Below are 72,089 nucleotides of genomic sequence, written 5' to 3' on the forward strand. Positions count from 1 at the left end.
ACAGAGAAAGGCATGCAAAGGCACCCAACGATGTTTAAAAAAAAAAGGAGCAGGAGGACATCAGAGACAGCCTGTTGGCCTGATAATGTCAATATTATTTCTGTCATCTGAACGCCCGCTCCCGGACACTGATACAGGCTGAGCATTAAAAACTCCCACTCTTAGCGACAGCGCTACAGCTGTTTAAATACAACCCTCGGAGGAGGTAATTCCAGACTTCCTCCTCTGCAATCTGCTGCCTCACAGACAAGAGTCTCTGCTGGCAGAGGTCAACGTTCTGGGAATTACACGCGTTTCCTTTTATACTGACGGGTTTGGTGACACAGAGACAGTTTGTGTCTCTCTCTGCTAAATGTGATCTAACGTAGAGTGCCTTGTTAAAGTATTTTCCGCGTTCTGCTAGCTTACTACCACAAACTTCAAAATGTGTTATTGGGATGTTAATGCAATATGCCAACATGAAATAACGCAGTTATAAAAGTGGACAGGACAGGAGCTGTTAATTATAATAAAAAATGTGAGCTGTGTGTTTGTATTCAGAGCTTCTTAACAAATATTTTGTAAAATCTGACTTTGCTGGAATTACAATTGCAAGCCTTTTTGTGTGCGTCTCTAGAAACAGATTTTTTTATTTATTTTTTTACCAAATAGTTGATAACTGAATGAAAATCCTCTGTGAACAATGTTCGAATGATGCGGGAGAGTTTGGATTTAGGCTTTGTTCAGGGTTTTGTCCTGCTTGAAGCTGAACCTCTGCTCCAGTTCGAAGTCTTTTGCAACATCAAGCAAGCTTTCTTCCAAAACAAATGCCCTGTATTTACCTGCAAACCATCTTCCCATCATCTCTGGTCAAGCTTCCTGCTCCTGCTAAATAAACACATCCCCACAGTATGACACGGCCACCACCCTGCTCCATGGTGGGCATTGTGAATTCAGGGTGATGTGCCGTGCCGTGATAGTTTTTTTTTTTTTTTTTTACCACTCCTAGTCTTCAAGTTTGGTCTAATCTGAAATCAGGACCTTCTTCCATTTTTTTCTGCGTTCCATACATGCCTGTGTCTGAACCTTCTACCTGAGCTGCGGACCTCTCCAGCTCCTCCAGAGATGCCATAACCATGAAGCTCTCCTGCCCTGGCTTGTCCGTTTAGAAGCAAACAGGTAGACAGCCATGTCCCGGTAGCTTTACAGCTCTAAAATACTCTGCTTTTGGATGATGGATTGACCGGTGGGATATTCTTTCTTTCAAACGTTAACCCTGCTTTACCCTTCTCCATATCCACGACCTGTCTGCTGTCTTCTTTGGTCCGCTTGACTAAGTTTGTTCACTAATGCCACCTTATTTATACTGTGATTACATTGCATACAGGTGGCTGGCTGCACTGCTCAAGAAAAAGGGACTGAATAGAAAAATACACCCCACCTTTCAACCTTTTCTTTAAAAAAGAAAGAAAGAAAACAATAGTTTTCCATCCTCTTTAGAATTATGGCCCATTTTGTATTGGTCGTATAAAATCCCAATAAAAGACACATTAAATTGTGGCTGTAACGTGAAGTAAAATTAAAAACAGTTCAAAAGGTTGTGAATACTTTGAACAGCACAATACACAATGAAGAAACCTAAATATTAAGTCATATGTTTTTCTCTTTTTTTAAAGACGTACGTTTAGAGTTCTCCAGCTTAAGGAGTGGGTATAGCAACAGCAGTCAAAACAAAAACGCATTAAAATACTCTTGACCAGAAATCCACAAAAAGTAGGCAGGCACCTCTCATATATATATATATATATATATATATATATATATATATATATATATATATATATATATATATATATATATATATATATATATATATATATATATATATATATATATATATATATATACTATATCTATATCTATCTATATATATAATATATCTATATATATCTATATATATATATATATATATATATATATATATATATATATAAAAATTTGGATTTTTTTGGGGCCCAAAAAAATTCCTGACGGTCCCCCTGAACAGAGAAGCAGCTCATGTAGACCTGATGCCCACCTGTCCGGCTCAACCTCATTCTGTCACTCATAGATTTGTCAGCTGCGGCTGTGATGCGAGGGCCAGGCGGGCGGGTGCGAACTCGACACCGCCGCACGCAGGGCCTCGTCTGGCGTCGTCCTCTGGCTGGTTCTGTAATCAGATTAATTCAGGAGCTAATTAGCTTCGCTTGGGCTCAGCCTGACAGCCGACGGTTACACAGATCCGTATAATGACTTATCAAAAAGCTGATTAACACTTCAATCCTCCTGTGCTTCCTAAGAACCGAAAGCCGTGTGGTTGTAATGATTAGTTAAGTGTGAAGAAAACACTTAAGCATCCAGATGTGGGAGCACTCCGATCAGACTGATGTGTCGGGGGGGATTCACAGATTAGATCAGTTTTCTTTAATATAAATTGGAAAACGAGGATCCTCTGACCTTTACACAATCTCATTTCCTTCCGAATCAAAGCTTTGCTCCTTTTTAAGCTCTGCGGGGCTCCACAATGGTGGTGACCTTTGGTGGGATATAAATGGCCTCCCCCGGTCACTGAAGGAGTCGCACGTTTCCCCAAGAAGCTCTGGAGAAAAAGCGAGCTGTGAGCTGCTGGTGTTGGTGGACCTCTGCAACAGGCCCTTCTCACGCAGCTGTGCCAGCATAATACATCAGAGCTGCTGTGATAAGTCCTGACAGACACTCAGCCTTAGCCACGAGCATAAAGCGCATTTGTTACGTAACGAGTTTATTGCCGCCGCCCTGTCACTGCTGCTAAAATGCATTTGGGTTCGTGTAGAACGGGTTCCCACACAATGGATTCATGTAGCAACAGAGGAGGAGGGAGATCAGATGAGCTTTAAAGTGGAAGAAGAAAGTGCAGAGAAACTAACGGACTGCGCGCTCCTTTTCTGAGAGGATGATCTCCAGAGAGCGGTGACGTGAACCACCAGGATTTAAGTCAAATTCTACTTTTTCCACACGTTTAAGTCGACAATCCTCTGCCCACTTCCTGAACTCCTGCAAACGACGCTCACAGGTCATGTACGGATGCACAGGCAAAATTCTCCGGTTGTTTCGAGCACAGATTAGGGCTGGACAATAATTCAATAACGATATATATCGATTGATAGATGTATGGTTCAATATGAAAAACAGGGGTCAACAAAAAAGATCAATAAAATAACATGCATTCTAGCCTATCATGTAGGTGAATATTAGTCATTGCATCCTCCCAACCAATTACAAACCCAGGAAAGCTCCATCAGCCTTCAGAGAGCACGTGTTTTTTTTTTCTTTTTTAACACTTACAGTTTTTGTAAAAAGTTGGTTGAATAAAGGGTTGTGTTTGAATCCATTTATTTAAATAGGTCATTAAGCAACAGCATAAAATGGCCAGTGCTGCACTTAAAATGTACATTTTGAATTGTTTTGAGAATTATCGATATCGATCAATATGATTTCTATTTTTATCGTTATGCTTTTATTCTATATCGTCCAGCCCTAGCACAGATATCTCGGCTCGCCGCATCAGTTTCAGGGTTGAGGTTTTAGAAACACATTGACGTTACGGACTTCAGGTCCAAACCTGAGCTCAACCTCCTCAGCATCAACTGTGTAGCATTCGGTCTGGATAACTTTAAACTCTCAAAGTACAGCTCTCTGATGACCTCCCCTGGCTGAAGAACATCCCTGTTAGTGAAACAAGACCAGGAGATGCTTTCTGAAGGAAACTGAAACAAACACCACGCCTCTTCACAGCAATACGAGGCTAATGTCTTTGTTATGACAACTTGACATTAACAGAGACAAGGTTAAATTTAGGGCTTGATTTGGTATTAGGTTAAGGGCTTGGGGTTTTGTTAAGGGTTTGTCATAACAAAGACATGTTAAACATTGTCAACTTTGCTTTAATAGTGTCATAATTTACCGAATGACAATTAATGACAACTGTCCTAAGCATTCATAAAGAGTCATTTATGTTCATAACAGGTGTTATGTCATGTTTATGACAGTGTAATGACAGTCTTATGTAGACCCCTTCAAATAAAGTGTTACCCATTTGTGTATTACCTACTTAATATTACATGTAATCTGCTGAATGAACTCACAACCCCCCTGTTAAGTACCATTTGCTTCACAAGTAAATTAGATTGAATTTTTAATAACTAAAACCTAAATACAAAAAATAAATTCAATAACATCTTTAACTTAAAAATGTTTGTGTGTGTGTGTATTATATATATGCCGCCTTTAAGACGTGTTAATATTGCTTGAACATTACTACTTTTTAGTCTAGAACAAAGTTCAGTGCATTTTGTTAGGAACTTACTGTATGTGTTAGAAAAAGTAGTGCGTCATGTTGCAGTGGAAGGAAAGTGATGCATAGCTTTCATGTTTCTGCTCAACAAAAAGCAGAAAAAAAGTGTGCCTTGCATCATATTCAGCCTCTTTACTCTGATACCCCTACATAAAATCTAATTTAACTGGTTGCTTTCAGAAGACACCATCTCTATCAATACAGCAAACCTAGCAAGACATGGCCATCCACCTGAGCTGAAGCAACCACACTGCAAAAAAGGGAACTAAAAGTAGGTGAAATCTTCTTGAAATTAGTGTATTTTTCATTGATTTGAGCTGGTAAATCAGACTATTTGCCAATGTAATAAGATGTTTGCACTTAAAATAAGAACAATTCATCTCCATCATCTTATTTCACGTGCAGGATGTCTAATTATCTTATTTTAGGGGTAGAAATTCTCATTCAATTGGCAAATAGTCTTATTTAGCTGCTCAAATCAAGGAAAAATATACATATTTTAAGAACATTATACTTTAGTTCCCTTTTTGCAATGCAAGAGGCCTGCGCCAACTCTGGAGGAGCTGCAGAGATCCACAGCTCAGCAGGTAGAAACGCAGTCGTGTACTCCATCTGATCCGAATGGCGAGAAGAAAGTCAAATGCGCTCGCCTGTGGAGGCACAGGACACATGAAGAAGAAGCCGCTTCGCTTCAGGTTCGACCAAAATTTAACGACTTGATTTAAATGCAAAAACGCTACTTGTGGTGAAAACATTCCCATGGTGAGGAGGAGGATGCTTTTATTGGGACAGGGAAACTGACAGAGCCAAACATGGAACAATACCGGGAAGAAAACTTCGGAGCTGCAAACGATTTGAAGCTGGAGCTGAGGAACACCTTTGAGCAGAACAATGAGGTTAAAAACACGGAGCTGGAGCTGAAACGGCTCCAAGCAGAATGCGTACGTGACTCCGGCACAGTCCAGACCTACAGAGACCTGCAGCTGTTAATGTTATCTTCTCTCTTAGGGGCAAAAGATAAATAAATACAAGTCAAACTTCTTTTAGTTTTATTTGGATAAAGTGTAAAAACCACATATAATTGCCCTTCCACTTTACAATAATGAACTAAAAATGCAATAAAACACATTTAAGTTTGCGGTTGGAATGCGGCAGAAGTTCAAGTGGAGCAGAATACTTGCGGCTCGCTGACAGGAAGCTAAAAAGGTAGAATCTGGACGATGTTTCACTGAGATCAGGTGGAGTTGTGATCTTGGAGGTGATGTAAGTGAGCATGTAGCTGTAAGAAAAGTGTAGTGTTTTAAAAACTGCTTGACCCCCCCCCCCCCCCGGTCCTCTTCCAGAGGCAGATAAAACGACGATTTCCACGGCGTTCAGATGGAATGATTTATTCATAATAGCATAATAAAACAATGAACATTGAAAGCACTGACAGCCGAACCCAAGGCCTCTCGCACACAGCATGCACCACCCCGACCCCAGAGTTCAGGGGACGGCCATCGTCCACAGGGGCCGCCTCCCTCCCGGCTTCAGAGTCTTCCTCCTCTGCTCCGTCCCGCTCAGTTTTCTCCTTTTCTTTTAAACCTTTAAATATATTTTGATATAAAAAAAAAACTAAAAAAATCAAGCCCACGTATGATGAATCGACCATGTGTGTGAAGTGCCTCTCCAGCCCCAGCCTTCTCTCATTATCGTCCTGCTCCCACCCTACGCCGCTCCTCGGGGCCGTCTTGGCAGCAGTGTGAAGATGATGGCGACGCCCCCCCCCACCCCACCCAACACTACCGCTTCCTGTTCATGTGCTCTTAAGGGAAGAAACAAAACAAAACAAAAAAGTAGAAACGATGGAAGTGGGGGTGAAATGGTAATAAAAAAGGTTTACTGACCTCCCTGAAAAAACAAAAAGAAATAAAAAAAAGCAATAAAAAAAAAAAAAAACGACACCTCGACAGTCCAATAAAAAGAAGTGTTGGAGGGACGTGGAGCTCTGTAGACTGGAGGCACTTTGGCACAGAGCAAAGCAGATACCCCCCCCCACCACCGCCACCACGGTCGGGGTGGGGCGTGATGGGGGTTAGAGGAGTGGAATGACAGAGCTGGACTGAAAGGCATGCAGAGCCACGTGGTGTTACGCGTCGCACGGATCCTGGAATGATTAAACCGAAGTAAATCCGAAGGGTCGGGGTTGAAGAAGAGAGCACCTGACAAACGTGGAGGAAAAGGCCAGCCCCTCCTCCAGTTAATGCCACGTTTCAGGAGGAAGGAGGGAGGGAGGAGGAGGGAGGAGGGAGGAAACGCAAGGAAAGAAAAAGGCGTGATGCGGGCGGATGGGGCTCGGACTGGGTTACAGAGAGCGAGTGGACAGCGGCAGGTGGAGGAAGGAGGAAGAGGAGGTGTGACGAAGCTGCTTGGCAAAGCTATACAACACAAACAGGAGAACAGTCCTAGTGAGGAAGCAGGTGGGAGTCTGAGGTCTGGGGAGGGGGGGGGTCGGGTCGGGCAGTCCCATGGTTTGGCATGGTGGCAAGCAGAAGGAAGGCGCTGTGGTCCCTTCCTCTCCTCCTCCTCCTCCTCCCATTATCCAGCCGTGCAGGGCTGCTCCTCACCCCCTCCTCTGTCCCCGCCCCCCACAGCTCCTTTTTACAGGTAGAGCTCCTTCGCTCTGATATGCTGCAGTTTCTCCCTCAGCATGCGGAAGGAGGGCCGCATGGCGGCGTCCAGGGTCCAGCACTGCTTCATCAGGTCGTACACCACAGGCGGGCAGCCGTCGGGGGCGTCCATCTTGTACCCCTTCTCCACCCGGGGCACCACGTCTTTTAGCGGCTGGGGGACAGACGGACAGAGCGACATGAGAGCCTCTCCACCAGAACGGCATTCAGAAACCGTTCGATATATTCCTCAGATTACACAATGTGACACATTTTCTGTTTTCAAACCCATTTTGAAGACAAATCATTTGGCAGGCAGGTATATAATTCTGTTTTTCTTTCCCTTTTGATGATATAAAACCAATCAAAAATTGTTTTTGCTGAGTTCACAACCCAAAAAACGTCAAAGCTAAAGAAACTGGTTGTTCACAGAGCGCCGTTTCCAAGCATGCTAATGGAAAGTTGAGGGGACAGAAAAAGTTGAATTAATACAGCTTTCAGATAATCGTGAAATGAAGCCAATTCAAGGGTTTGGGGGCGGTTCACAAGTTGCTGACTGTACCTGGAGTCAGCGGTGGGGGGTTTAAAGAGCCAACCCACAGACAACACCCAGGAGAAGGGCTACAGCTCCCACATTCCTAGGAGTAAGAAACTCTTGAACCAGAGGCTTCGTCAGAGGTGTCTCACCGGGGGTCAGGGGAAAAAAGGACAGGGCTTTTGCTCAGCCGTCCTTTTTTATGAGCAATCGTCAACGTAAACGCTGCATTTCATTTAGAAAGCAGGGGCTCAGAGTCTGTAGAAAGACTAGAGAAGCACAGAAGTGGCGTTGCCGGAGGTCCGGTATGAATCTGTCACAGTCGGCGATCTGATCCTGCTGGTGTTGGGCCCAACGTCAGACCAGCCATCAACCGGGAAGTTTAGAGCACTTCCTTCTTCGCCTCTGCTGACAAACAGGCAGGGAGATGCTGGTTTCATCTTCCAGCAGGACTTGAACCGGCGCACAGTACCAACAGCACCAGTAACTGGGTTTACCTCTGGCATCACTTGACTGGCCTGATCTAAACCCTACAGAGAATCTAGAGCCAACGATGCAGATGAGCTGAAGGCTGCTATGAAAGCAACCCAGGCTTCATTACTGCTTCAGCAGAACCACCATGCCGCGCTGCATTGATGCAGAGATTCATGCAAAAGGAGCCCTGACAAAGTATTGAGAGCACATACTATAGAATACGGGGCTGTACTCATCAGCAGGCTGGCATTTCTGTATTAAAATTACTTTCTTTCAATTGATTTTATGTAATATTAAAGATAAAATAAATAGTGGATTTTCATCAGCTCTAAGCCATTATCAAAATGAACAGAAATAACCCCAAACACTTTACTGTAATGAATACTTTTAAGTTTAGATTTTTGAATTGATAGAAACGCTCCACAAATCATGCAGCTGGATCAGGTGAAAAGTTGGCTTCTGATTTGTTGAGGTAAGTTGCTGTTCTTTTGGAGAATACGAATAAATTTAGATCCGATTTCTAAATTCTGACTGATTCTTTACAGCATTTTGGGAATTTTTCTATCTTAATTCTGTTAATCTTTGTTTAAAACATGTGACACGTAAAAACAAAAAGCTATGAAATGGTCCTTTTTGGTTGTAGAATATTTAGAAATGGAGATTAATAATATTTTTAGAAAGTCAAATATTTTTCAATACTATTCCAGACGTGGAATGTGATTAAAGCAAACTCCAAACCGAATACTGCGGAGGAAGCTGCTGTTTTTACAGGTGAGACTGTCCTACCGCACAAAAATAACCCAGACTAAACCCTGATAGCAGCACTGCAGCCTGCCATCTGCTGGCTTATCTCAGATGTGAGGGAGCCAGAGACGACCAAGCTAAGATACTTACAATTCTAGGGTAAGGCACGCGGCCAAAGGAGTAAATCTCCCACAGAAGGATTCCATAACTCCAGACGTCCGACTTGGTGGAAAACCTCTGTTGGACAAAGACAAGCGAACCGTTTAACACGTTTTACATGAAGGCATTTAGAAACTGACGCATGAACACTGCTGACACAATTAGCAGCGCTTTGACCGAGCGACACAGCTGCTGCCTGCGGAGATGCCGTCATTAAAGCAGAATATAGGAGGGGAATAGGAGGATCTAAATTTAGTGCCAACTCATTTTTCTCAAGCTTGTTTGTAAACTGTAGATTTGAGCATCTTTGGGGGTTCTTATGACAACTCCTCAAAGCGAAATCATTTCTCCCCCAGATGAGGCCTAGATGAATAAAAGAGAAACACGTGAACTCTGAGACATCCAGAACTGTGTAAATAACCCAAAAAACATAATCTTACATATGGGTTGCAAACAATTGTTCCAGCGTTTGGATATAAATCACTCAGTTTTCAAATCTTCAACATTCACAGCAGAAATCTCAATAGGATTCTAGTGTTAGAACAGACTGTGGTGCTGCCTTATTCTGGCATACCTCAATCCATGCGTGATAAATTAGTATTTTTAATTTAATACATAAGAGTTGAATGTTTCATAACCTGAGCATAACTTTGAACATCTAGGTATCGAACCCAGATTACTTCTGGAGGAATCTGGGCAAGCTTTCTTGAGCTCTCTTAGATCATATGATGGGGTAACATGTAAATAAAGTTTTTTGCATTCTGTCATAATTTTTTGTCAAAGTATGTTGATTGAATTCTTGATGGAAAGAGACTTAAACTACGGTGCCTCATTAATAACTCACCATAGAAATAATTAAAAACAGACACTGTGAGGTCTGTTCAGCTCATGGTTATTTTCTTTAAGGTCATTTTTGTCAATTTGAGCAGGAAATAAGTTAAGACATATCTATTAAGGCTGTGTTAAAGAAAAATAATAATTTTCCAAATCTGAATCGATTCTCATTAATTCCTAAAGACTGATTAAAAGATTGATGATTTAAAAAGATTGATTTAAAAAAGAAAGATTTAAAAAGATTGATGTTTAAAAATGCTATTTTCGACTGTGAATTTCTGAATCACACTCCACTGTGGGAGGTGAATTTTTAATAATGCACCAGGTTAGTGTCCAAATAGCAGCTGTAGATATCGTTGGCATCCTCAGTTTTCTACCCTTGATCTGTTTTGGTATTCTGCCCCACAGCATGTTTACAGCCACCATAAACTACCATTACTTTATTCATTTGCTGTTGAATGTTAATATAACACTAGTATCAATGTGTTGCATAACTACACAGTCTTGTAAATCAACTAACAGCTAAAATGTTCTTTTAATACTAGCAATCCAATTTGAGATTGTATCAGATCAGAAAGAATTGATTCAAAATCTCGAGAATAAAACACTTAACACAGAATTCTGGAAATTTGAATCAATAATCAGCCCTAATATCTAGGGAGGGATGCTAGTAGGGCCGTCCTAAACGATTATTTTAGTAATTGATGATTCTATCGGTTATCCTGGCATGTATTGGCAAGCTAGGCTATCATTAGCGTTAGCCGCCTGGCCGGAACACAGTGCGCTGAATAAATAAACAACGTAACGAAGCTTCGAGGCAGATCATTTTACCTCAATGACTTTTGAATCGAGGTCCTCAAATCATTCCAGGATTCGTGAAGGCCCTAGCTATAAGGCCACAATTTTTCCTTAGAAAAATGTTTATCTATTTAAAAGGATTATATTACAACTTGGATCCAATTTGAATGTAACTGAATTGATCTAAATAGTTGGTATGCATTACATTTTTTTATATTATCCCACCTTTCTGGTTAAGAACTACGCCTGCATGTCTAGACAAGTGCCTTGAGATTACGTTTGTTGTGAACTGGCACGATACAAATGAACAGAACTCGAGTTAACAGCCGTTTTCGGAAACGTAGACCACATTTGGTCAGCTGAAGATAAACGACTTAAAACTAGTCAAGGCATATGACAATTACTGGTTTCACTGGTTATCGTGGTGAAATCTGGCAATATGGTTTTGAAAATGTATTAGCCTAAAAATAATATTTAGTTACAGCAGTAATACATTTCTGATCGTTAATCGTTACAGCAGCTCAACAGTTTATAGTAAATAGCAGAAGGCCAGAGCCAGTCGGTGCAGATCTGCAGCCTTCTCACCTTCTCTCTTAGTGCTTCAGGGGAGGTCCACTTGACAGGCAGCTTGGCAGTGTCCTGTATGGAGGAGGCCTCCTTGGTGAGACCAAAGTCGCTGACCTTGGCGATGTTGTCGTCAGACACGAGCACGTTTCGAGCTGCCAGGTCTCTGTGGACGAAGTTGTTGGCCTCCAGGTACTCCATGGCTTCACACACGTCACTGTGCGTTAAAATGAGGCGAGGAAAGGAATAGGAAAGTTTATTACGATCCCTTGCTCACATGGAACATGAAAGCAAACATGTGATCTAGTCTTGACAGGAGAAAAGTTCAAATATACTGACAGAATATTATGTTTTCAGAAGGAAAGACAAACGCTAATATCCTTCTCTGGTAGATATATTCTTTTTCTGCTCAGTGTCATCCAAATAAAATCTATTCACTCACTTTTCTAATAACAGAAGCCTCGTTTTCCACGCTTCCTTCTGAAAATAAGCCACTGAACACCTCACAGTGGATTAATACACAAATACTAACAGACTGGAAGATTTACGCTCATTTTACGGTCATTTTTCACAGGTGCTCCAAGACGGCACCGTCTTAACAACTGTTTAATTAAAAAAAGGATTAAGTCAAAGCCTTCATTTGCCAATGCAGCAGCCATGTGTCAAACCATCTGAATATGATATCTGCCTGTAAACAAACGGTTCTGGTATACTTCCAGCCAAACGGCTGACGCTGCTCCTAAGAAATTTCTGCTGCACCCGGACAGCTAAACAAACTCTCTTTCTGGTTTAAATATAACCAAGATGGAAACGATGGATGAAGACAACTCACAGTGAGAACTTTAGCAAGCAGTCCCCGCCGAGAACAGTCCGTCCTCTGGAGCGCAGGTAGTCCACTAGGCTGCCCTGAGGGACATTAACAACGGGTAAAACATCAAGTGAACTGCTGACAAACCAGAAAAACAAACATCTGCAGCATCATGTGCATCTAGTCTTCATCAGAACCAGACTTACTTTAATGATCCCAGGGGGAAATTATTTTTGTTACATGCTCCAGAATATACACATTGTTTTCTATCTATCTATCTCTCTCTCTCTCTCTCTATATATATATATATATATATATATATATATATATATATATATATATATATATATATATATATATATATATATATATATATATATATATATATATATATATATATATATATATATATATATATATAAATAACTTAAGCAGTTAACTAGCTCTGTGTCTTAGTACAATCATCTAGATATTGACTGCAATCTTTACCAATGAATAACATATACACATATATATATTGCTTGAGAAAAGCCAAACCAGTTAGAAAACATATTTTTGATTTTATGGGAGAACAACGCACTCAGAGACGTGACTGACCTTAGCCATGTATTCTGTGACAATGTAGAGACTGCCCCTCTCCTCCACAATAACACCGAGCAGCTGCACCAGGTTGTTGTGCCTCAGTTGCCTTTTTAAAACGGACAGAGGGAGAAAATTATGCCGACGGTGTGCAGGAACAATAGAATAAAATCCCATCAAGGAACAGAGGAAAAACAAGGAAATGTTTCAAATCAGGGAGGGGAAAATTATAAAGGTAAAAGAGAGAGGAGGCAAAAGTCTGATCTGATCTTACGTCATGACGGAGGCCTCGGCGATGAAAGCCTGCGCTGTGGCGTCGTTTTTGATACACTTGACGGCCACCTTGGTCCCTCTGTAGTCTCCTACCATCACATCTAGAATTGACAGATTTTTCTCTTTTAAAGTGACGGATTATCATCCTAGTTTAGTGTGATTATAGCTGTGGTCCAGCACCGTGATCCACTTCTCATTTCTTTAACCTTTGCTTCCTATAACCCAGAGTTTCCTGAAACTTTAAAAGTGGTTATAATAGTTATTCAAGCTTTCTTAAAGTCTTGGTACTGATCCTTTGTCTTGCCATTTGTTTTTTCATTTTTTTTTTTTATTTAGAAACATGCTATAACCAGGTTGAATAAAGGTCTGTTTCCAGTAACTTCCTGGAACCTCTTCATCAACCCAGGCTGTTTTTAGTGTGTGTTTTGTCAGGTTTTTGTTTTTTTTTAATCCCAGGGTTGTTTATGTAGACTCAGAGTGCTGCTGTGGTCTGGGGACACAGCTCCACCCACTGCAACAGTGGAGACCAGAATGCAATTAAAAACTGTGAAATCAGACCAACAGTGTAAATCTCAGTTGCCTTCACAGCGGTTAGGGTTTAAAAGCAACATTTTGCAACACCAAGCGGAGGAGAAGATTAGGTAGAATGGATTTTATTACCCCAGGAAACGAGCCCGGTTCCTGAAAAGAAACACTTTAAGAGGGCACAACCTTAAACTACTACATTGTTGAAGTAGCTTTCGACTCACTTCGCAGGGTTTTCTTGACATTAACCTTTCTCCCAAATAAAATTAGCCAAAGTTAAAGTCTTTCAAAACCTCAATTGGGAGAACCAGCTCCGGTCTGAGGAAGTTAAAATTGAAATTATGGGCAACAACTCCCACACTGCAAAAACAGAACTAAAAATAAGTAAAAATTTCTTGAAATTAGTGCGTTTATCCTTAATTTGAGCAGGTAAATAAAATTATCTGCCAATAGAATGAGTATTTCTACCCCTAAAATAAGATAATTAGATATAATGCACTTGAAATAAGACAATGGAGATGAGTTGCTCTTGTTTTAAGTGCAAAAATCTTATTCCATTGGCAAATCATCTTATTGACCTGCTCAAATCAAGGACAAAATACACTAATTTTAAGAACATTTTAGTTATTTGTAGTTCCGTTTTTGCTATATATATCCGTTTTTGGTATATTTATCACAGCCACAGCTGTGAAGGGTCTGAAGATATTGACAAGCTACTACGTTTTAGTTCTGTGCTCAGACACTTTTTTGTTTTGTTTTCCTTGTTTAATTTCATGGTACTCTTAGGGATAAAATGGTTCCTGGTTTTTATTATCAACTCAAGTTCTGCCCCAACTTCAGCATCCTTTTCCAAATGCTTCTGGTTTTAGCTCTGTAGGAGACGACAAGAAAACTCCGTTACTCACCTCCAAACTCGCCCTTTCCAATTGTCTGAAGCAGCTTCAGTTCCTTTCTGTTTAAGGCCCAGCCACCTGCCAAAAGAGGCCAGAGGGGTGCTTAACATCTGTGCTGTAGCACCAACGGTGTTGTCGTCTTGTACGAGTCCAATCAAAGAGCTGCTATGCAACTAATCAGAAAACTTAATAAAATACAACTCTCTTTGTGTCAACTTTTAGAATAAGTATGCTTTAACGTTGTGCTGCAGCCATCAGCCAGGTCAAATGGATCCATGACGTTCAGCAAAGGCACATTGAGGAGGAGCAGGCCGACGGAGATTAACTAATTAATTAATTGACTGCTGGTGAAGCCCAGGAGTTTCCCCACACAAAGGAAAAGATTAATTACCCTGACGATTAATGCTATTAAGCTGGAGATGACAGCACAACCTTAAAGGACATGAAGAATTAGCCTTTTACACAGTGTGTGCATGCAAGGTTAATATGGTGGTGAGTAAACAAATGTCCCTGCGGGCCTTGGAGCCTGAGTCCTTGTGGATCGGTGTAATAGGTTTAGTGTGGCCTTACTCCTGGAGAACTCGTCCTGCGCCGCTACCGTCCCCTCCATCAGCTTGGGCTTAATCAGCCGGGTGCAGAGCCCATCGGCGTCTTTGGTGTAGTGCTGCACACACAGTTTGGCAGAATTAACGTCTTGTCTTCAGGATTACGATGAAAATCCAGCCTATTCTATATTTCATGAAATATTTCTTTAGATGGGAAGCTAAGCAAAGTCAATGGGACGATGGATGAAGCTAAATTTTGAAAGAAAGCCACTTTAGACGATGCAAAAGATGCAAAAGTAAGAGTCGAGACATGTGTTCATCTTCCAGCAGGTCGACAACCCTAACCGTAGTCAGAACTATAGAGCTTGGGAAATATTTACAAAGAACGTGTCAAATTTATGTCTCTAGTACTGGTACAGACTTGTAGGTGCAACTGTGGGAAGCTTTTGTTTGGTGTTGGTACATATAAAAAAATAAAATAAAAAAAAGTCTTTACACTTTGCTTTTTGTTGCCATGTATTGGTTTGTTGCATAAAATCCCAATAAAGCACATATAATGTGTCTTTGTAATGACAAAATGTGAAAATGGACACTGCATATTTCACATCCAGCCGTCATGTTTAAAATCAAATCATCACTACGTTCGACAGAGGTCACTCAAACCCACAGCATGCGACATGACGAGGCCACAGAAATATGAAGCGTTCTGTCAGAGACTGTCAGCATTGCTGCCAGACTGAGGCGTTTGACTCCAGAGCAGCGGAAACAAAGACGCAGCAGACGGGAAATTTAGTGTGAGAGAGGTCAGCGATGGTGCGATTTCTGACACAACAGAACAAACCGTGTCATAAAAAAATAAAAAATAAAAAATCACTGTGAGAGATCCGTCTTCTTGCGCTTCAGACATTGTGTAAACAAAAAGCAGGAAGTCTTTTGGGTAAACAAAGTTTTCCAACTCGGTTACATTTATGCAGACTTTAGACCACAGACTGCAAGTCTCCATTACAACCACCAGAGGGAGAGCAAGGTGCAGGGAGAGTGTACTCTGAATTAGCCAGCCCTCAATGTTTGCAAATGGAGCCTCATAAAATAAATAAAAAAAACATGGACATGGATAATTGTGTTATATTTACCAGCTTTTATATGGCTGAACGCTGTCATTTCTGTTTTTGGTGCAATGTTTTGTAAACAAACTGCTAAAAAGAGCCCGATTCTGCATTGTAAGATGTTGCAGTTTACAAAAAAAGAAAAAAAAAAAAAGATTTAATTTACATAATTGCCCAGGCTAAATCAAGACCTACCCATATGTAATTAACACTGAAGGCTGTGATTATGGAGTAAAAATACACATTGAGGGCATAAAAGACAGTACTTCATCATGCAATTACACCATTGTTCCCACGTGCAGCCATCTTTGCTTTTATCACAAGTATAACATTACTGTGGAAGCCATGACTGACAACAACCTGTCAGCAAGCAGTATGTTTAGGCGTAAATAGACGGAGTAAGCCATATGAAATGTGCCGTGACCAGTAAGAGCAGCAGTGCACAGGGACAGAAGGGCAAACAGAAAAAACACCAAAGAATGCAAGGAATCCTATCTACGGCTACTTACAGGGGAATGCAGACAGTTTACCGGATAAAGATATGGAGAGACGGACAGAGGGGGGGAAAACGAAGGAGAGCAGGGAATGTGAGACGGCAGGAGGGGAGAGCGAGATCGATGACAAAGAGAGGAGGACGGAGAGCAATATGCCAGGTAACCACGAGGGAACGCAGAGAGATAAAGATGGACAGAGGGGAGGCGGAGAAAGGAAGCGGAGGCACAATCAAGCCTGGAGGGTGTGAACGGGATAGACAGAGATCGTGGGTGGCTGATACCCAGAAGGCACCAGGAATGGAGATGAGCTCACTGCCAGCTGGCAAATTCCTGTCGTCCACTTCCAATGCCCCCACGGGGTAAAAAAAGATGACGGCCAATTAGAAGTGTGATAGCCGCCAATCTCTCGGTTTATCTGAGAGGATTAAAGGCCTCTCTTTCTCTGCCTGCCACCGCGTCTCTTCTCTTCCCCGCTCCTCTCCGTCCTTCCTCTGAACCTGCCTTCAGATAGCGGGCAGGAAGGGAGAGGATCAAACGGCTCTCTGAGGGCCCACTTGATGTCTTGATGTTACGGGAAAGGTGGATACTGAGTGTGCCTCTTCTTTTTTTTTTTTTTTTTTAAGTTATGCAATGATGTCGCTGGATGAGTGGTCGTAAAACCAGAATAACCAAACATTAAGATTATGACAAGGTTTGCAAGGTGGATTATAAATAAAATGTAATTCTTTTACTGCTAATTTGCATTTTTAGTGAAGGTATGTTCCTGTGGTAGCCGGGCATTTTAATTTGTCTGTCCCATGAACACTGTGAGCTGATTTTATTAAAACTCTGCAAGAAAAGGGAAAATATAAAGAGCAGTTTTAACTAGGGCTGCACGATATAGAAAAAACAGAATATCGTAATAAAAAAAATGCATATTTATCGGTATCGATAATTATCTAAAAGATTTTAAAACCATTTTTAAGTGGTCATTTTATGATATTGCTAAATGACCTACTTTTAATTGATACACAAACACTGAATTCCAATTCAATCTTTATTTAACCAACTTTCTTTAACCATACCTGAATTTAAAAAAAAATAAAATAAAAATAACTCAAGAGACCTGATGTTAGTAAATACTGACAAAGAATAGACTAAAGTGACCAGAAAAGTGACCGAAATAAATATAACAAATAAATAAATGGAATAGCCTATTTAAGCGGGAATAGCACATACCAGTTTGAGGTAACTAAAAACAAAATGGTAGGTTTTTCAACTGCAGACAGACAACGGCAGCATTTTAATCGCTATAAAGCATGTTACTGCATGAGGGATGTCTTTATGCCGCTTTGTTGTACTTATCACAAAGAAGGAAGCCCAGGTTAGCTCATTTTTGCCTGCTTTGTTTGGCCAGAAGTTCCAGATGATTCCTCTGGCGACATTGAGCCGTGCTGGGGCCGACACAGCTCGTGCTCCTGCGTGTGTGTGAGCGGTTTAAAGGGTAAAACAAGTTGGTTGTGTTACCAGACTTTGTTTTTAATGATTCCCTGGTAATTTTACTTTTGCTGCTTGTCTGACTTGCTATAACCCAAATATGGCCGAGCTGGCGAACTACTAAAACCCTTTTTGGGGACAATTTCCTCCGCCTCTCCTTGCTGCGACATCTGACCGTGTTGTGGTTTGAGAGGGTGGAGCTTTGTGGCGGTGTGCCTGCGTCCGTGAATATGATTGGTTGGGAGGAAGTAGTGACTGTAGCATCAACATACATGACAGGCTACAACGAAAAGGAAGGAAAATTGATTTTGTATTGAACTTTTATCGACCCCTTTTTTTCTTCTATTGCGCCACATGTCTATCGATCGACATATATTGTTATTGAATTATCGTCCAGCCCTAGTTTTAACTACATAAACAGTAAAAACTGCTATTTTGCTCTTTCTGATGATTATGGAGTCTCAAGTTGAGTCCAGAAGTTTAAATTTCAAGTCATTAACAAGTCATGATGATCTATCCCTGGAACGGCAATAATATATTTTATTTTAACATTATTTCAAGGGGTTATTTTTTTTAACTTTAATGAGAGCGTCAAGCCATTTCAAGTAAGAACGTTCAAGTCCATGTCAAGCCAAGTCTTTTCTAATATAACCGAGTCGAGTTTCAAGTCGTCGCATCTGTAACTCAAGTCAAAGTCCACTCCTCTGGACTAAACGCTTTCCTGCATGTCACAGGATTGTCTTTACAATCAAGTTCAAACCCTCACCTCAACCAACTGCATGAGGTTCTCAAAGTACTCCTCCTCGTCGATGGTCAGTTTGCCGTTGTGGTAGATGATGCGGTAGTGCTCCACCTTGCCGTCGCAGCTGACGCACAAGGTGTAGTCGCCAGGATAGTTGGTGCTCTCCCTCACCAGGAAAAGGCCCGTCTCCGGCGGGTAGAGGAGCCGCTCCGCCTGCTCGCGGGTGATTTTACCGTGAAACCATCTAAAGCAATGGAGCAAAGACAAAATGAGCTGAAGAAGCAACTTCAACTTCACCATGTAGGTCACACCTCCTAAAGTTTTTCACACTTTTTTTCCACATTACAATCACAAACCTGAGTGTATCATACGAGGACTTTATGTGGTAGAATATTAATTGAAACATAATTGTGAAGTAAATTAAAGTTACGCTGTTTGCAAAAATTGTTTACCAATAAAAAAAACTCTAACACCCCCCCCAAAACACGATGCAAATGAGGCCAAATTAATTCAGACCTCACCTAAATAGTAAACACAACTCAATTTTATTCATATCACACCAACTCACGTCTTCTCAAGGCATTTTACAAAGTCGGACAGATTGGTCAAAGCGTTTCCTGGCCTAGGTGCACAACGCTATCTGTGGAGGCAAGACTCCACATTACCCTGGGTGTGTGTGTGTGTGTGTGTGTGTGTGTGTGTGTGTGTGTGTGTGTGTGTGTGTGATAGACATCAAAATAGAAAACTACAAGATGACCATGCACCCTTTTTCATAATTATGAGGCTACATTATTTCCTTTAGTTAAACTTCACCAACACCACTAAATAATTAACATTCTGTTCCTGTCTGATCTACAACAAATAGTGTGATCTGAAGTGTTGGCCAGTATTATCAAAAAGGTATAAAAATGCTTGAAAGTCAGTTTGATCTTTGCACTTTCTGCGGAACGTTTGTTTGGTAAATCTGAGCGAATAATTAATAAAAGGTCAAAGTCTCTTCATTTGTCTCCCTAGGCTGAAATTTGCTTTGGACAGAGGGGTTAAACTTCTCAGCCACATTGCACTGTTCCATAACATCTCATATATGATGAAGACATGAATAATTATTAAAAAGACACATTTCTTAAAAAGTACAAAACATTTCCATTTCATTGGAAAGTGTACGTTCAAAACACAAAAAGTTAAGTTACCTAAAATAGTGCCATATTCTAATTATTAGTAAAAAAAAAACAGAAGGAACCCAAGCATTAAAAAAAAAAAAAAAAACGGCAGCTCTTCCAACCTCTAAATAAATTTTTTTAAGGACAAAACTGGTCAATGAAGATTTTAATCGGTAGCTTTGCCGTCTTCTGGACACGTTCGTCTTGTGTTCATCAACTAACTGATACCTGAAGGAGGGAAGGTTTGAACTCCTTCATCCTAAGTTCAGTAAAACATATGTGGGATCTGTTTAAATACAGTCTGCCTGTCTGAGGATGGTATAAACCTTAAACAAGCCGAGTCTGAGGAGAAAGGGTAGACGCTGATGGAGCCGAGCCCACCCCTGTCCACTGGTGTTAGCCAGCTGTGGTCATTACCATCCCAGGTGTTCAGTTGGCAGATGTTGCACGGCCACTGGGATGTGACCAGTGATCCTCCAGCATCTCCACCCTGTTATGTGGTTTAATATGGAGTCGCTAAGCATCACACTGGCTCACACGCCGCACACCGGTGGCACTTTAAGTTAGATTTTGTGGTTTGCAGAGCGATTATAATACATCTGCGATTTGTTTAAGGTGGCGCTTGCCAGAGGACACGATTACAACCCAACTAATTTTCCAAGTGGATCAATCTGGTTTTCTTTTTGTCAGACAGGTGCCCGCTGAGCCAAGAGAAATGCTTCGTGAGAAGGAGGAGCTAAACGCAGACGTTCTATAAACTGCATTTGGCCGCGGTTTCTGTACTGAGAAAAAACAAACAGGAACTGAAACTATGTGAAATGGGTTTGTGGGGAAAGTACTTAATGTCACTACACTTGTGGAGTTACGGCTACATTGAGATTTACAGTCGTTTCCGAAAGAAGAAGCGAAAAAAACAAGAGTGGGGCAGTAAAAGGGAAGCCGGCAGCAGCGTTTCCACCCAGAGCAGGGGAGGGTGCTGGCTCGTCTCAGGGATGCAGTGAGAATGTACCTGGTCCAAAATAACAGGAAACACACACACACACACACACACACACACACACAGAAAACTAAAGTGTGGAGGCAGAGTAGGAAACCGACACACAGGCACTGCAATAACAGGAAAATGCAAAAGACGGGCCAAGAAACCCACTCTTGAGTGGGATTAGGGGGAACCAAGAAGAGGCCTGAACGTTTACTATATAGTTGGAAAAAAAAAAGAAAATAAACAAATAGCTACTGCCTTATTGCCATATTCTTGCGTTAGCTGGACAAACCTTTGGTCCTTATAGCTAAAGGTTTACACCATTGGATCTAATACCTTATTCTAGAATAAATTTCCTAAATGCTCTTGCTCCCCCGCCTCAGCAGACCAGGACAACTGCACCGCTTATTGACATCTGCCACTCCTGGAAGACATATTCCATGAAAACAGGTTCTTCCTTTCAGTGTTTGCCAGTCAATAGGTGCTAATTAACTGCTCAAATTGATCCATCCTGTTTTTCGGCGCTTCGTTAGTTCGCTCCCTCCTCCTCCTCCTCAGTTCCTGGGCTCAGGAGACGGCGGAGGTCTTCGCGGTAAAGCGGCTTAATGCGGGTTGGGTTGATTAGATCATGCGCGTGCAGTTTCTGCGATGGACAGAAGCTCTTTAACTCCCACTAATCTGAGGGCGGACGCCAAGCTGTGTGGACGTCCACAGATGCCCTCGGTGGAAACACACTGCTGCTTTGTCCCGAGAAGTCAACCGCAGTTTTCAGACATGACATCATAATGAAACAGGACAGAGTCACAGACTTGCTTGGTCCGACATGGAAGGAGGAAACGGGACACCCGGGTTGAATGTCCCTTCTGTTATCATAGGATGTCGCTGCGTCCAGGAGTGAAGTTTGCCCACAAGAGGGCAGCAGAGTGAACAGAAGCAACAAGAGCATCCGAGATTGCATCTTCTTCAGAGCATCAACAAGTGAGTGTGAGAATAGGGACAGCAATCCACAGCTGAACCCTTATGTAACCCAGAATAGAGGGAGAGGCCATTACTGAGACATCTGTTCGTGATTCATGACGACACTTAAAAAGGTCCCAGTGAGTCACTAGCAGTAATATCAGAGCATGGCTTGGCCATAAAGAAAGCACTAAAAATGTAGTGATGTCAAAGTCTTCACAACTAAAACCCTGAAAATGAAAAACTAACCACCACTACAATACAATCAGAGTACAGAGAATTATAATAGAGGAATCATCATAAGATCGGAGTAGCAATAGTTAGCTAAGGCTCGCAGTGTTGGATTCAACCAAAGCTTTGGCGTAGTTCAAGTTGTTGCCAGCCCTACAGCTCGGTAACAAACGCCGACATTTGTGTGTAGGATTATATTTGAATTAGCTGCAGACTGCCCTCATAGCATAAGAGGAGCAGAGGAACGTTACAATCAGACGGCACCCGCTCTCAAACACTCGGCAGCACGCCACAGATGGATGGCACCGTTCAGACTGGTGCGGACAGACGACACGAGCAAGGTCGGCAAGGAGAGAGGTTCGAGCTTTCAGCAGCACCTCATGAAGGAACAAAGAGGGTCAGAGAAGTCTGTTTAAATGCATCCTGCCAACAAGATGTGAGTCAGTAAGTGGAAACTAAAGAGGCACCGCTGACGGGGACTGTCACCCTACGACAGAGGGTCTAAGGGCGGATTTCAGTAGATGAATATTGATTATTTAATGAATTACTAATTATAAAAGGTGTGTAATGAAGGTCTTTGTTACTGTTATAGAAATACATTTAGTACTTATTTGTTTGGAATACACACTAAGAAATAGATTGAAGCATTACATTTTTTCAGCTTTTGTCTCTTTGACAGCTTCTTTCTCAGCTGGTACTGATGAAGGCCTGTCCTGGGAACAAAAACTCAAGCGCAAATACTACTTTAGCTAAGCTTTGAAATGACAGTGAAAGATTGATGTTCTAAGTGTACTGTTGCAGTTAATGTACAGGACTTACTTCTGTCTCTACCTCTGCAGGGAGTTCAAGCTAAAAGATTCCCTGGAGCCCTGAGCACCTTTTAAAGGTACCGGAAAAGACCATTGATGGATTGTAAAAGGGGGGGGAGAGTAAACTGTGCATTATAGGATCGGATGTCATAGATTTAAATCTAGAAATGAAAACCTGTTTTGAAATATGTCTAATGATAGATAATGTTTGCTAAATGAAGCATTTAGATGTGTATAGATGTTCAGTTTACCCTGTTTCATGGAGCGTCTGTTAATTGGAGAGTGTAGTAAGCTATAAAAGGCTGCCTGTTTATTCACCAGATGGTCTGCGCCGTATCTCTGTATCAAGTCTCCTGCCTAATCCCAACCTTGGCCAGCCAGGCAGGCAGGCTTAGACTCTAGTCTAAACTTACCAGACCAATCGCAACACAGGAGGCGGAAGTTTACGATGCGTCACCTTTAGCGCCAGAATTACCCATAATGCAGCAGTGTTTTTCTGTAACCATAACGGTCAAGATGGCGGCCGCAACGGAGCGCTTTATGTATTTAAAACCTTAACAACTGGCTGCTTTAAGAGCTAAAAGAGAGCGTGTTGTTTGGAGTTTTTGTCACATCCGTTGTTATCGGATTGGATCTGACCCGTTTCTGCTGACCCCGTTAGTCCCGCCCTGGTGCCGCCTTTGAAATCGAGCTATGCCAGTCAGTATGACAGGCCAGGATAGCTCAATCCAGCTGCTAAGGGCCATTTTAACAAGGCACATATATGGAAGCTGAAAACATTCTATAAAATGAACACAAGAACAAATATGGCAACTAAATGCTAATTACTAATTAAGTTTCCAAAGAAAATTGACAGATCTAACTTGAATGTGCAATTAAATTAAGAGTCTGACGATAACTTTTGTTAATTATACCTTCTCTAATAACTATAACTTTAGCAAAATGAACTAAATAACCTTTATTTACAACATTTAAGGGGGTCATATCATGCTAAAGCCACTTTTTTAGCCCTTAAATATGTTCTGTGGTGTACTTGTGAGTCTCTAGAGTGCAGGAAATGTAAACGTTGTAGCTGTTCAGTTTTTTCTGTTTTCTATTATGGTTTTTGAACTGCTAAACAAGGTCATGGAGGCGCCTACTTTAGATGTAAAGAGACGGCACCAAAACAAGTTGCCCCTACGCACCTTCTAACAGGGGTAAGATGAGGGTAAATTAACGAGGAATTCAGACCAAAGCATTGCACTTCCCCTTTATTTAGACAACTGAATTATTTCGATGTGAAAAGGAAGAACTGAAAAGCACGATATGTCCCCTTTAAACATGTGTTTCCTTTCACTTTAGGAATGAACTCATTTTGGGGTTTTCAGAACAATCAGCTATTTTCTTGTACTGCAGCAACAGCAGCTCGGCTCTCTTTTCTCATTTGATTTGCATGCAGCTTTCATCCGGTTGTCCTCTTTTTGACTTGAATTTCAAAGAGCCACAAATGTCCCTCTGACGCAGGACACAGGTGCTTCTGGCCTCTGAGATATAGTTGAAGGCAATAAGAGGCAGAATTCCCATGGATCCAATGGTGTTTTCCCTTTGGTGCACATAGCCAAACAGCTTATTTACACAGTGAGCAGCAGGTAAGTGGTACAAATGTTCCAGACGTACAACCATTGTCGCATCCCTCCAGTATTTACCATGTAGTGTTTTGAACAGTACTGCATAAGAACGCCCAGCTACTTTTACGACGCAGGACATGCTCCACTGGCACGCTGGTACTCACGGCATAAGACTGAGCTTCCCTCCTGATTTCACTCCTTCCCTTTTCTGGACATAGTTGGCTGGAATGGTGCCCTCTCTGCCAACAGTGTTTCTTGCTTTGTACCAATTAGGATCCTGAAAGAGTCAAACATGAAAAGAGTTACGGTAATTCTGGCTATGCGAGAAATATTTAGTTGAAGGCCTACATTTTAAGATGAGTAGTGAATTTAAAGTTATCCACAATACCCCCTTGTCCAGTCAGAGATCTGTGTACAGGAGTTGTTGGAGTAACTAAGGGTTGCTGAGTGATCCAACTGATTATGGTTAAAAAGCTCTATAATGGACTTACGTTAAATCATAGATCTGGAAGATGTACCATATTTTTCGGACTACAAGGTGCACTTAAGGCCAAGTAAACACTTCAAACCATTCCTGGTCCATTTTGCTTGTGGGAGGACACATCATCTTTCTGATAGATCCATCGGGATCACAGGTTCCACTAAAGGTCTGAAGTAGGTGTGTCCATGCAGGGCCCAGCATGGACACACCGACCGGTCTGCAGCATAAAGCTCCAGATGCAACAAAATGCAATTCACTCTATGTATTCTGACACCGTTCTGTCAACATCATCAGGAACTTCTTCAGCAATTTGAGATATAGTAGCGTATTCTGCTTGACTGGACAAGTCTTCACTCCCCATGTGCATTGATGAGCCCCGGCCCCTCCATGACCCTTCTGTCTTTATTTAAAAGTGAAAACAGTCCTTATTTACACTCTAGTGCTCATCGGTTCATCTCCAGTCAGACTGCAGCTGGTGAAATAAGTCTCATCATTTTTAGCCTCACACAGACTTTCTTACCCTGGTGACTCCGATGATGGTCAGTACATCTCCTTTACAGAAAGGCAGGTCCTGTTCGGTGCCAGGCTTGAAGTTATACTTGGCAACGCACTCTGTGCCAGACGACCATGGCACCTGCTACGGAGAAGACACACAGGAACCAACTTTAAATTCAGACCGAGAAGGCAAACGTCTCAAGTAACAACGAAAGAATCAAAGCTGAAGGTAAAGAGAAACAGAAACACGCCCAGAGCGAGTTCAACCGTCTTTAACGGCGCACACTGAGAAGTTCTTTCGTGTCTCCACAGAAAAAGTAAAGACTCCAAGATAAAAAAAAGTAGTTCTAAAACACTAATAACTTTTAACCTCCATAAAATAGGCATAAAGGACATGTATTGAAGGCATTGAATGAGCTCTGTGCCATCGTTGTCAACAATAACTCCTACTAGTTTGAATAATCCATTAGTGCACACCGCCCTACATGATAAAAGCAGTGCTATTAGTAAAACTGTTGACCCAATATTGTTTTTCTGGCAGCTCAACTTGAAACCTTTCTTAAATAACGTGAATGAGATAAAATAAATTACCACGCAGCAGGTGAAACTCATCTGCTTTGTTCCCAGAAGAAACAAAGCAACTCTGAAGAACAGTTCTTGATACAAAACATGAGGTACAAAAAAAAATCTGCTTTTTATTTAACCCTAAAATGAAAAATGATGCCAGAAAAGGGCAAAAAGCAAATGTGTGTTCAGAGTTGTTTTCAAAATGTGAAGCTTGTCTCTGATAATAAAAATGATATTGACGTTTGACGTGCTGGTAGGAAATATTACCCTTCAGCACCATACCTGCTCGTATACCATCCTCTGAATTCCTTTACAACCAGCATATTACCAGGCCAATATATAATCTGCTTAGTAAATGATCAATAGAACCAAACATAAGGTCGGCTTGAGATGATAACCACCTTGTTGTCTAAAGTGCAAGTCTTTCAGTTTATGGTGGATGACTTTAATAGCACATTCTCTGAAATTTACTCGTATTTCACTGCAACAACCACTCAGAGATTAACACACTGATCTCTATTTATTCACTGGACTGCTGATTGGCCCGCCATCTTGCTACTCCCTACTCTCACAGGATTTTTCGCAGCTCTAGTGGCTCGCTTTTTATGAAAGTAGGCTGACAGGAAGGGGGGGTGGAAGAGGGGAAGAGACATGCGGCAAAGGACCGCGGGTCGGATTCGAACCCGGGGCGACCGCATCGAGGACTAATGCCTACGTATGTGGGTCGCGCTACCCGCTGCACTACAAGCGCGCCCAACAAGCAGTTTTCTGGCTGTGGGAAAATGTTTCACAAGTAATTTTACAGTCAGTACTGTACTGAGAAAGTCATGTGCTGAAATATTTTGCATGATAAGGGTGCAAGTATGCATGCACATACTTGCAACACATACTATATGTATAGTATATGCAAATTCTCAACTAGAACCGCAACTCTGTACATCATTGAAGATATTTTTGGTTTACTGATACATTTGTTTACTGTTACTTTCATTATTATTATTATTATTATTATTATTATTATTATTATTATTATTAATAATATTATTATTATTATTATTATTATTATATTATTATTATTATTATTATTATTATTATTATTATTATGCAGAAATGTGTGTGTGTTCATACACATGCTGTGAATGTAATGTATAGATATACATGTACACTCGAGTGTGTATTTGGCAAATCTATGTGATTTTTCTAGTGTAGAAACTGAAGCTCTGTGGAGTGCTTAAACTGGTTCATTAATTTAGCTCTATTGTAAATGTATGTCAGATTTAAAGGCTAATGCACAGACACAGCATAAAAGTATATGGCATTTGATATTTTAAAAGTCTTAAGCCCCCCTGAACATGAGAAAATCATCGTTGTTCGATGCTGTAGCGCATGTGTTCCCTAGTTACTGGAGGAAAATAGGGAGTACCAATATGGCAGCTGGTGGCTTCACAGCGACGTGTCCTTCAGCAATCCAGTGAACAAATAGAGATCAGTGGATTAATATAACAATATTATGTAATGTAATAAAACCAACATAAATGTTGGGCTGATAAAGATATCCAATATTAGTATTGTTCTTAAGGCTAACAATCAATATTTTATATAATTCCTCTAAAAAAACAAAAAGCGCTGACATTGCTTTTTTGCTTCAGTTAAAACATTCTACAAACCTGCGCTGCATCACTAACGTTGTCACACGGCCAAACAAATACCACAAGGACAACCCCCTCCTCTCTCAAAACACACAAACGACAACAAGATGAAAATATATATATCTTGTTAATGTCGGCCTAGTTTTACCTATAGGACCAATGCTAATATGTTCAAAAATTTCTAATATTGGCTGATACTGATGTCAACGCCTATATATTAAGCACCCCATACATCCGAGGTGTTATTTTTCAATATAATGAATCTGACAGAATATAAAACAGCTACTTTTACAACTAATTTCGCTGGCAAAAAGCTAACAGATGGACACCATGAAGGCTTGGTATAGAAGATGATGACAGCAGCACAGAAGGGTTCATCAATCTTCACCGTTTAATGAGGTCTGATTAACTGCTCATAAACTCCTCTTGGTTAATGAGTTATTTAATTTAGGAACAGCCAAATGTGTTGTCCTATAGTTTTATTTAATTTAGAAGATAACCTAGTTATGCCATTTTGTAAACTTCAATAATTTCTACATGTAATCCTGTCTAATAACTAGGGATGGGTATCGTTAAGGATTTATCGATACTACTACTCTTAACGATGCGCGTTATCGATCCGGTATTTCATCTGTACCATTATCGAGACTTATTTTTTTAATCAAACAAAAGGGTAAAAAAAATTAAATTAAATAATGATCACTGACTGGTTTATTTTTTACACACTTGGGAAAATGCAACAAAAAGTATAAAATAAATATTTTTTTATAGAAACAAAGCAATAAAAACATTATATAAATAACTAGATATATAAACAAAAAGCTAAAAACTCATGAATAAAAGAGGAGTAATAACATTGACAAGACAAAAAAATAATAAAAAACACTAAATGTGCTAAAAAAAAAACAACCTATAAAGTAATTTAAACTTTTAAATAATATTGTACCTGAATCCAGACTATATTTATAATTTTGTTATATTATGAATTTTAACTAGAAGATAGCAGAGGCACCCACAGTGGATAAGGTGTGTGGGAATCAGTAACAAGGAGGGATCTATTTATGTGCAACAACTTCAGAGAAAAAAAAATATCATTACCTGTTAAATATTATGTTTATAATACATTTAAATCCTGCTTTGTAATCTTTCATCATACATGACTCGTTCTCAATGGGAAACAGACGAGTCGGTCTCTCTGACTTCGTCTCTCTGACTTCAGGCGAGGCTGACCGACCTCGCCTGAAGTCAGAGAGGGGCTCACAGCTGGACTCACAGTTTGCTGAAGAAACGGTAAACTCGGAGCAATCGTTGCCTTTACTTGTTGCCAATATCTCAAATAAGACAGAAAGTATTTGCTAGATTTGCTGCTTGTCGCTTTCGAATAAAAAAAATATAAAAAAAGTCACTGGAGCGGTCTGAAAAGTTGCTGAATAGTTAGCAACAGCGTTGATGAAAGTGAGCGAGACGAACATGTGGGAGCAGAACTTTAGCCCCTCCCATCTGTCCCTCAGCCTGTTTCTTAAGGTGGAGAAGATCGGCAAAACAATGTTGTTTGGGTTTAAATCTCCCTGAAAAATTGGAAGAGACCTTAAAAATACCGTTAAAAAGGACCGATACGGCTGAGATTTTTTGGGACCACGAAGACGTGGCCTCGGGGACGTAATTATACCGGGTTTCGGTACCCATCCCTATTGATAAATGTGAGACTTCTAACAAATGGATTCCTAAAACAGGGCAGAAAGCAAGAAGGAAACACGAGTTCAACATTAGCCTGGTGAAAGCTCTGAGGTGTTAAAAGCAAAGAAGAAAAAGAAAGCCTTACATGGATCCCAGACATGATGAGGGGAATTGGGCAGCAGGTGTCCTTGGGCGGGCAGTGGTCACTGTTCAGCTAGTAACATCAGAGCTGTAACACACACAAGCCAACAACATTAGGGATAATTAGCTACAGTCAACAATACTAAAACATGCTTCTGTTCTCCTTACTTTACAGATCTTTTCAATTACAAAACAGAAAATAATTCATCCTTGATGTCCAGCAAATGTGAGCAGTCTGAACTCCTTAGTTATATTAAAGCTTGTGGTTGTCCTCCCTTTCACCAAACAAAAGAAAAAGAAGAAAAAACATAGCAGAGGCAGATTTGTCTCAGACAGTGAAAAAGAAAGGCGCACACTCACAAGACTGACAACATTAAAAACAACACTTGACTACGTAAGGGAGGAATCAGGTTTGGAATGTGGTTTCTGACACTAAAACATTTGGATGTTTTAAATGTAGCACGAGAAAGCGCGATGATTCATACCTATAACTGGTTCACCTTGAACACAAAAGCATTCACCTCAGCTAAAACAGACAATACTTCTGCAGATTCTAAAAGTTTCACTATTGCATTCTTACATCCTGTTTTTTTTTTTTTTTTTTTTACATTTAAGCTGCATTTGAGTTCCAAAGTGGATGCTCAGATCTGGGGGTGTAACTTAGAGAGAAATGTGTTGTCAACAAGAGCATAAATCATCAAATGGTTTTCTATTTTATGCAGTCAAACCTATTGTGCATTTATGTGCGCACCATTTGTTTATGGTGATAAAACCCATCAGAAATTTAAATATACAGCTTAGTCCTCCAAGCTTCCAAACAGCCAAACTCAATCAAACTTGAACTTCACAAGTCAGAAATCTGAATTCTAGGAGCTTTCTATCACATTTTTCCAACGTGAGACTTGGGAACTCGTACTTCCTGACAAAAATAACCCACTAATAAAACATTCAAAACAGAGTTTTGATGACATAGATTCCCAGCACTATCAGCGCCGCCAACAGAGACACCCTGGTGAGCCTCACGTAAGCCACGCCAAGAGGGCGGATCCTCTTTATAGAGTTAAAATGACGCTGTCTTTATTAGCCTCTACCTGTGAACCATTTGTTGGAATGTTCTAGAGAAAACATTTGAGGCGGTCACACACTGACAAATAGAGCTGGGTGATAATGACAAAAAAAAAATATATATATATATATATATATATATATATATATATATATATATATATATATATATATATATATATATATATATATATATATATATATATATATATATATATATCAACATGTTTTTTTGTTGTTTTTTTTAAATCGCAATGTGATTTTGAATTTAATCTACATTCCGTTTCAACAAAACGTAAAGAAATACTTAAAACAACAAATATAGCATTAATAACTAAAGAGATTTTTTTTCAAAAGTTGTCCAAAACTAAATCAATTCCTTTAAGCGTTGTTAATCCATACAGTCCACCAATTCTTAAACTGTAAACCAGAAAAAAAATAAAACAGAAATTAATGCAAATCCAGTTTATGCAACTGTTTGCGATCTATTCATCTTGTAAAAATGCTTTAATTATATCAAACCGGGTCCTGCTGAAAAAAACACAAGGTTTTGTCGTCTTCTTTCATTTTAACGCCCACCTTTGTCATCGCTATTGAAATTGTTGTATTGTTGAGCACTACTCACAAATTACCCAAAAGCCTTTAAGGAGGTCCAGCCCAAGAGCTGATAGTAGTACACACGACAGAGGAAGGTGGTAATCTGCTGAACTGTTGGGTTATTAAAACTTCACAGCGTAGCTAGCTTGGTGACAAGGGTACATCTTATTACCATAAGGGAAACCCTGATAGATATTACCAAATAAAAGTTCAAACAGATCATCATAATAATGTCGATATAGAAATATCAAACTGTCTAAATTTCTTGAATTTAGTCAATGTGACATGGTCTCCCGATCACGCCTTCCCTTAACTTGGATCTGCCTTCCCTTTTTGCAGATGTACCTCCTTGAGCTGGGCCGACTGTTTCCTTATTTGCAATCAAGTCAGAATTTCGCGTACCACATACATCGACCTTCGGCTTTTCAGTCAGCACATACGCCTGTCTCCCTTTAGCAACATTGGTCAGGGATGATCAAGCTAAAAATCTGGCCATTTGGGTCAATAGCCAATTTCTTGGTGCATCTGTAGCCTGCAGTTAATGACCGTGAGCAACCATTAGAAGTGTTATGATTTCCCCCCTCAGAGATAAAGCAAATGGAGCATGGTTTGATTTTAATGTTGAGGCCAGGAGTTGTCCTCTTAGCCTCAGTCAGATGCACTATTCCCCAGCCAGTCTGAAGCGCTCACAGAATTACATAAAAAGTTTGGTAAAACAAAAGGAGTCAGTTTTCTTGATGTACAAAAAAAATATATATTTTTTTTAAAAGAGAGCAACAATTCACATGCAGCACCACTGATGACTCCAGCGGTAACTGGAGAAAGGCTCCTGCAGTGACCCCTTCCAAAGCATCTTACTTCCAGCTTGTGCCAAAAACAGGAAGTTGAAACAAGGAGGGTGGAGAAAGACGAGGAGGAAGTAGCTGACGCATATTTTCCAATGCTTTATAAGGGAGGAAGGGATTCTAACTGGACAGCAACGTGGGCAAAAGGGTCTCTGGCTACTTCTATACTGATCACAACTGATCTCAACAAGGCCGGGGCACAGGACCATTAATAGCATCCAAAACCACAAACACTGCTCCAAATATCAAAACCGAAATAGAGATGTTCTTCTAAAATATATAAAGACACATTAATTAAAACAAAACGATATGTAAAGGGTTTCTTGCTCTTTGTTTAATCGTTGATCCATAAGAACGGTGCCTCTCATCAAGAGGGCCGGCTAAGTTAACTTCCAGAGTGCATCAGTGGCTAAGCTTCACAGCTTGACCGTATCCTGTGTTGAAACAGGAAACGGTCTAATTGCAGACCAGAACCGACGTGTATGCAAACAGACCGATCCACATTTGTCCGAGGCCGGGCTGCTAAGGTGAACTCGGAGGGGACAAACTTCTCTCCGTCTTGCCCTTCTCTACGTCTCAGGCAGCGCGGCAGGGCCGACCCTCAGCCGCACCGGCTAGCGAAGCGCTCGAGGAGAGACAAGCGAGTGCTATTCTTATCTCATTCCAGGAGTGAGGAATGCCTGCAAGCCATTCAAGAGCTTTACCATCAAACTGTTCAAATATTTTTTTCTTCAGCGAGTCAAGTGGTTCTCAGTAAGGCCCTGTGACTTCTCAATTTTCCAATGGTGAATGAAGAACCAAGTCTGAATAGAACAATAATTCCACCAGACAGAAATAGACCCACTTGTTTCTTGGAAAGATCCAGAAGATGCAACACAGCTGTGCACCGCATTATTTGTTTGAAACGAGGACTATTAGAGCAAATCAATCACAATTATTCAAGATAAGGTAGCTTCATTATCGTCGAGGGAATATTTTATTTTACAATACAAAGCTGAGAGGTATATAGTATATTTCAGGACAAATCCTGTGAACTGAAGATTTGTATCACAACACAAGTCAATTATTTTAAGGTTTAAGTAAACCTAATGTACCTGGAGAGCCTTCAGAGACGGCGGTGAACCAACAGTGCCATCACCGGGAATTTTAGAGAAAAGTAAAGTGGCTTGCAGAAACACGCAGGCAGGAAACAGGAACAAAGAAATTAGAATAAAGAAAAAGCACATTTTCTTTTTGTAAACACTTCCGCTCTTTATGGTTTGCAGTTTGTTTTAAAGCCATCTTCTGGGGTTGCTACACATTGTCCTTTAAAATCAAGGCAGGTTAAATCATCTTAACTTTAAAAAAAAAAAAAAACTTTCATTTGTCAATTTTGGAAGCAATTATCTAGCCATCATTGTGTCAATATAATAAAACTGGTATCTTTGGTCAATCCTTCTTGAGTTGTGCCTAAAACCCACAGGCCAATGTCAGGTTGAAACTTCCTGAGCTCTGCTGAAATAATAAATTTAGAAAACTAAATTAATACTGAAACTTTTTCTAAGTCACCAAAATATCCGCTTACAGACTTGCTTTTATTTTAGTTCTTACATTTGGTCATTTTAGGAAGCAAAACTTTCTAACAATTTGGTGAATTTAAACTGTAGTTTTGCTCTTTTTTCTCTGTCACGGTTCTCTGAACGAAACTAACAGTTTAAACTTGAATTGTGAGATTTTTTATTTTATTTAAGAATACAACAAGTAACTCTTGTGACTGAATACCTCATGTTGAGTAATCTTCCACAGACATGTCATATTCATTTTCTACACCTCAGTTCCAAGGCTATCTATAGAAAACGGTCTAATGGAAAATCTTCAACATGAGATTTTTAGAATAGGCCATTTATCATTGTGAAATGTCATCTTGTGTTTTACTTAAGCTAGATTGGATGGATTAATGGACTGTCCAGAGTTAAACTGAATTTAATGAGCCAGCATTAAACGATAACTCATGGCGCTTAACAAAGAATGGCATTATATATACAATTATAGCAACAGTCCAACTGAATTCCTTGGCTTGTCAGCAAATGGTGCAATTCCTTTGCAACAGAGAGACTTCTATATGCAACATTCCCTCCGTCTTCAGAAAATCATGTTCATCATACTTCTGCGATCTGCTGTTCGTGGCTTTTCAGTAAAATCTTGTTTTGACTTAAAGTCAGCCTTTGTAGGCTTAACAAGTTAGTTTTGCAAAATGTTTGAATAAGATTATTTATTTTAGCAGAAATGACAAAAAGCCTTAAATATAGTGTCCTGGATTTAAATTTATACCACATTTACAGTCACACAACCCTACTGCAATCAAAGCAAACATGGTAAATATTAGCTATAATAAACGCACAACTAAACATTCCTTTAATTTAACTACTATATCGTGTTATATTTAGATTCATTTGTTGGATGGTTAAAACAGAGACACTGTATTTTTACTCAAGGTTATCATAATGTTCGTATCTCGTGCCAAAATCTGACTGCACTGTTAAATGGACTGAACTTATATAGCGTTACTTATATAACTTATATAATTGACCTATGTTAACTGGCCTAAACAAGTTAACCATTACCTGAAGCACAAACCATTATTATTTGTAGATTGCAGGCAATAAAAAAATAAATAAAAATAAAAAACTCTTGTGGCATATGCAAACTTTAGCGCAGTAAAGTGTTGGTAAAAGTCCCTGCAAAGTCCCACACCAGCAGAGTATGAAACTGTCATTGTAAAGTGTATTGGCAACAAAAAGAAAAGTGTGGAAAAGAAATATGAAAATAATATTTGTCGGGTATGCAAATATTCAGTACAGGCTGACAATAAAATGCTTACAGGGCTGGGGCTTTGCACAGAGGACAGCTTGGAACTGTCAACAACAAATGACTCGTGGCTGCATCACATTTCCCTCTATGTAAAGCACTTGACAGCAAAGCTGCCGGCAGCGGCACTATACAAGGGTCTATGAAGAAACGCTGAACGATATTTTCAGGTTAGTAAATAGGCACCTATGCTTTTCTCATAAAGAGAAGAAACTCCTTTTGCAGGAATCAGTCATATTTACGTTTGTAAATGCACAACTGAAGAATACTCGGTGTATCGCAGCGTGACAAAAAGCGGAAAAGCATTAACGTGACCCTAACTAGACAATGAAAAATACAGCCAGTAATGTTTGCACGTTTTTATTTTAGCCTTGCATTACAGTGCACACAACCAGGAAGTGGGATGTGGGAGTAAGTTGGTACACATGCAGGGTCACGATTTGGCCGACGCAAGAAACATCCTCAGACTAATGAGCCTCCGTGTCCTCAAATCTTTCTCATTTGGCTTAGCTGTCTCCTGTCTCAGCAGCCACTACAGGAAATCCCCATGCTTCACCGAGCCCAGCGCTCTCTCGCTTGGGGTTTAGACTAAAACCAAGTTTTTATGCAGCACTGCCTCTCCTATATGTCAAAACAAAACTACTGTGAAACTGCTGAATCATTAAACTGAAAAGGCCAACAAAAACGCTTTTGAATAAACTTCTGGAAAACAAAACTGCTTTTTTTTTTTTTTTTTAAACATTCAACAAACAAATAGACGTGCCAGAGTGTGGCAGTGCTTCCCGAGTATAGGAGAACAGCAAAAACACTGCAAGGTGGGAGCAAAAAGTAACACTTTAGCAGAATTTCATAAAAAGGCAAAGCAAATGTACTACAGACTCACTTCACTTAAAACTACATACAAGACAAAAAAAAAATAAAATCCAAAACTGATGACTAGAAAGCTACATTCACTAAACCAAGCCAAAAGCTATCAGACAGGCATGAGAGGCTGAATTAAATTAAGCGATGCTCTTGCTTACTCAGCCATTCTGACGGTGGCTCTGTTTGCCAAATGTTTCCAGCTACCGTCACCTTTTTTTTTTTTTTTTTCCTCCTCCTCCTTAGCTGGAGTGTTTTTTTTCCCACGACCTACAGAAACCCATTTGCCTCTTTGCTTTATTTATTTTGTAGTATTCAGGCGCGACAGAAGCGGTTAATTTTGGCCTTCTGCATTTGATTCTTCTGGAGCTTTTTAAACATTTAAACTTTCAAATGCTGTCCAGCACAACCCCGAGATGTATAGCGAGAAGCAGAGACATCTGTCCAAGTTTTTTTACATACCAACTGCACATGGCTTAAGAAAAAAAAAAAAAAAGAACATCTACGCCTGTTTTCACAAGAGACTGTAACAAGATTGACTGTTTTCCCTCATGTTTAAAATTCATAATTCAAAGCATGTAACGAGACAAAGACGATGCTCAGCTTTTAAGCAGAAATCGCATCAAATTCCCGTGAAATGTGAGCCGTGCACACCCACTGTGCTTGGAACGGCGACAGGCTGTGGCTTCGGGCGATTCCACGCTGCTCTGGACATCTCAAGGATAATCTGTCTGTCAATGCTTCCCAGATCGCACAAAAGGCCTTTAAAAAAACGTCTCTGCACAAATGCAAATAATTCTCATTTATTTAGCTCAGTTTGACAGACTACCATACATCTGCACAGCTCACCAACAAGTAGAGCCAAAAGAAAAAAAAAAATAACGCAAGCCCATCTGCCTTCCTTATTATTTCAATTGTTAGCAGACGGGATAGCTGCAAGTTAACGATGTTAAAACTGCTTTTAATAGCGTGTCAGAGACCAAGTGGGGTGTTTTTGGATCACATTTACCACAAAGCATGGCTTACGCTTACTTCAGCACATAAGGGCTTACATCGGTCAGCTGCATATAATGTCAAAACGCAGGAGAACCGTGTCAACCTTCGCCCTTCAAAATAAAAGAAAGGCAACGTTCGGTGGCAGCTCTTCCAGTAGTGAAAGAGTTGCCTACTCCCACCACTTTTTCCTGGAAACTCTGGTGAGAAACACGGGCTGCCGATGAGCAGTGAGAGTGGCTGTGCCTGCCGGTGAAGTGAAACGTTACTTATTCACTTGCAGCTTCAACTTGCCAGGCTCTCAACGTCACTTTTGACAAACAGCAGAGGAGCAGAAAAGACAATGTTCTGCATAATGAGCATCTTTTCCTCCTGTACCAATTAGTGACTTTTTTTTAATCCAGTCTTCCACTGCCCTGTAGGGCTGCCATGACCAGTCAGTGTAAATGATGTCTACTTTAACAGTCCGTCAACATCAACGCTTTACGTTGATACAATCCTTATAAATTAATCCTTATTTATGTAAACTTCTAAATAGGTGACCGGTTGTCCTCTTTATTGCTGTAAAACAAACTGAATGCAGTCTATAGTGTGTGTGTGTTAGGTTTGGGAATTGAAAAGATTTTCACGATTCCGATTCCTTTATCGATTCTGTGAAACGATTCGATTCCTTTTCGATTCTCTTTTCGATTCCAATTTGGGGAAAAAAGGAGAACAAACAGTTTGATGATGAGCATCAACTTTGTTTACTTAACTATCACACGACCTTACAAACTAACACGGTCAAGATGTCCACAGAAAATGTGCAACTGGAGTAACATTTATATTTGTTTAAATAAAAAAGGAATATAAGAACAAACTTAAATAGAGTAGATGAGTTGTTTAGAATACAAGAAAATGTAAGTTTGTTGTGACAGTTGCTTATTAATCTCTCTTTAGATAACCTCAGTCATCTAAATCTAACGTAGAAGCCGTCCGTTTAATGAAAAAGCATTACTGTACAATTTTGGGAAATAAACTCGTCAACATCTTCATCTTACAGATGACACAGCTGGCCCTGGCCCTCACAGTCTAACCCCGTTTCTCTTCTAGACATGTTGGCTGAGATTTTACTGCAACTTTTATCGTCCTGACCAGAAAACTGGCTCCGAGCTTTTCCGCTTGGTTGGGTTTCTTTCTAGCTAGCCTGCTATTACCCTCGAACATAGAAAGGATTCCTGGATTAGTGCTTCTGGGTTCTTTTTGTGTCTGCTCTGTCTCTTCAAACCCCAGGCGGTCATGGCCGTTCACACCGAACCCGGTTCTGCCGGAGGTTTCCTCTCCACTGTCGCCACATGCATGCTCGGTATGAGGGATTGCTGCGGATTCAACGGCAGAACGCAAGCGACTGTCCACTGTTGCTCATCCAGGAGGAGTGAGTGCTGCTAGTCAATGACAATGCAATCTGCAGGCTTTCCTTGGATCTCTGTTTAACCAATCATTCTGTATGATTCGATTTAATTGACTTTGTAACGTGCCTTCAGATGTCATGTGATGTGAATTGGCGCTATATAAATAAAACTGAATTGAAAAAGTAGTAAATAAAAAAAATAACGTCTTTTAAAGCCTTTGCTGAAACCTAATGAGAAAATGAACGTCAACACTCTTTTACTGCTTTATTTAAATGAATCGAGCAACTGTAAAAAAAAAAAAAAAAAAAAAAAAAAAAAAAAAAAAAAACATTAATGTGATGTTTTTAGCAGCAGTAGTAATGCAAAAAGCATTTTTGTTTTCAAATAAAAGTCATACAGATTTAGATATATCAAATGTTTGTTTTAATATCGTAGCGCTATGAAAAATACCTGCTTAATCCACTTAGATATAAAAATAATTGCGGTAGTCTGATCCACCGGCACCTTTTATTCAACTGGATGACCGTGCAGGAGTGAAAACTCGGCCACAGCAGGCAGACTGAAGGGTGGGCAGCCAGGGAACAGCCCTTCAGTCTGACGTAACAAGTGACAGGCCGGGGCTCGCTGTTGATGACAGATTACCAGAGTAAGGATGCAGGAAGCAGAAGAAAGAAAGGAAGAGGGGGGACAGAAGGACCCGCCCACCCATTTCACTCCCCCTCCGGCCCCCTTTGAGCTCTGGGAGACTCCTGGCGTGGAGGGATCACAGGGGGAGGAAGGGTAGCGATGGCTGCTTATTGTTTAAGCCCTGTGTGCTGCAGTTCCAGGCTGAGCGCGCACTCATCCAGATCTGGCTATTTATATCCACACAATATCCATGCAGACAGAGGCAGGCTGCCGCCGTTTTCATCACTGCATAAGTTACGGAGACACCACAAAGAAGGCTCTGCCTGCTGAGAGGGTTTCCATTTTCTGATTCTTATTTTTTTTACAGGATATCCCCTTTTATGACCGGGCCGCCTTTGATTATGTTTCCAGACCTGTAAGCCGTTTTTGCTTTAAAAGCAAATGCAGACACACACAAAAAACAATAAAATCAGCTATGTTAGTGTTACATTTAGAAAAGCTGATGTTACAGAAAAAAAAAAAAAAAAAAAAAAAAAAAAGACTTCAATACTGATGAATTAAAAAAGCCAGATTTTTTGGCTGATTCACAAACAAGAAAAAACAAAGACAATTGAAACAAACCTTGTGTTTGTCTATCTTAACACTTCTGTTTTACATTACAAAGCAAAGCCTTTTTCACATTTACATCTGGCTGCCCACTGATGCCATGCAAAAAAAACAAAAAAACAAGAGGGCTCCAACCACAACCTGCCGCACACATTTTAGCCTACTTTCAGTCGTTTCTGAAATGACGTTCAATCCCCGTTTCAAAAGGTGAGCAACAGCATGCTGTGGAGCTGGAAGCTTTGGTTTCCTACGGGAGCAGAGCCACAAGGCGACACAATCCGATACCTTTCTTGCATTTTTCACGCCTGACATTTTAGGGAAATGATTACAAGATGCCGTTTTGGTCAGAGCACCAACACCTGTCGGTGTCAACAACAGCATCTCTGCACCAGCGTGAACACCTACTTATCTAAACGTGAAGGCCTGCTCTAAAAATAAAAACTGAGATGCTATTCTAAAGCAGCAGTTATAGTCGCTTACATGCCATATTTGATCCATATTTTAAAACCAGACCAAATGTACAAGTGTAGCTTGAGCAAGTTCTGCAGCCCTGAAACTTTATGACCCTTATGTCTGCCACACGCATTGAAAGCATTTGATGCCATCGGGTCTTTACCACCGCGTTGAATCACCCTTCCTTCTGAATGCACTTTTCAACTATTGGTTTTCTGACTAAGAGAAAAAGAGCCTGACGGTCACTCCCACGTTTACATAACGAAATCTTCTAAGACTTGGTGAGTTCTGACCCGACTCTTTTGTTGTAGATGCTGAACAACACCACAGATTTTTGTAATTAGGCCTAAAAGAGGCTACATTAAACTTACTGCTGATTTTGACACTAAAGACTGAGCCACGGCACATCCTAGCTTAGACTACCATCAGTACCATCTAGAACAGTATAACCTGTATGAAAGAAGCAGCAAATGCATAAAAAAAAAAAAAGTCAGCGGTCTACGTTTTGGCTGCTCCATAAACCTGTTGACGCGGGTTGCTGTTTTTTTAATGCAGCACTTTTTACTTGTTCGCTTCTAGTCGATTTCTACCCAACTATTCCTGATGTGAAGAGGCGGCGTCTGCCACTGGACGTCATTTTGGTTCTGCCTAGTAGACGGTTGGCAGAGCTGGTAAAGGAGTAAACTGAAGTGGAGGCGACTTTAGTAGACACCAGGAAGGCTAAAGGTATTCCAGTAAAGTCGTTCTGTTTTATTAATTTAAGCTTTCAGCCCGTCTGTAACGGAAGTCGCCTCTTCCATCAATATAAATAGCTAACCCTGGCAGGAAGCGGCTACCTGAAAGTCACGGGTTTGCAAAAGCTAGAGATTAAAAACCGGCCACAAAGCAATCATCGGTGTATCACGCTGGTTTTGGTCACCCCCGTGATTCAGGATTTTTAAAATAAAATAAAATAAAATTCTACCAGCTTCAAGGCAGTTCATGTGTGTTACTTTGATTTTATTGAGAGTCCAAATCTATCTTGCAGAGATGCTGAAGGGACACAAAGTTAATACTATGTCACGGCCTGCAGTTGCTGGCGTTAATGGTGCCAACTGAATGTAGAAAAAGCTGAGAAGTAAATAGTGTGTGGGTGTTTGGTAGGTTACTGGACGTACTATTAATAGGTGTGAGATGCAAAGGGAAGCAACGCTGTAGAAAGCATGCAACAAGAGGACGACTCAAGACTAAACAAGCTTAGGCCAAAATATAAATGTTGCATTGTTATATTTGTACTTTCCTTCTACCATTCAGTGATACAGGAAGCGGTGCAGAGCAATATAATGAATATATTCAATTTATGGCGCTTCGTGCCACATATGTCTAAAATGACACAAATTTCCAGTGCAACCACTGCCCATCTGTATCCAACTTGCTGGAAGCTCACTTTCACTTAATGTTCCTGAACCCATCACCCAACTCGCCCCCCAGCTGTTACAAAAGAATCCCGAGCATGCGGATTGTTTACCAGGTGAAGCGATGACTCCACGGCAAATATAAGGAGAGCCTCCAGTTTGAGGCATTGGATTTTTAGACATATTTTAGGTCCATTTCTGCTCCAGAATGTCTCATTCTAATTATTGCATTACCTACTCAGCAAGCCACCAAATGCTGCAGAACTCTTTAAATAAACACGTCATTTAAGTCAGGTGCGTGGTAGCAGGAAAACACCCAACACGTGGAGAACTGTGCGCCCTGGAGATCAAGGTTGAGATACGCTGCCCCGAAATAAAAAAAAAAAGAAGAAGAAAAAAACAAGTTTTAGCCTAAACTCGGCCCGGACGACAGATTTCAGCTCATCGCCATCATAACCGTTAGGGTTTAAGATGGAAACTATAGCATATTTTTAGTAATTGAGCAATCTATAGAATAATTCCTTAATTAATGATGTAAGGATTTACATGTACTTTCTGCTTTACATGTGAATATCGGTGCTGTATTATTTGTCAGGTTTAGAGACTGTGTGTGTTTTTCTGGTTTCTTGTACAACTTTTAATCTCATTTTTGCACAGGAGTTTTCTTGTCAGTGTTCATTTGGAACAGTTGTTACATAACCCATAATAGTAAATGGATGACTTATAGATTCCAGGCAGATTATACTCCATTTAAAACATAAAACAGTAGCCTTCAGTGAAATGTAGCTTGTTCTGAAAAGGACGCTCTTTCGGTCTCCGATCCCTGAACATTGGCCTTATGTGGGGCTGGGCCATATGGACTTTAAAGTCTATCATGATTATATTGTGGTACTACTGTGATAAAAGTGATGATAAAAGACTTACCAGCTTCTCGTACTATTTTTAGGTAACTCTGTGGTTTTGACTTCATGTTTAATAATAAATAGCCCCATAAACAGAAATACTGTCATTAAAAAAAAAACTAAAAACTTTTAATCATGGAACATATATTAAAACAAGATTCAGGACATTTCATCAGGACACTTGAAGAAATTAGATTTCTATCACTAAACCGCACACAAGTAACTGCATTTAATTATATTTTAGACTTTTTTGACAAATAACAATCCTAGCAGTTTTTTTTCAGACATTACTAAGTAGAATTTGGATAAACCCAAATTCTTATCGTGGTAAGAAATCTTTCACAATAAAAGATAAAAGGAATATTTACTGCATTTTTGCACTGCCAACATTGAACTTTTCAAATTAATGCCTTTTTTGGTATGCACAGTGCACATACAAAATGACAATAAAGTTTGTCTAAGTCTAATGATAAAACGTTACAACAAAGGCCCAGCGTTAGTCTATTGTTTTAGCGATTAGCTCATATGTAACCTATCAACTGTTTTCAGGGAGTTTGTATGTTTAGCAGGTGATTTTGAGTTCTTCTGGCTTTTAGCATTGTGAGTTATAGAGTGCTTCTGCAGATATGTTCACCAGTCTAATAGTTTTTGGCCACATTTCAGCTTTCCCTTGTGACAATCGCGTCTACTGTTGCGTCATGTTGGGAAAACAGCTGCAGAATATATGTTACTTTTGTCCTGCTGTTGGATGGGCGGTCAGAGTCTTAATCACTGCCTGCAGCTGCATTAGAGAATTGGACAAAATTATAGCGACGAAGAGCAGATTTTAAAAACAGTGCCACATCGTGCGTCATGGTAGATCCAAAATACACCGCGTTACTAATTTTAGGTGATATTTCCCAGCCCTAACAAGCAGTCCGCCGAAGACGCGAGGCTTAAACATTTTAGGGGTTAAGAGAAGCATGGAGGAAGAAGAGGGAACGCCGCCTGCTGTTTCCATCGCCTCCCCATTCCCCTTTGATAGCTAAGCATGACAACTCCACCATTCAGAACAGAGGAGGAGATGAGGAGGCAAAGCACGATGACGGCGGCACAAAGAATCTCATTAGAGGCGGCCGCAGCGGGGTGCTGGTACAATATGGCAGCAGCATTAGCAGCAACTGCAGCTTCAAAAATCTCTTCAATAAAAGAAGCATTCAGTGGCAGCAGAACAGACAGAATCAGACTCAGTGGGCTTAGGAGGAGGAGGAGGAGGAGGGCGAGGGAAGGAGGGAACAGAGGGAGAAGCTACAGGCTGGCCAGCAACTGGAATAGCAAATTGTCCTGGATTGCTGTTATGGCTCAGGAAAGGGATTATAGAGATTACCTGCACAGTAAGTAATCTCAAACTGAGAAAGAGATTCAATGTTTGTAGCTGCTTAAAAAAAAAAAAAAAGATGCAGGGGAGCAAGAGAGCGATGAGAAGAGAACCTGATGCAAGATGGAAAATGATGCGAAAAGAAATGATGCTCAGAGATGGAGAGGGCGTGTGTCAGGGAAGCAAGGACACAGCAGGGAGGAGGAAGAGTCAGGAGTGTAGAGGTGGTGGGTGGAAAACGCATGAGACTAGTCTGCACCAGAGGGTCCTTAATATTAACAGCGGTCGTCTGTCGCTTCCTGGGCCAGCCATGAATAATCCAGGCTCCACCCATCTATGCCAGCATGCTAAATTATTCATTCACAACCACAGAGTTGCATTAGCGCACGCAGTGGAGCACCCTGTGGGGTGCGAGCACGTTTCGCCTGCTTAGAGCCGACGACATGGACGCGTTTGACAGGCTGGAGGTGTTTGTGGGAAACAGGCACGTTTATAAAGAGATAGACATTTGCTTTTAGCTGTCTGACAATTTACTTCTTAAACCATCATAAACTAAAATCCATTACTCCTTTTAATGTCAAGGCAACTTGAAGTTTGAAATAAATTGAATTCTTCAAAATATCAGATGCCTTTATTCGTCATTCCCTCCGTCTGGGGATGCTCGGTAACCATAAAGGCCTCTAAAACGATGCAAATCCTAACACACCCATGAATAAACACACGACCAAACCGCATTCAGGTTCAGCATTAAGAAGCTGCTTAAAAAGAACCATTTATCACTCATTACTGATTCAGCCATAATGAAAACAGCCCAAGAGACAAAACTAACTAGGTCACCGTTTCCGTTTCTAGTCTATATTAAAAATGTAGCCTAATTATCTTGGAGGAAACCCTTCCCAACAAACCAGCCCGCTGTTTAGTTTTTTTGGTTTTGTTGAAGATCTTAGGGTGTGTGTGAGACGCCAAACCAGGCGCTGCGGTCACATCCCATAAAGCAATGACAGCGAAGCTTTAATCCTCTTCATGAATTCTGCAAAGACCGAACAGCAAGCCAGGAATGTCAGGACCAGAAAACAAAGAAAACAAACAGGTAATGTCAAAAACCTAGTTCTCCTGAGTGAAAGACTGCTTCAGCGGAGAGAAAACCCAGTTAGACTCACTGATGCAAACAGCACAGTAGACGTTTTGCTAATGCAGAGGCAGCAACTGCAACTCCTGCCTGCAGAGACAACGTTCAGGGAATCCTTCACCTTAACCTCGCCCTGTTCACTCACAGCTCACTTTACAGGGACAAAAGTGACCACATTCACACAAATTCTCATAGATTATATGAGGCACGAATTCACTGCAACACCTGAAATAGACATCAACAAGTACGAGATTATATATATGAGAAACTATGCTGCAGCTCCAGGGGATCCAATGGACTGGAGGACGCTGGCGCTCCCACCCCAGCCCATGTGCCCTCTCCTAACACGGTAGGCCATCACACACTGCTCCATCATCCTGGAGGTTTACACTGGGACTTTGGTTCTAGTTGCCTTCTTTGGTAGAGCAACGCAGCACCAATGGGTGATTTTTGCAGAAAAATATAAAACAAAATTGTACATACTGTATTTTTCGGACTATAAGACGCACATGAAATTTTCTCAAAAATTTATGATGCGTTTTATAATCCGGTGTGCCTTATATGTGGTTAGCATTGGGCTTACAGACCGATTTTATGTGGTACAATGTGCTCAAAAATCTGTTAAAATGGATAAGTATGACTTTGGTTAGCAACGAAGGCGCTCTGCTCAATGGACATTTGGAGCATTACGGTACACTGTGTCACTACCTGATCGGACCCCTGATCCGTCTACAAGACTGCCTGACTGGAATGTCTAAGCTGGAAGTGCATTCATATAAAGGCAGCCTGCGCCCGGTATGTGCTAGTAACAATAAACCTAGTAAGTTAATTCGATATAAAAAGGTATGTTTATATTGGCTTCATGTTAGAAACAGGACAGTGTAGTCCATCTACTCTGTCCTCCCAACAGAGACGGATAGCTCTCCCTCTCAGGAGAGAGCTGTGTACGCAGATGGGCGGAGTGATATTACACAATTGGAAGATTATTTAATGCACCTTATATTCCAGTGCGGTTTACGGTCAAAAAAAATAAATAAATGGTAATATGATCTAATAGCATTCATTTAAAAGGGTAAAGGTCTACTCTCTGGCATCTCAATAAAAGGCCTTCAAAACATAAAACGGTCCAATTCTTGTGGGTTGGAAACTAACTTTTTAAAACCTTGGTACTACAGCCCAGTTCAGGCCAAACCTGCACGAACGAAACATCTGACGAGTTTATGACTTGGCCCTAAAACACAAACGAAATAAGAAACCCTTGTAAAACTCAATCTACTGTCAACTATGTAAAATAATTGTAATCTCTCTACGTGGGAACACCTTACGTCTAGTAATTGCTTTGAAATAAATACTTTCCTGCTGCTTATAGATGCATCCCTGGTTCAAAACACCTGAATCAAACAAACAGCTTTTTTTCCCGAGCCCTTGGGAAACTTGACATGCTGAGGACGGCATCGAGCCATTTGACTCAGGTGTGCTGCAGCAGGGAGGCCTAAAAGGTTCAGGACGGGGTCTTATTCCCCTGATTGAGAATTTTGCTGGACATACAATGGATTTAAGTTAATACAGAAGATGTTCTGGTGGTCCCGGTCAGAGTCAATGTGCCACAGTCAAAGTGACATAAAGCACAGGTAAACAAAACAAACAAAAAAAGACTACTACTAAATTTGATATTTAAATCAACATGTATTATATTTATCATGACTTATATTTATAGTGTTAATACATGCCGCTTCAAAAGTAATAGTGATAAAAATTTGTACACTATTAAAAATCTTTTCAAGATATGGCAATCAATTCATCTGCACAGAAAATTACACAAATGGGACTTGATGCAATATTTTGGCAGTAAATTAGCTGTAAAAATGTGAGGGCAAAATGTTAGTCTGGAGCCTAGTTTATATAGATTTACATCATTAAAGTAGAGCAAAAATGTAATGCGAGGAGCCAAATGCTGCAGTAATAACGGCACCAAGACCCTTTAATATTGATCAGTAATTAACTCATTTTACTAAAACATACAGGACAGTGGATTACATGAGTGAGGTCACATAAAGCCCCTGAAACACCGGTAAAGATGCACACCCTGGCTGAACCCCCGTAGATATAATCTCCACGTTTGGCACAGACCATAAAAAAGGTATTCACAACCTAACATGTATGCAAGCTGTATCAACTGAGGTTATCACTGAGACAAGATGAATTCATAGCTAGGGAGGGTCCCATGTTTTAAATGATGGGGACGGTCCTAATTTCCCAGGAGGCCGAAGGGGCTCCACAGAAACTTGAGACTTTATCTTCCGTTGGCAGCATCAGCAAATACAGCAGAAGATCTGGGTTTGTGGGTTACCGAGCATGAGGGAAAAAAAGTAAATCGTCATGAAAACTTTTGACGATTGAAAAGTGAAAAATAAGAACCCAACCTTCATTGTGGCTGAGCAAACTGCATCCTTGGCTGCTTCATTCATCATTCAAAACTCAAAAGGTGGTCTAAAGACACGATACACATGTCTTCAGACAATTCTCTTCTCATGCCGCCTCAGACGAAGCGCAGGGAAATACTTTGCAAAGTGGTGGTCAGTGTTTATTTCCTACTTGTACAGATGTTGCATCAAGTCATAATCTCAGCTGCTTGCTAAAGAACAGCATTTACACCACACTCAGGTGCTGGAAATCATAAAAGGGTACGGCTGGACGACACAACCAAAGCATACTGGTAAACTAGAGATCATATTGATAGACAGCGATAATTATCAACAAATTAAAAACATATATTTTAAGCGCAACTTTGGCCATTTTATGCGGTTGCTTAGCGACCTGCTTTTAGATACAGAACACACAAACACTGAATTTAAACTTAACCCTTTATTCAACCAACTTTTTACCAAAACTGCAAGATTTTAAAATAGAAAGAAACGAAAATAGAAAGAAAATAGAAGAATACGTGCTCTCTGAACTCTGAAGGGGGCGGAGCTTGGTGACGGAGCGTTCCTGGGTCTGCGTATGTGATTGGTTGGGAGGGTGTAGCGACTTGTAATATTAACCAACATAAGCCAGAATGCAAAAGGAAGCAAAACTTTTTTTTTTTTTACCTTTTTATTGACTTTTTTTTCTGAGCGATATACGTCTATTGATATATATCGTTATTGAATTATCCTCCAGCCCTATAAAAGGATACACTACTGCAATTACTGCCCTCTACTGAGGTATGTCACTGGACAAAGACGCAGTCATAAGGCAATATATATATTCATATCCATACAGGGCCACAGCAAGGCTGTTGTGTATTTCCAGCAAATCCCACAGCCAGGTATGCACACACTCATACCTAAGGACAACTTAGAGAGACCATTAAATCTAACAAGCATGTTTTTGGACTGTGGGTAGAAGTTGGAGTACCCGGAGAGAACCCCTACATACACGTAGAAAACATTAACTCTGTGCAGAAAGACCCCAGGCCTGGATTTGAACCCAAGACCTTCTTGCTGTATAGCAACAGTGTTAACCGCTCCATCGAGCGGACCGGATTGACATGGATTAAAACCAAATCCAAGAAAGAAATTCATATTTTGATTAAACTCTAATGCATAACTCGCTTCCAGATACAAAAAGCCCTCGTCATGACCAATATAGTAAAATCCTACTTAAAGACTAACGATCACCGGTATTTTTTTTCAGCGTAGCGGTGGACGGATGGCGGGGGTGAGCGTGTTTGTTGTGTGTGTCAGGAGGCTGGTGTGCGCGCTGGTGCGTCGTTCAGTTCCCTGGATGCGTTCCCAAAGCGAAGCGTTGCGTAGTGCAGCTCGAAGGGGTCTGTCCGTCAAGCTAATTAAAGCTAGCGCTAGCTATTGTGGGAGATTTATCACTGCGTTAATGCACGAGCGTTACTGACCTTTCTATGTTGCTCTCTGACATCCATCTCGTCCTGTTATGCTCATAAAAAATTAGCGCAATGGTCTAGTTTCAGCGTAACTTTGACAATTTTCAGCCTAACGGTCCATTACGCTGAAATGCGCTGGCGAGACCCCTGACGATATTCACAAAAGAAATTCCACACGCACACACAACAATCTCTTTAAATAAGATTATAAACACAGACAGAATAAGTTACAATTCCCTTAAGCGCTCAGCGTTCTGCGTCACATCGCTTCCAACAACGCCGCAGCGCATCAGATAAGAAAGATGGAGAGGAAGTCCAGGGCCTCGACAGCGTAGGATTACCAAAATAAGTCTGCTGAGTTTAACATATCTATAAATAGAGAAAACACGTCCATTCTGCTGACTCCATTGTTTTCCTTTTACTTCCCTAATGGCAATGAGTATAAAGCACATGAGTGATCATGATGCAGGTTTGGCATGAAGAGGGACAGAGCAATCAGAGTCAAACTAACCGGGGCAAACGTCCACATAAGCAGGACAAGATGGCACATTTGTTTGGCTGGGCAATTTTTGTTTAATGCTTCAAAGCGTTAAACCTACATTTTAAAACGTTAGGCGTTCAAAGGGCTTAAATGTTCCATTGTATGGTTCCTACGGTTCAAAGTCCTTTTAAGGAGAGGCCAGAGAAAGTGCTGGGGTGGCCGTTTTCTCCAGGTGAATAGCCCCTCCCCACCTGTTGCTAAAACAAAGTGTCTTTCAGTCATACAGAAGAAGAAAAAAACAACTAATTAGGCTCTTATAAAATATTTTTGGTTGCCAAAAACACAAAAAAAAATCCATACAGAAAGCTCAGTCTAAGGTAATGCTGTTTTAAAGGTTAACAAGCCTAATTCTATTTGGGAGGCTGTGTTAACATAACTTGGCTAAAAGCTTTGTGTAAACAGTGTGATATCGCGGGATTCAATAAATCACGGAGAGACGGTCCCATCCCAACCCTGACAATAACCCTGTCCACAATCTGTGGGTAGTGCTGGACATTTTTATACAACAGTATAAAGCTAATGTAGCTCTTTTCAGAGCAAAATGTCACCCAAAAATATGTTTTTGAAGTAAACAAAATGTATCTATAAACTTCTTAATATAATGCTGTGTCAAAATACTAGTCTGAACTCTCTTTGGTCAATCAGCATACATGCTTTCACTGTTTTCATGGTCTACTTTGCCCAAAATATCCATTCCTCTTCATTTAAGCCTACATGTTAGTCCTTCGGAAATGCAACCCGACTGTAAGCATAAGCAAGACAACTGCTAACTTTCAGAAACAAATTCCACAAAACAATAAGGAAGTGCCTTAACAAGGTGAGGATTTGGGTTGGCCAAAGTACAGTCTCTGTTATCAGCGTTATTCCACTTGGAAAATGATTAACCCTGTTTAGAACATCAACTGGCAGCCAAATAAAAAAAAACTGACGTGGTTAAACATTAATAGTCTGTTTTTTTCCCCCATGTCGGTGAGAATGGCAGCAATAAATTACAGACTGGACACCTTCAGAGTCATTTTTATTAGATAATGACTTCATACAAGAAAATAAATTAAAAAGGGAAAAAAAATCTGCCAAGTTCAAATACAATAATCTGTAGATTTCAGAAAAGAAAACTTGCTTTAACAAAGAGTCAGTGTTGGGGTTTTGTAAGGAATGATGAGCAAAGAACACAGAAAGACAAAAAAAATTAAAAAAAATGGGCGGGAAGAATTACTAAAACCATTAGCTATTATATTCTGGGGAAAAAAAACTGGATGTGATTTGCAAAATTCTCACTCCCGACTACCCTCGGTGTTAAAAGAAGGAACATTAGTGCTCTTCACTGTCACTCTATTTTCCCTGGAAGCATTTCAGGAGGGAAATCCAAAAAAAAGGGGTATATATTAATAATTAAAGACGGAGTCAAACTGTCAAAATAGTCATGAAATGTTAATGCTGTGAATTCGTCCTCTTGTCATTTTCCTCAGCCCCGCCACTCGATACCGACAGTCAAGCATGGAGATTGGATCAGTGAAACGGGCTGTAAAGCTGTCTGAAATGCTGGTTCCTAGAAACGTCAAAAAGTTCAACATCACCCTTTTTTTTTCCAGGAAGTGTTCAGTGGGAAACCTCTAGAGGGTGAAACATCAAGACTCAAGGGTGAGACAGTAAACGCCACCAAAAAAACAATCGCCAGCCGTGGCCTAGACAGAGGAGTGAGCGTGCTGGTAAGAATTTCAGTACGCCACATTTTAGTCACCTTTCTGCTGTGCAGAACAATTTTCTGAGAAGTAGTAGAGGTAAGGCTTTCCACGGAGGACACATCGAGCAAAAACTGGACGAGTTTTCCAATTGACCGACAAAGCCAAAGCAAACGAGTCTCTAACGTCAGCCGCTTTGCGTTGCATTAAATCAAGATGCAGCGGTTTTCACATCCTTGCACCAATATAATCTCCTGCATTCAATAACTTAGCTTATGCTTGTATTCAGAAACAGTCCTCCGTTTGATTTGAGGTGGCGATCCTCTTGTTTACATAAACTACACTGTTATTGAAAAGCTCATTTATTTCAGTAACTCAATTCGCTGAGTGAAACACATACAGATGGACCACAGATCGGCGTTTTTAAGCATTTATTTTGGTTAATTCTGGTGATTTTCCTCTTACGGCTAATGAAAACACAACATTTAAGATTAGAATATTACATCAGACCAATAAAAAAAAAATAAAAAATGTATGGTTGGTACAAAAATGTGGGATTAGTAAAAATTATTTTCAATACACGCTTAAAGGCGGTCATTTACATAACTGTACTTTTAATCAGAAAAACGCCTCATCAGAACACATTCTTACTTAGTGAGAATATGACTGGTTCTGACTTGTCTAGGGGTGACTAGCTCCAATAGCGGTGACCAACTTTTGTTCCAACAGCTTTGCTCATTTAAAGACGATTGAAGATGCCATTGCAGGCGGTAAAAGCTATCTAGCCTTTTAGTGTTTCTGGAAATAGGTCTTTCTATACCTCTTCCATGTCTCAGTGCCTCGCTGTCACCGCAGTTAACTTGCGTGAATGATATTCGTCTGCAGCAGCGTTCAATGTTTAATAAATTATAAAGAATTACCTTTCAGAAGAAAGCTCTTTTGAGATCTAGTTTTACTGCTCATGAAAGAGACAAAAGGCAATTTCCGGCCAAGTGCAGAGTTACTGAATAATTTTTCATCATATCTGCAGTCGGACAGATTTTATAATCTTTCACTTATCCTCGGCGGTTTTGTTCCCAATAACACGCCTATTAAAATAAGTGCTCAAGAATTGGTAGAAAACATCTGTTTGTGAAAGATTGTTGTATTTATTGTACTAGTTAGGTTTGCATGGCATTTCTTTGCTCAGTTTGGTCACATTGAATCAAACAGAATCGTATTGGACCGTACTTTGTTCACCCTAAAACCAGTGAATTACACTGCATTGTGGGAGAGAGGTGGGTCGTATTCGTGCTATTATATTTTTTTTACCCCAAACCAGTGAATCTAAAATGAATCAGATCATTGGCAGGATATCTAGATCTGTAGTGTGTCATATGTTTGGTTATGTATATATGTATATAACTGCAGATGCACAACTCTAGTCTGCATTATAGACCAGGGAAAGGATATTGGATCCAATGGGAGACAACTCAAAGAACCTCAAAAATCTGAAATTGGCAAACAACAACCAAATCGCAGCATTTAAACATTTCTAGTTGACGTTGGTTTAAAGGAGCAATAAGTAATGATTCGGCCAAATTAAGCGGTTATGCAAATACCTTTATCATAAAATACAAAATGCTGCGCTCTGCTCTGGCAGACCTGGCAATGCTCATATGATTGGCTCAGGAACCAGGAAGTAAACACTAGTTCTGGGTATGGATTCAACTTTCAAGATTTGGAATCAATTCTTTTTTCGATCCGATCTTAAGTTGGATTCCTGGTATTAAAACATTTTTTAGCGGTTACCTGAATTTCATAGGACTGTGTAGTTATACAACATATTGATACTAACTAGTAGCATATTAACATTTAACAGCAAATTAATAAAGTAATGATAGCTAATGGCGACTGTAAGGTCCAAACCTTCCTGAATGTTGAGACAATTGCCTTCACAATAGCTATTTCTATTTAATTCAATTAAAAAAACACTTTATTAAAAAAGGGACACTAAATTTGGAAACTAACCTGGTGCATTATTAAAAATATGACATTATAGATTCACCTCCCAGACTGGAGTGTGAAGGCTTTTGCTACGCAACCTACAAGGATTCAGCATTATTAACCGTAAGGTAAACCAAACTTGGGCCGCTGGTTAAAATGTAAATCCACTGTTACATCAGCTGAAGGGGAACCTGCTCCAAAAATAAAAAAATAAATAAAACACAGGAAGGAACTGCTGGAGGCACTGAAGCCAGTGATGCTGGGAATGACCCGGATCCTCCGTCAGGTAGCACCGGTCACATTACGAAGCAGCCCAAAGACAAGTTTCAGGCTAACTGGCTCAAAATATATCCATGGCTGGAACACAATACCGGTGAAATGACCTGCTACCTTTGTAAAACATGTGGTGCTGTGCCTTTTACTAGCCGATGTTAGAAAATGTCCACTTTGCGCCGCCACTCAGACAGCAGCAGCAAAAAGAGAACAAGAGGCAGATTCAGCAAAAAAAAAAATAAAAAAAAATGTGAGGGCTAGAGCTATTGAAAATGCACAGTTGCAACGTGAAGAAGAAATTAAGGGGCCTCTAAAAAGTGCAGAAACGGAATTGGCCAAAGCAAAGTTTAGCCATCCGGTTAAATTAATTTAAGACGTGAAGTGTCCCGCTTTAAAAAAGCTTTACAGAGACATGAAGGTATGGTAGTTACCTTGATGAAAAAGGATTGTCCAAAATTAACAAATAACACTCCTGTGTTATTAAGGGAAAGAAGTGAATAGAGGAGAACAAACAGGCAACAGAGGAGAGAAGAGAGAGACATCTAAGATGACAACTAGGAAGGGAGAAAGTGACAAGGAACTAAAGCTGCATATTATTCTAAAGTATGAGTGTTGACCTCTTTTCAGGATCATAGGTATTTACCGCCCCACCCCCATCCCCCAAAAAGAAAGGATATAAATCCCCCTCTGCAAAGCTTGTACGGGGGGGAATTCCCTCCCATTTTGAAAACAGAATTTCAGGCTCTGTCAATATCGGCCCAGTTTTACTTATCAGACTTATGTCGATATGTTAAAAAATGGCTGACATTGGCCGATACCGACGATAATGCAGATATATTGTACATCCAAGGTTCAAAGAGAATGTTACTTCCACCCCGGTTGACAAATGAGAACCAATTTGGTTGATTTTGCAGTAAAGGAGGCGATCTGAAGACGCGAGGGGTACTTGGGGAAACCCATCACCACACCTGGGAAAAACACCATGTTTGAAAACAACATGCTGAAAACACTGAAACTATTTAAAACCTCAAAAAAGTACAATACGTATTCCGGTGTCACGCATCTGCTGGGCTTCTGAAAGAGGAAGGAGTGCAGGTGCAGAGCCGGTGTCGGTTTCCTTTTCCTTTGCAATTCCTAGTCAAGTGGGCCATAACATGTTTCCCCACTTTGCATGCTGCAAGGTCCACAATAAAAACGGAACGCTCATAATGTGCATGCTCCTTATCAGACACTGAACTCTTCACGCCTGGGTGACAGACTCGTGAGCTGCCTTTGATTTAACCTCGGAGGCTCAGTGCATGTTTGTAGGGCGATGACTTGCAACTAGAAAGGTATACCGTGTACCATCTGTGACACCGTGTTGCCCGTGAATACCTCCATCCCGTTCGGCCGTGCATGAGAGTCTCCGGTGAATCTGCCGTCGCCGATTTAAAAAAAAAAAAAAAAAGATGACATTTTTCGAGGGGAAAAAAAACAAAAACGTGGAGGTCAGCGGGCCGCGGATGAGCTTCAAATGTGCAACGAGACGAATCCTGTACAGAGAGAGAGGAGCCGTTTCTTTACCAAGCGAGCATACAAACCTGGCTCAAAGCTCAACACGAGAGAGCAACACAGCTGAGAGGCTCACAGCTTTAGGGACAGACCCAGACGAGCCGTCTCCCCTCCCTCAAAACGTGCCCAGAACTAATTAAAAGGTGACCAACGCGCAGCTAGCAGAGCAGCCTCGTCCTGCTCACCTCAAACTGGACATCTCTCAGCGGAGGACATTACTGGCAAAGGGAAGGCGTCACAGGAGGAACAAAGCGGTGCTCCCAGGGCTCATCCGAAAAGGCTTAAGCCTCTTCGGGGCCGCCCCTACAATCTGGAAGCTTCTTGAACGTGGACCATTTTGACTTGAGTCACAATCCAGCAAAAGCTTCAGAAATGAATAGCCTGGATGACAGAGCCAAGATGTCCGGCGCTGGACACCCAGCCCAACATACAGCAGGGCAGCTCAGCCCTGACAGATCTGGCATATGGATTCATAACATGTTGTAGTCTGGCTCACCAAATTCCTTAGAGGATAAGGAATGCCAGGCCCCTCATGCCCCCCCGACCAGTCAGGGTAACGCATTTCTTGCCGATAGAAAACCCACAGCCCTCATCGTCAGCACTCTGCGCCCTCCAACCAGCGCAGAATGAGCAAATGACATTTTCTATTAAGATTCAGGCCTGAGCCGGTTTACCAGCCTCCGAGCGGAGCGAGCTTTTAAGAAGGCAGGGTTTCAAAACCCGCTAAAAGATTTTGCGAGATGGTTCCTTCTACAGACTCAAGAAACAATCATCCAGGGACCAGAGTCGGACGATTTTACCGTGACGGACAGGTCAAAACATAGAAAATGTTTTGTTAAAAGCATATTAAAAAATGTTTCACATGAGCATTAACGTTCATGTACATATTTTCTTTTTTTTTTTTTAGTTTAGTGAAAATCAGAGAAGGCTTATGATCTTTTGACGCATAACTAAGAATAATATTCTGATTTCTATCATTCTCTTTTGGATTCAAAGCTACAACCAGCAGCAGATGTCCTTCTTTAACCCGTTTCTTCTTCCACGCAGAGATGACACACTAATCAGAAGAACCGTTCCCTGAGAACTGCCCGGGGCTAAAGATCACAATCTGATAAAGTGTATAGAAGCAGCGCGGCTCCTCATCTAAACTTTACTGGAACTCCGTGTCAAGTAACATGACCCCACCGGCAGTCACGCATTAATTGTTTTTTTTTTATCTGTCCTGCCTCGGCTTGCACAAGTATGTGCGTTTAAAAATGTTAGACAGTTTCCTTGATGAACTGAAAAGTCTGAACAATGCAAAAATTGTAAGGACTGAGCGACTGCACCTTCAGACACTGACATTTTGGAAATATTTCTCATTTTTGACAGCATTTACAAGAGTTTACGCGTGCCACGCTCCAAACGGATTAGACATAAATGTAAACAAAACCATTTATCTATGCTTTGAAGTATCAAACTATGAATACAAGATTGTTTCAACTTATCTGCAGGTAAAGCTTGTGGTTGTCAGCTCAGAAAATATCCATATCACAGGTACATCTGGAAAAATTTGAATATGATGAAAAAGCTCTATATTTTTGTCACTAATTCAGGTAATGAAAATCAGATTCATTGGACAGGATGAAATATTCTAAGTCTTCATTTCTTGTAATTTGGATAATTATGAAGTGCATTTCTTATCAATAAACTGCAAACTGTCTATTGATGTTTAATGATCATCTTGATGAACTAACAGCGGAGAAACTCTTAAAAAAAAACAAAAAAAAAAAACAATCCTCCCAACAATACTGGCAGCTTTTGAGATTTTCAGAAATCATTAACTGGCATTTATCGTCGTCAAGATTAACCCAAATTCTTAATTTTTAACGATAAACGATACAATAAGTGGGGATACAGCGAGCGTGGCTTGGTAAGCATCGATCTGACAGGATGAGCCAAAAATCTGTTCCAATCACATTTATTCCACTAGCTATCCTGTCCTTGTTTATGTTATTTGTCTCTGCTAAGGCATATTGTAATTTTGAGCATTAGTTGCATCGGTACGTTTTCAGAAGGTCATCAGAAAAGTCCGAGTCATCCGCGTTGATGTGGGACTGGCTTCACGGTGGCTTAGCAGTTTACGCTGTCGCCTCACAACAGTGACTTGGGCTCTAGCCACGAGTTTATCTATACATACACAATGAGCATACTATACCGAGCGAAATATTAGTGACATTTACTGTAGCACTAACCGAATTAGCTTAGCTAATGTAGCCTGTATCTACAAGCTGGGAGGGACAATGTTATTTTACTCCTTTACTAAAGCCGTTAAGTCCATGGATGTCCATGGATCTGGCTGTTTTCTGTTCTCTACCTCATACAGGTTGATCCCGACAGCAGCGGGTTTGTGGACGTCTCGTTCTCTTGCACATTGGTCAAGAGTGTCAATATATTTTCCTTTTGTTTGTCAGCGTCCCATGCACTGAGCTATATAATACACTGGAGTGCTGATTTTGCCGAAAAACTGAAGTCACTGGCCGCCATCTTGCTACTCCCTGCTCTCACATAATCCCATAGGATTTGGTTGCAACAACAAGCAGTTTTCTGGCTGTGTGAAAACGTTTCACAGGTAATTCTACAGTCAGTGGATGTACTAGCACTATCAACTAATAGGAAATTAGGTGCTAAAATATTTTACATGTTATTCATATTATATATATATATATATATATATATATATATATATATATATATATATATATATATATATATATATATATATATATATAAGTATGTGTATATGTATATATGTAGATATATGTATACATATATGTAAATATGTTTTTGTATATTGTTATTTATATATTTATAAATGTTTCAGCACATGACTTTCTCAGTACTTGATAGTTTTAGAACATAGCATAAAAGTATATGGCATTTGACATTTTAAAAGTTTTAAGCCCCCCCTGAACATGAGAAAATCCTCGTTATTCGATGCTGTAGCGCACATATTCCCTAGTTACTGGGGGGTAATAGGGAGTACCAATATGGCGGCCAGTGGCTTCACAGTGACTCGTTCTAACAGCCGGCAATTAGCACTCCAGTGTATAATATAGCTCAGTGGTCCCATGATGGTCGTGGTTGCTTAGCGTTGGCGCTTGCCTACTAACCTGCCGGTTTAGGGGTGTGGATCACTTCGGTTTCAGACGTCTGGGAGCTATGTGTCGGAGGAGCACTCGGCTCTTTTAGCTACCTCCTCCACCCCGTTCAAGACGTTTGTTTGAGTTAATAATTATAACAAATTTGTTTTCTGAATAACAGATCACTGCAGAAATCATTTAGGCCTATACAATGTCCTTTTATGAAACAAAAGAATTTTCATGTTCTTTTTAATAACACCGATTTTTACCGCTACATGGATGCACACGTGGCGACCACAGGTTAGCACACGCTTCCACCAACAGACCGCAGCAGAAAAGATTTTACAGTCACCTGCAAAACAAGCTAAAATGTCTGTGAATTTCAAACCCCCCAAAGAGTTGGGAGGCTAGCACTCACTGTCTTTTATATAGAAAATACCTAAAGTGCTTTTAGGCCATGCCCGTTACAAGCATGTTGATGGTTGGACAACTGAGCAACAGACTAGTTCTTTTTCTCCTTAGCCCAGTTAAGATGGTTGTAGTCAATGACAGTTTTCTGGAAATCTGTGAAATCCAACGCTTGTGTCGCCTACTGACTCAGACTGGGAGACCATTGGGAAGTTAGGGAAACCTTTGCAACTGTTTCAAGTTAATAAGTTGATTACAGTGCAACAGCATTAGTAAAAATTAATTTTGGGTTTTCATTATCTGTATGCCACAATCATCAAATTTACAAGGCTGGAAATCCCTCTCATTCATATTCATATATATATTCATATATAGTTTCACTTTCTGAAATATGTGTGCCTTAGGGCAAGAGAGTCAGAGGTGCAAGTACCTGAATTTGTTGCACCAAGGCAAATTTTGGGCTTTAACAGGATTCTTGCTCTACGGGCTAAAGTTAGCAAACCCATAACCCATAAGTCTTCGGGCTAAATAAATATAACAATAATGTAGTAAAATCAGAATATCTCCATGTTAAACACGCACAGATTTATTTCCTTCACGTCTCTCACTAGCAAACCCTAAGCGAGCAGTTCCTCCCCCTTTTTTTCCGGAATCACACTTTTTTTTTAACTCATAGCATTTATGTTAAATTGAGAAAATGGCATAATGAAAACATTAACCCGTCCGTATATGGAAGAACAGAGGCTAGGGGGGAAAAAAAGAGGCGACTCGGTGGTTTGGGGTGCAACTGCTGAAGCGCCCATGACATCATTATCATTAAAATAAGCGCATAAAAGCAGACATAACTGAATATTTTCTCGGCGTTGTTTTCTGGGGGGGTTTATTGTCGTATTTCAACCCGTATTAAAAATAAAAATAAAAAAAGACAAAGAAAATATATAAGGCGGTCAGACGTAGACCGTGTCCGATAATAAATCTCGTCACGTTACTGACCGTTGCATAGCGGCTAATGCTAGCGCGGAGCCCGGTTTGAGGATAGCCGGACAGAGCAGCGTTTGGTCTTAACACTGCTGGCTAATGCAACCTTAACACCAAACCGTAAAGTTTAACTCAAAGGAGTGCTGCCCTGAACCTCCTCCAGTTAAAAAAAAAAAAAAAAAAACCTTGCGGCTGCAGGAGCAGCGGCGGCAGCAGCAACAAACCGAGACAAAACAGCCGCTGCGCTGTGGCCAACTCACCCAAAAGATACCGCTGAGGGGGTCGAGCAGATGCGGCAGCAGGTTTAGCGATGAGCGGCCATCAGTAAAGCTTCCGTGTCGTGCGGGCATCCAGTTTTCGCGGGGCTAATGTCGGACAATCCGAAACGTGGCTTTGCTTTGACGGTTCTCTGTCCTCTGACCGCATATGTTTGTGTTGTGTTAGTGTGTGTGCGTGCGTGCGTCTGCCAGGCCTGCTGCTGCCGCTGGAGGGAAATGGGCTCCTCTCTCTCCGTCACCGTTAGACGCATGCGCACACAAGTGGAAGAGGAACGGTGTGAGAGCGCAGCCGCGTGGCCAACAGGTGAGCGTGTCAACTGATGGCAGACTTGTTACGCGTTTTCTTTTAATGATCTACCAAACACAAAGCGTGGAGGGGAAATTGTAACGTAAAAGGAAAAGGATATATAGGTTTTGAATTTTACATCATAAAGTAAAAATCTGAAAAGCGTGTACATCCAGCCACCTTTATTCTAATACTCTAAAAACAAAGCCAAGTGCCTCTGAATGCAGATCAATAAAACATGATGGAGTCCATTTGTCTGTCACTGAATTTCCAGATAAGTACAGCCGATTTGTAAAGGCCTCAGAGAACATCGGGGAGCAAACAGCAACATGAAGACCAAGGGACACACCAGACAGATCAGGCGTAACGTTCTGGAGAAGGTTGAAGCTGAGTTAAGTTATGAGACAATATCACAAGCTTTAGACATCTCACAGAGCACTTTTTAATCCATCTTTCAAAAATAGAAAGAATACAACGCAAACAAGACGCTGACTCCCAAGGACCGCATTAATTTGACAAAGAACCACTGGTAACTCTGGAGGAGCTGCAGAGATCCACAGCTCAGGTAGGAAAATCCATGCCTTCAGAAAAACTCAGCTTTTATGGAAAAGGTACAAGAATAAAGTCCTTGTTGAAAGAAAGTCATAAGAATCCATGGCACAAACCACAGGGATCTGGTCATGTGAGACATAAAGTTTGCTTCTTGGCCTAAACACAAAACAGTGTTTGGTAGAAAACCAACCCTGCAAATAATTTTCTTTAGGATGGACAGGGAAGCCGGTTGGAGGTAATCCCGTAAGAAAACGGAAAGGCCTAAACAACTCAAGCCCTAAACCGGGCTTGAGTTGTTTAGCAAAGAATGGGCAAAAACACTGGTTTCCAGTTGTGCAAACCTGGTCGAGACATGGCTATACTCCCAACAGACTGCCATCCATTATTATAACAAAAGGTGGTTCAACAAAGTATTCACTTTTAGATTGTATTTATAAAAAACTATATAATAATAATCAAAATTTCTTTCTATCTTGCAATTATTCCAAATCTTGTTTATCCTCAAAGATTCCAAAAAAATACATGAAACTTTGAGGTTACACCCAAACAAATTATAAAAGAGTGCATGGGGTATGAATTCCCTGTAACTAGTGCCCTGCAATGTTCAAAATATAATTTTTTTATCAATTAAAAATCAAATGTGTGTGTGTTTTTTTCCCCAAAATCAATATTTGGCTCTAACCTACAGTCATAAAAAAAACAAATAAGTGGTATAGATGTTCTTCTGGGCTATGCTAACGAGCAATTTTACTGTCAAAAAGCCATCCCCTTCAAGTTCTTGAACTTTTCTTACTGATGTAATATTCTTTACAGCAATCTCCTTGATTGTGATTGTTTGATGCAAAGCGACAATGAGTGCATTCTTTTCTTTGAAAATACCAATAAAATCAATAAAAGTGAAAAGTTTTCAAGAAACAAGAGAAGTCCATCAGACTTCTATCCAAGCACGTAACGTCCCCTCATCATCCCCCCAGGTTGTAATTTAAGAATTTAATTATTATTTAGAACAATGTAAAACCTTAGCAGGTTTACAACAAACAGGCTTTAATCGGAGGCAACTGGACTTTGACTCAATTCTTTCTGAAAACCTTTGACACCTATCTAGCAGTCTTTGTTAATTCTGGTGGCTTTCACTTCAGACACTTGCAGTTGCTGCGCTGCTGTTTTTAAGGACATGTAGGCCCATCCTCCTAGGTGCATTCTAAGTCAGATGCAAATCAATGACCCACCCTCACCTGTCCTGGGTCCTAAGAAGCTATTGCTTGGTGAGAGTACTTGGTCACCTGAATCACGATGAGACTGCTGCTGGACTCTCTTTGGAATCTGTTGGAGGACAGAGGTGTAAACACTGGGGAAACACAATCCTCCCCTCTGTTTAGTAATGGCTTTTCTCTTTTGACCAAGATGGCTTATTTCATCTCTCTTTCAAACAATCCGTTCTCCCTGTGCAAAATCTGGACATCACTGTTGCCAAAGAATCTCCTTTGTTCTTGAGGTGCAAGTGGACTGCTGAATCTCACTGCTGGCCCTCCTGTGCTCTGCCATTGGTTTGTTTAGCTGTTTCTCCTATGTAGGAGTCTGAACAGTCCTCACTGCATTGGACCGCAGACACAACGCCGCTCAGCTCTGGTTTGGGTGTTCTGTCTTTTGCGGGGGGGGCCCATTTTTGTCTGAGAGTGTTGTTAGGTTTGAAATTCACTGGTATGTTGTGTTTGGAGAAAATTCTCGCCAGTGTCTCAGTCTCACAATGTCTCTCTGTTTTCTCCTCTGTGTTCGATGTCTTGTTGTTGTTTTATTCTGCCAGCTTTGTTGGCTGATTTGACAAAGGCCCATTTCGAGTAACCACAAACTCCCAGAGAGTTCATGTTCCAGTGGGTGATATGGACCAACCACATCAACTCAGTGGACAGCAACATAAGGTTCACCAGAGACGATGCTATGATTAACATGTTGCCTTTTCTGGACTGCGCGGTACGCATGGAGGAAGATGGGAGTCTCAAAACCGAGGTTTACTGGAAGCCCACACACACACGGTCATCTGCATTTTGATAACTGAGAATTTGCCCAGGCACTCAGCAAGTTTAATTGATTTAAATTGATCACACTACAGTAGATTATCCAGGGAATGTTTGGCTGAGATGAGTTCAAGGAGGTGAAGTTTAACTCTTAGATTTCAGATAAACTGTAAATTGAATTCCTGTTGAATGCAAATACATTATTACTAGAAATAAGTAAGAAAAATTACATTTGTGTAACAAACTACCAAACTGAGAGGAAATGTGTTTAAAGACTGTTTGGGAGGTCAGCTTGTAAAAGCAAAAATGCTAAACAGGACCATATAATTCAAACACCACACTACCTTCGACCTGGCATACACACGCTCTCTGTAAATACGGTTTTCTGTTCAGCATGAAAGAAGCTCATGGGATTGCTGAAAAGTGCATAGATTAAAATATAGGAAAATATTTTTGGTAAGCCTCAAAACAAGATCTGCAGTTTGTAGCGATATTCAGCTTGAATGTTATATTAAGGATCATAAACCAATCAAACTGTAATCCATCAAAAATCCTATCTGAAGGATGAATTCTCTTGTATTTTTCCCCCAGGATTAGTATTAATGTAAAGTCAACTGAACATAATTTTGTTTCAACTAAGGGTTGCAAGAAGAAAAAGCAAGAGCTGGTAAGTGTTAGCATCAAGATTTTAATATTTTATCAAGCCAAAGTAGTATTTATTCACCAATTATTAATGAAGCACAATAAGTACACTACATAAAATCTATCAAACAAAGACAAATTACTAATTCTACTCTACACAGTTATTTAAAGAGGGAATTTATTAGAGAAGGAACCTTGAAAATAAAATCTGATTAAAATCTAAGAATTACAAGGAGCTTGAGAGCTTGTTTCAGAGGCGAGAGAAAATAGTCTCACGATGTATTTCTAAGTTCTAACATCTACTACAATCTAAGAGGAATAGTATTTATTTGTATCTTAGCACGATCGTCTTAGACCACTAAATATACGCACTCAAATTAAAGGTAGCATTTTTATAAAGTTTTCAATGTAAGGTCATCCTACACTGACATAATATTAATTTATATTAAGGATTTTTTCACAAACCTTCCAAATGTCCCTATAAATAATAAAAAAAATAATTTAACACCATACATCAACATTGGTTTAGTATTTCAACTGTTACACAACTTGATAAACAGCAACTATTCGGAAGAAGCAGATTCAGTTAGCATAACTGACCACAAACTATGCCCAACATCCCTCATGTGTAGAGAATTATACGATGGACAGCTTGAAGTAGAGCTGAGCTTTTGATTAAAAGGTCTCTACTCCCATTAGAAATTTTGTTTGTGCTACTCAGTAACCACAGAAGCATTTTAACCACAGTATAGTGAAGAATTAAATTAGTACTATCCAAAATAGACATTTTCTCTTTCCTTTGACAGCTCCATAGTCTTCCCCTCGCCTCAGGGTAAGAGTCTGGGTGTCAAACTTGACATCTTCCTCCTTATCATTCAGCTCTCAACATCTTGAGTTTTCTGAAATGTACTTGTAAATAAAATGTATTATTCTTATCATTGCTATTGCCAGGACTCTGAGGTGATTCTGAGACACGTTCAGAATTTAATAAATAGTCAAAAAATGTTGCAGTTATTTTAGAAAGTAATTACAAAAGAAACTTGTTTTCATCATGTTAATAAAGTTGTTTTTTTTTCTGTTAGGTTGGACCATTTTTAGATATGCGATCCCAAAAAGCTCCAAAGGATGCCTTACGTTCGCCACTAGGTGGCGACATTTATCTACGGTCATCTAGCAGAAACAGAGGACAAACCATTACTCAGACAAATACTTCATAACTGATCATAGATCTTTCCATCAGAATAATTGAAACCAGTGTGAAAACAGAATCTAAACATACAAAGTCAGTTTTCTCCACAAGAGTCTAATTAGTAAAGTATTCTTTAACATATTTTTTGTGTTGTGAGTGACCCCTTTAGAGATTGGATCGCCTTGCATTGGTTATGGCCTTCCGACTCTCCCATTGAGGCCATTTTGGCTCACTCTCTTTATTATCAATAAATCTGGAACCCTGACTTTTGCTGAGGCGAGTGAGGCCTGTTGTGGTTTAGACATTGATCTGGGTCATTTTGTGACCACCTAGTTGAATCTTCGATGGGCTTTGAGTACTTTAGGTTGACCGTATTCTCCTGGGAAGTTTCCCCACTGCTTCATGTTTTTTCCAGTTGTGGGTTGTAGCTGTGACTTTGGTTTTCTTGTGTCCTAAAGCATTAGAGATGGCTTTGTAAATCTTTTCTGAGTGATAAGTGTCAGCGACTTTGTTTTACTGCTGCTTCTGATCTTTTATGATGTGTTGCTTTTTCAGATTTTTCTTCATAGATGTTCTTTTTAGGTCTGGTAATTATCTGGACTGGGTTTGGCTTGTGGAATTAACCTCAACTTTCCAAGAAATTTAGTTTAATTACAGTTAATTGTCTTTTTCTTATTTAGTGAAATCCTCATTCGAAAACTGTTTTTCCATTTATGTGAGACAGAAAAAGCAAAAACAGGAGAAACACAAACGTGGTCAAATGCCTTTTTACAACACTGCATGTTGACAAAACGGGAGACAAACAGGCTGCCACGGTGAAAAAGATGCGATGACAGAAACTAGTTAAACGAGACTGGAACAGTCAAAATCCCCGACCAATAACTGATTTCCTTAATTCTATTCTGCGTTCATAATGTCTTCGAACTGTTGCAGTGCCAAGCAAAACAATCCTGAACTTTTCTTTCGTGTTGTCACATTACAACCGCAAACTTTAATCTATTTTAAAGGGAGTTTATACCACAGAGCCACAAAACACTTTTGAAATGATTAAAAATCTAACAAGGTTTTTAAAACGTTTTTACACATTTCATCTGGAAAGTATTGAATGCATTTGTTTTTAGACCGTCTTAGTCGATGCTTTACTAAATCACACTTTTCTGCATTTACAGCTAAGTCGTTTGTCTCTAACAGATCTAGATACTCAACCCTAACAAATAGATGGTCTCTGCAGCCGATAACAAAAATTATTTTGTGTCCTCATTGCTCCCGTTATGATCCGTTCCATCTGCACAGTAAAGTGCATGTACCAGCATTGAGAGACAGGGTTAAAACATAACAGCTTTAATCTGAAAGAAAAAAAAAAAAAACTTCAAGAAAACATTAACAAACAGAAGAGGCTTATCATTAACAAAGACTTTTGTAAACGCCTCATCACCAAGGCCCTGGGTGGCAGGTTTTCTGTTTTTAATAAGTTTAGTTTTATAAATGTAAAAAATAAACGTGAAAGGTTAATATTTTCTCCTGAAATACAATCTGAAGTAGGCTTGTTAACACCCAAGGAAACATTTAAAAAGTGCCTAAATGTCGGTTTAAACAGTAGAGAGCCTTCTCCCTACATACATGGTTAAACCAAAGTGTAGAGGAAGATGCCTTTAAATCAGAAAATCTCTCTTTTTAACTTGGGAAATGGGATAAGTTCAACTGCTCAACATGCCATGCAAAATCTGAATTGGTTTGCCTCTACTTGATGAAGTAACACTAACCATGTTTTCTACATAAAGCACTATTTCTGCGGCGCAGCTGAGGTACAAATCCCAGGTAAGTTTCCTTTAAAACACTGAACTATATTATTAATGATAATGCATTACTGCTTTTACAGTCAAGGAATAATTAAGGAAATGTTAGAATTGCATCTCTTGTTAGTTTAATATGATCTGAAGAGAGAAACAGTTGATCACTTGTTGACAGTGACAGAGGTTCCGGCGCACCTTCTCATCTCATCTTTGATCCTGGCAGAACAGGGCCAAGTTAAACTTGATCTGTGCTCACACTAGTACCGGATGTAAAACTGAGATGCACCTTATTACGGCGATAAGTTAATGAAAGCATCCGTGAGAAACTTGTGTGTTGAGTGATTCACTGAGCCACTGTTCTCTGATCCTAATGACTAATGAGGCTAAATCTAGTGAAATGGTGTGACAAACAAATCCTATTAAAGATCTGTGCTAAAAAAAACTTACAGGAAGAGGAGGAAAAGCACTGCAACAAAAACTGATAAATCATTTGAGCTCCGATTAAAAACAGTTGGTGGCTCATGGCTCATTTTACAAATAACTAACTTCCTGCTATTTCAAAAGTAATAATAATAATAATAATAATAATAATATATGTCATCTATAATGTGCATTGCATCAGTTTACCATTCTAAAAGTGCTTCAATTAAAACTTTCAACAGGCAAGGTGCAGCTGCATTACAGTATAGATGGGATATGAACCCGTTCAGAACATTGTGACTAAGTCCAATGATGTGACGGAGCTGTTTTATGAGGATCCCATGGTTAATGAAGTCAATAGCTGACAGACAAATCAAGGAGGGTGAGGATGAGCGAGGGTTAACCAGCAATCATCAGTTTATCCGTGACTTTGATAGTTGCCGTTTTAAAGCTGTATGAAGACCAGAACCCAGGTTGGCACACTGCAAATAGTTGATTGGTTTTGAGATGGTCACGCAGTCGTGCCGCTGGGCCTTTTTTCGAGAACACTCGAAAGTAAGGGGAGGTTCGCTCTGGTTTGATAGCTGCTTAATATCCTTGGATTGAGGTTGAGTTTCTCCAGTGGCAGTTTTAAATGTAGGTGAAATGGAACCAGCACAGAGGGACTAATTAATGATCATAGTGATAAAAGGGGCTTTGGCTGAGATGTTTGTCCTGACAAGAGCAGAGAGGAATGGCTCGAGAGCACATGCTGTCGGCTTCAACCTTTTGATTATGTAGAGAATGTCCTGCTGGGAGACAGCGAGGAAGGAATAGGGAGGCTCGGAGAGCTGCAGACTGTAGGTCAGCAGCCTGGAGGGGCTGAATGAAGAGCTCTGGGCAGAGAGGGTAGTGTTGGTTTTTGTGCATATAAGATGTATCACAGTTGTCTTCTATTGAGTCTGAGCTTAATGAGTTACATGATCTGAAGAGACGATGAACTGTGGAGAAGCTGCTTAGAGTTTTCAGGGCAGCTCTGGATAATATTGCAAAAATAGTGAGAGAAATTGACCAATCTAGTTAGGACTAGGGGACGTGATGGTCCAGAAGGCTAGTTAGACTTCCTTTAATTCAGATTCACTGACTTATCCACTGATGGAGGAACTGCAGAAAGAGGAGGGAGTAAATCAGCTGCCAAACTTGCAATGAAGGAAAACAACAGGAGGGAGAGTCTGTATGAATGTTCAGGACCTCAAGTATTATGACATTAGGAGATGTGGGGCAGTTTGGATAGAAGGTCTGATAAACTTTGGAATAAACTTTGGTTTTGCGGGCTGGTAGATGAGAGAAATGTGATGAAGATAGGCTTACTTCTGGACGTCGAAAGAGGATAGTCCAGGTAGAGTTAAAGACAGTGGGGACAAATCCAAGCTTTATGGTAGATTACACCCAGACTATCACCAGCAACTGTGTGGTGGGCCTCCTGGAGATAGATGGAGCCGCCAAGGCAGGCCTCGTTTAAAGCAGAAAATACAACAGGGCAGTGCCAGGTTTCAGTTAGGCACATCATGTTCAAGCAGTTGGCCATGATATGGTCATGAATAAAAGGATGGATAGATGGATGGATAGCTGGATGGATAAAATATAATCTAATCTTAACCTTTAGGTGAATGGATGGAATAAAGTCTGAAAATACAAACATCTTGTGTCCCGTTTATTTTTTCCATTCTTTTCCAAACCTAGAAATACTTCGATTCCACACTTACCTGACTTTTCCAGACTGCATAGGAACCCTGCTTACCTGTTTGTTCTGCTGAGCAGGAAAAAAGCCATCCGACCCAAAGACACATCCCTTGTCTCCAACCTGTGCTCAACAGTCAGACCAAAGCACTCTGCAGCATCTAATAGATGTGTATGAAGCTTACAGGGAATGCTGGAAACCACCAGGGTTGAATCTGCAGAGGCAAAACAAGAATGTGTGTTTACGAAGGTAAACTGGTCAATTACTTTGCTATCTCCTGGTCTAAGGCTTAATTAAGGGTCGGGTATAGGTAGAGGGTCAGTTCTGATGAAGGAGTTTGAATTCTTATACCATTTATAAGTACAACACTTTGTGTTTTCAAAATGTATAAAATAATCATTTTTCAGCTTTTAGTTTAATTTAATTCAGCTAAATTTGCTCTGCCTTCAAGGATCCTGTGAAAGAGAAAACAACAACCTCCCGATCAAATCTTGTTCCCATCAAGCAAGATTCTCTGTTTCCTCTGTCATTTGTCACTGCTGTCTGTGGTAACAAAAGGAGGACAGACAATCTTTACAAAACATGGCAAACACGAGGTACTCAGAGTGCGACGCCCATTCCCCGTGGGCCCTGAGTTCACACGCACCACCACGTGGTCTCTGACCAATCCCCAGTGATTTGCCGCGGGACTGGGCCAGACCCCCCACACTGGCGGTTGTGTCAGTCATACCACAAAGCTGGGTTGTCGTGACAAAAAAGGAGAAACATCGTACACATCTGAACACCTGCACCTGTTTACAGAGATCTTGTGATGAGGGAAGGACTAAACATAAGGGATGCTAGGAGACACAGGGCTTCTATTCACTCTCTGAAGTGTGGCTTTTAACCAAATAAAAGAAAATATTCATCAGCAAACTGCAGTTATTTGGGAATGTTTTTTAAGTTGCATATTTTTTATTTAGCTATTTTGAAATGTATTTTATTTAAACAATAGCTTTCAAATATCTATCTATCTATCTATCTATCTATCTATCTATCTATCTATCTATCTATCTATCTATCTATCTATCTATATATATATATATATATATATATATATATATATATATATATATATATATATATATATATATATTAAACAGCTCCACCTATTGCCACATTAAGACACAAAAACTCTTTAGTGACTTTTTAGTGACTGATACAACGTCACTTTAAAGTGAAAGTGAAACAACCATTTGTAGCTGTAAGTCTTTGGGGCATGTCTCTACCAGTTGCAGTGCACATGATATCTTTGTAAAATGGCTCAAACTCAGGTAGATTTGATGGAGAGCATCTGTGAACAGAAATTTTCAACTGCTGCCATGTATTCTAAGTTGGATTAGCGCTAGACTTTGACTGGGCCATTCTACCACACGGATAAGCTTTGATCTAAACCAGTCTGTCGTAGCTATGGCTGTATGTTTAGGGTTGCTTTCTCAAGGCCTCTGCAGCCTCTGACGAGTTTTCTTCCAGGATTGGCCGATAATTTTGCTCCACCCATTTATCCGACAGAAGTATCCGCACAGCATGGTACTGCCAGTACTATGTTGCACCTTGGTAATGATATGTTCACTGTGATGTACAATGATCCAACACAAACAGCATCTTGCATTTAGGACAAAAAGTTCAACCGTGGTCTCATCTGATCAGAGCATATGTGTGTTGGATCTCCCACGTGGCTTGAGGCAAACTATAAACGGGACTTTTAACAGATTTTTTTTAAATGATTCTCCCATCTGTGATGTGGATCTCTTTGGCTCCTCCACAGTTGCCCTAGGTCTCTTACCTGCTTTTTGGATTATGTCTCCCTGTCACCTATCATTTGTGTGAATGGCCATGTTTTTTTAGTAGGCCTGCAGTTGCGTCATACATTTTCAATCTCTGTGAGATTTTCAATGTTTGGGATCGCTTTAAACTTGTTCAAAACATCTCTGCAGCTCCTCCAGAGTTACCATGGGCCTCTTGGCTGCTTCACGGAGTAAATCCCTCTTTTCTTCCAGCTTGTCAGTTCATATTTTGCTGTTAACAGTTGTGTCACACTCTTTCTATTTTCAGAAGACGGACTTAACAAATTAAAAAATTTTAAATATTGTTTTGTAACTTAATGCTGCTTTAAATGTCTCTACAACGTTATCCCCGACCTGTGTGGTGTGCTCCTTGGTTTGTTTGCTAATGTATTTACACCATATTTTTTAGACTTTTACGTAACAGCTGGTGAAAAAAAGTAGAACTATCAGTTTTTTAACCTTTACAATTATGTACATCTTTGTGTTGTTCTATTGCAGAAACCACAGATAAAAACAAACAAGTTTGTATTTGAAACATGACAAAATGTGAAAAGGACATTTGTCAGCTTCTGGTTTGTCAAACCTCTGTAGCTGTGATCAGCCAAGAAAATATACTGAACAGAAGTACAAAAACTATCCCTTTGTTTTAGATTTTTCCTTACAAAAACACAGAGACAGAAATTCTTAACACTCACTCAAAGCCGACAGCAAAAACAGAGCGCCTTGAATCCCCTGTGCCAGTTGAACAAGAAATATAAGGTAGGTAAATAAATCAGGAATGATCACAATTTCCTTTAAAGGAACTGTTAGTCTCAACCCTGAAGAGGAAAAGCAGCCTATTATCGGCAGACACCTTCTTGTAAAGAAGCAGTTCCTTTATCACTTTTATAAAATGACTGTGTGTGTGAGAAATATGTTAAAAAAAATCTCTTCAAGGTTTCAGTAATAATGAAACCTAAAATAGATAACTATCAGTTACATAAAAGCAGGTATGGTTCAAGTTGTCAAATCCTAAACACATACTGTATATCTAAGTTTAAAGGAGCTCTTACTTGTTGAACCCCTTGATTTTTAACATCTCTGTAAAAAACAATCACTAATTGTCAGACAACATTGTGCACACACAGATTATGTGTCATTTTGGAAAAAAAAAAAACTTTTTTAGCTGTTCTTTATACAGCATGAGGAACTCACTGTATGGCTGCCTTGAGTGAAAATGGCACGTTTTCACAATATTTACACAATAGCGTAAATACTAGTAAAAATGTGGAATATGGTTTATGTTATTCAGAAAAACAGAAAAAAACAATTGTTCTTATTGTTGCTAGTATAATTTGACGTGATCATACTTATAAGGTTTCACCTATCTTTTATCGTAATATCTGGCTTTCCATCCATCTATTCATTGCCTTAGGCTTATCAAAGATTTCTGTCATAATAGTACTTTTCAAATGCTGATTGAAATCAGTATTATCCTTTTTTGTTGTTCTGCTTGTTTTGTTATACAATTTCACCAAGAATAGCAGGTCAAGTAGTAGGGCCACTCCGCCAGCCATCCTGTAATCAACTGCTTAATAAACAGGTGGGGGAGGGCTGTGCTACATTAGATACAAACAAGGGAATTTTTAGTCACTTAATTTTTAAAACTGGGCCGAAACCTAACCAGAATCATCAGTTTGACCACACAGAAAGAAAAAAAAAAGTTTTTGTTTGGTGCAGTTCATAAAAAGTTGGACATCAAAACAACCCAGAACAGAATAGTAGAGTTCAGTTTGGCCTAATTTTTAACACCATTTGAGTCTTTTGAGTCTGTAAAAAATGCTACCCAACATTATCAGACTGGTTCTCTGCTCTCTAAATGAAAAAAAAAAAGTACCATATAATATGAATTCAGCTACAAACCCAAGTGAGTGTAAAATTTTAAAAGGGCCATGCTAATCCTCAGCTATCTGTTGCCTATGGCACATTAGGAGGTTAATGAAAGGCACGCTGGGAGAGCAAATCGGCTTGGCTCAAAGTCTCTTTGATAAATAAAGCTGTGGCGAGGCAGTTTATTCCCTCATGGTCACCTACATATCTCTAGGGTGATTGCTGGCAATCTGGCGGAAGACTCACTGGTGTACAATAATTTTACACCCCATCCCATGACCGTGCCAACAGTTACAAGAAACGCAAGTCAACATGGTTAAAATCCCACACTCACGCTTATAAGACAATGAAGTCGGGCCTCGACTAAAATTGCTACTTATCTTTGCTCCCCTGCTATTATTTTTATTGGTCCTGCACAAAGTCTGCTAATGTGTCTCAGAAATGTGGAACAGGCAGATCCCCGTGTGAGCGATAAGCAGGGGAATGTCAGCCGCTTGTTGTCATGCAACGTGCCGATTTGATTGCCAAGCTCAGAGGAAGTAGGAGTTGCACTTAGATGCACTAACTGCTTTTCAAACGCACCGCCGCTACAAAAACTACCCCCACGCACACATGCCATCTCCTCCCTTTCACACACACACATACACACACGCACGCACGCACGCATCCGCTTTCAATGCTGTGAGAAACAAATCTCAACAGTCAAG

General features: G+C 40.3%; 1 protein-coding gene across 2 annotated transcripts; it reads right to left on the reverse strand.

The window, feature by feature from the left end:
* Positions 1 to 5,723: 5,723 nt before the first annotated feature.
* Positions 5,724 to 59,320, reverse strand: LOC105923567 (tyrosine-protein kinase CSK). Of its 2 annotated transcripts, none has more exons than XM_036136477.1 (13): positions 59,053 to 59,320; positions 29,309 to 29,392; positions 25,296 to 25,409; positions 24,459 to 24,571; positions 18,573 to 18,792; positions 14,756 to 14,849; positions 14,198 to 14,263; positions 12,769 to 12,868; positions 12,513 to 12,603; positions 11,940 to 12,013; positions 11,129 to 11,324; positions 8,903 to 8,989; positions 5,724 to 7,174 (listed from the first exon to the last, which is right to left on the reverse strand). In XM_036136477.1, the coding sequence occupies exons 2-13, from the start codon at positions 29,321 to 29,323 to the stop codon at positions 6,992 to 6,994; spliced, it is 1,353 nt and encodes a 450-aa protein (XP_035992370.1). In that variant the 5' UTR covers positions 29,324 to 29,392; positions 59,053 to 59,320; the 3' UTR covers positions 5,724 to 6,991. The 2 variants fall into 2 exon arrangements, with proteins under 2 accessions (XP_035992370.1, XP_035992369.1); XM_036136476.1 differs by having other exon boundaries at positions 25,296 to 25,412.
* Positions 59,321 to 72,089: the final 12,769 nt, after the last annotated feature.

The sequence above is a fragment of the Fundulus heteroclitus genome, chromosome 4, assembly GCF_011125445.2.
Source record: "Fundulus heteroclitus isolate FHET01 chromosome 4, MU-UCD_Fhet_4.1, whole genome shotgun sequence".
Lineage (NCBI taxonomy): Eukaryota > Metazoa > Chordata > Actinopteri > Cyprinodontiformes > Fundulidae > Fundulus > Fundulus heteroclitus.

Coding starts and splice junctions, on each gene's coding strand:
- LOC105923567 (XM_036136476.1), bottom strand. Junction 12,604..12,768: donor GCCGAGGCCTCCGTCATGAC/GTAAGATCAGAT, acceptor CGTTTTAAAAAG/GCAACTGAGGCACAACAACC. Junction 7,175..8,902: donor GCGTGCCTTACCCTAGAATT/GTAAGTATCTTA, acceptor TCTGTCCCCCAG/CCGCTAAAAGACGTGGTGCC.